The sequence below is a fragment of the Onychostoma macrolepis genome, chromosome 01 (genome assembly GCF_012432095.1).
Source record: "Onychostoma macrolepis isolate SWU-2019 chromosome 01, ASM1243209v1, whole genome shotgun sequence".
Lineage (NCBI taxonomy): Eukaryota > Metazoa > Chordata > Actinopteri > Cypriniformes > Cyprinidae > Onychostoma > Onychostoma macrolepis.
Window position 1 is genome coordinate 26,288,652 of NC_081155.1, and position 71,187 is coordinate 26,359,838.

Consider the following 71,187-nt stretch of genomic DNA (forward strand, 5'->3'; position numbering starts at 1 on the left):
TCTCTTCCTTTTTCATCCTCCCTATCTCTCTTTCATTTTCTGCTTCTGTTACTCTCAAGTACAAACCCACTTTGACCCTAAATAACCCCCCTCCCGACAACTCTTCAAACAGACCATTTACTAGAAAACCCCCAGGGGTCTCCTTTACCTGCCCTCAATGAGGAAACACCAGCTACTGTATGATGCCAATAGAACGGTAACAGACGCACTATATGAACCCTAAACATGCAAATAACATCAACCACAAAGGGTGCACAGAGAGAATGGAAACTTCCTGTTTGGCTCGTGATGTGTTCTGTTACGCCGAAGGTTGAATTTGCCATTCTGGCTACACACGCCATACTTGCAAAAAAGCAGCGGCCTTGCCGTTTTCAACAGCATTTCTATTGTGTGAAGACTTAGAATACAACAGATGGAGATTTTTATGACATCTGTGACTCTCTTAAGTCTCTGTCTCTTTCATAGCAGCCTATCTGAAACCCAGTGCATATGCAAAGGTAAGATCTTTTTTGTGATTCACTTTAAACATTCAATACAGTCGGTTATTACTTTTGTTTGTGTAACCTAATGTGTTAAGGCTGATTTATTCATATTAAATCATTTTTAACTGATTAGCTGAAAGCATATGAAGTACATCTTGACTTATTTGACGAAAGCCGTATTTAGCATGGGATGGAATATGGCCTGGGACTGATTTTTAAATGCAGGGGCTTTGAGTCGAGAGGCCTGAAGAGGCCTGACAGCCCAAAACAAGGCACTGCAAATGTTAAAGTGAAATATAGTGTTTATATTTGTATGAGAATCAAGATCATTTTAGTTTGTCTGTTTTATCAGCCATTCGGGAAGTTAACATTTTATGAGGTTGGAATTACAACAAGCTAATTTATTAACTCTTAATTCTGATATGAAATCTCAATTGGAGAAATAACGTCAAAATGTGTATATTATGTTGAAATTATGAAATGTAAAGTCACAATTAAAAGATACTGTAAGACCTTTTGTTTGTTTACATCTTGGCAAAAAGTGTGTGGGATGACAGGAATGTGTGAAATGCCCTTATGGTAGTCAAATATAAATACACGATCATAAATAAGAAAATATATATACAAGAAAAACTCATAATAGGCCATATACGGATAATATTTATAATGTGTAAATACATACAAGTAGAAAAAGTATGTGTGTGAATAAAAATACAGTCTAACCGATTAAATGAGGTTTGCTAACTGAAATATTGTGCAGTCAGACTTTAAAACTTAAAACCAACTTTACCACAAACATCTAATTTCCGAGGCTGCAAAATACAGTAGTAGAGTACACAAACAGTGTCATTTTGCAACAAATATTAAATTTGACAACAAGCTGACATGTTTTGCACTGATATTCTGACAGTTGAAATGCTGAGGGAGTAAATCATACTGCAGAAGGATGATTCAGTCTTTCCTTTTTCTTTTTATTTCCAAAGCGGCAGTTCAAAGCAATTTGTTCAAAGAAACTTTGTCTCTATGACAACATTTCTCCACTCTTACAGGCATAAGTTAATACTTGTGAAATTAAGAAACCAGTCAAAAACGGTTCTTCAGTTTTGTTATTCTGGCATTTAAGCTTTTTCAGCTTGTTTTTTATTTTTATTTTTATGAGTAAAAGTATATAGGAAGTGCCCGTGCACATTAATTTTACATAAAGTTACTCAGACCACCAGGGACTAAAAAGACAACAAGCATAATTCACTGTTCTGATTCAGAACAGTAAAAAAGAAGAAGTGCATTTACTAGCCTATAAGTGATCTTTAGAACAGATGCCGTCTTTTTTGATAACATGAGTGGATATGGTGATTTGTGGGTTGCATAACCACTTCTGCGAAAACTACAGACTAGGTAAATAATGTAATATAAGTATTGTAATAAAAAAGATTTCAGAATTTAAAAGTTAAAACATAAAAACCGTGTATTAAACAGTTTTAAGATGTTATTGATGTTTTGTCTCCTCTACACTGCAGGTAATCTACCACCAATTCAACATGTGGCATTGAACAGCAATGTTACCATACCCTGCCCCGTACTCAGTGCGCCAGAAATGGTCTTCAAATTATATAAAGGCTCAGTAGAGATTGATTATATCAGCAGTAATAATAACAACAACAGCCTGAGGAGAGCTTCCCCTGCCATTTTCAATGTTAATTATACGAATAACAGTACCAGTTTTATCCTGAACCGTGTAACGATGAATACTACAGCCCTGTACACTTGTGAGGCCGAGAGAATCTTTCCTCCTCCATTTCAGAAAGTGGAGCACAAACCACAAACTATTGTGTTTGTTGAAGGTATGTTCACTATGTTTTTTATGGAACATTGTCATTGTCAACAGCATTAAACTACTGGCAATATAATTAGCAATTTGCAATACAAAGATTTCATTATTTGTGCTCTGGTTAATGTACAGTTAAAAGTCACATTTTGCGTCACTCCTTTTCTGTGTGTGTGTGTGTGTGTGGTTCAGGTATTCCCTGCTTTGTGGGGACAAATTGTCAAAATGTAAAAATGTGTAGTAATACCCAAATTAGAATATATTATGTATAGAATATATAGAATGTCAAGGGATGGAATATTACAATATAAAGGTGCAATAAAAAAAATGATTATGTCTGTGGAAAGTCCCCATAAAACACAGAAACCCAGTGTGTGTGTGTGTGCGTGTTATGGAGACAAATTGTCCCCACAAAGATGTCAGTATCCAAAATCCTTGTCCTTGTGGAGACATTCTTTGGTCCCCCTGAGGAAACAAGCTTATAAATCATAGAGAATAAAGTTTTCTGAAAATCTAAAAATGCAGAAAGTTGTGTGTGATGTTTAGGGTAAGGGAATAGAAAATACAGTTTGTACAGTATAAAAACCATTATGTCTATGGAATGCCCCCATAAAACATGGAAACCCAATATGTGTGTGTTTCAACAGGGAGACCAGTTAAACCACGTGTCGTCTGTCAACATGTTTATCAACCGGCTTTTTGGGTGCTAGGAGTCTTGACCATATATGGGCTGGTAATGACTTGCATCGTTTTCTTTCTGCGGGTAAATACTTATATTTACATCTAGAAAAAGGACCATTACAGAGTATTAGAAAAGTTATTCATTCGATTGACATCTCATGAAAAATCATGCAGATATAAGACTGTGGCTAATATCACTTTTAAATGTGCCAATTAGTAATCCTGGCCTCCCATTATAATATTGGTTAGCAATGCTGTGTCATTATTATATTATATTATATATTTAATAATAACATACAGTGATTATAGTGATTGCACTTTTTGATAGTATCATTTACCAACAAATATTTATTTATTTATGGATTGATTTAAACTTTCAGATCTTTGAATGTTGACTAATCAATATGTTGCTCTTGGATGATAATTGTATTTTTGATGTCTTTCCTATGCACATCAGATCAAGTTGAGTCAAACTGATACTCCCTTCAAGGACAAGGAATGCAGACGGAAGTGGCAGGGGGTTCAACATCCAGCCTGGCAGGGCTTTTACACAGACACTGTAGCATGAGACTATCTGGCAACATTTAACAAACCCTGCCAAGAACAACCACTAAAACATCACATCAGACAATGATGTTTTAAAACAGGCACACTGCATTCTGAGAAAAATCTAACTGCATTTTTATGTATTATATTTTCATTTAACCCACTATTAAATGTAGCCAAAATGTTGTTAGCTTTGTTAGCATATGTGTGTGTGTGTTCTCTCTGTCCTTTTTTATTGTTACATTTATTTGGAAATAAACAAAACAACAATCTTTTCCATTTTTGATGCTGTATGCACATTTGCCTGTCTAAAATCCCTGCTGAAAAAAATAATAGAACCCTGCCCAAAACACAATAGAAAATGTAATGGTTTCAATTAGAGATGTTCCGATACCCTTTTTCCCTTCCCGATACCGATTCCGATACCTAGGCTCAGGGTATCGGCCGATACCGATACCGATTACTGATCCGATACCCGGGTGTGTATCTGGTTATACAGTTGTATGTACTACTAGCCCTGTATGAATTGATACAATAATTTTAGGGTGTGCTTCACCATATATAGATAGATAGATAGATAGATAGATAGATAGATAGATAGATAGATAGATAGATAGATAGATAGTCTGGCGAGTAATTTTAACTGAATTTAAGACCGGTGGTGGTGCTTTTTTGGTCATTCAGTGTTTCTGTAAAAATGGGGGAAAACTGTCAATAATACTGATAAAATAATAATCATACTATGAATTCTACTAAGAACAATATAAAACGCACTAAGGATTAACGAGCTGCTGGATTCATGAATATTAATCACGTTGTCTGCATTGGCTCGAACGGATTTGCTGAAATCAAAACAGGGACGATAATAGGTGAACGCCAGCCAATGAGATTGTCGTTTGCGCATTAGCTCCGCCTACTACCGGAGAACCCGGCAGTTAAGCTGAAGAATTCCAAAGGAATTTGTTGTGTTTTTGACAGAAAAACACAACAAAGAATAACGTTTACATACCATGCAGAATTGACAGGCTACATGTAAGACTCCCTTGCTCCCTCTCTCTCTCTGCGTGTGAGGAAAAAAGCAAAGCGACGGCGAGTCGTGCGCTTCACACTAGAGCTTACGGTACGTCAAATACAGCTGCGCTGCGCATCCATTCAGATGAACTGAAAAATAGATCGCTTGACGGAGAGAGAAACTCTGAAGCACTCAGAGTGTTCAGCGAGTGACAATATATCTGTGCTAAACTTATACATAGCCTACCAGTAAAATCTGATCATTTATTAGCCAGTGGCTAATATTAGACATCATATAGTCGCCCAGGGTGAAGATTTAGTCGCGTATGCGAGTGATTTAACTTACTGGCAATGTGCTAGCACGTTTGTATTTCTTCTTCTCTGCTCTAAATAGTGGTTGCTTGTGTGGCAACACAGCACAACTTCCTGTCTTTGCATTCTGAGCAGCGAAGAAGAATTGATTTCCGATTTGCAGCGTTAAGCAAAGCTAGCGGGCATAACTATAGGTCTTGTTTAAAAATGGTATCGGATCGGTACATGGGTTCAAGTACTCGCCGATACCGATGCTAGAATTTTTTGTGGTATCGGTGGAATTTCCGATACTAGTATCGGAATCGGAACAACCCTAGTTTTAATGGTTGTAATGGGAATTGTATTGTTTTAATGGAAACTGTAATGGTGTCTACTGGTATGTGATGGATTCTATTGGTGGGATGTTAAAGTCAGTGTAAAGAGAATTCTGAGAATTGTTTCTAAACACATTACAAATGTTAGAAATGTATTGCTGAAACACATTACAAAGTCTCTGAACTATGTAGTACTGAATTGTGGAGTTAAACCGTTAAACAGTTTTTCACCAATTCTGTTTTCAGGATTTTTTGGGCGGGGCTAAAATGGTGGCTCGATGACGCAATGGAGCCACAGAGCATGGTCCCGCCCCTAACACTATAATAACTATGTTGAGAGGTCAAGTTCTTAGTTTGTCTTTTTGAATGTCTGTGATGTTAGATATACAGATTCTAGGCAGGGACGGATGGATACCCGGGTCTTAGCCCAGAGACATCAATATGTGGCAGAATACATACAATTTAAAAACATGGAGCGTTCACAATTCGCATCTAAAAACGCTTTCCTGCGAGTGGGCGTGGTTTCAGCGCCGACAGCGGACACGCCCCCAGCGTTTGAGAGCAGAGAGTCCTGCTTATTTTTCAAAGATTTTGATAACTTATTTTAGTTATTTGTCTTTTTTTTATCATTCAAATTTGCCTGGGTGGTTAATAACACATTTTTCTGTTGTGTGGCAAACTCAGAACAAATATTTTAATATCACTTTACACGGACTTTAAATCCTATTGGAAAAATGCCCAAAACACACTACAAAAAGGAATTTTGTAATGGATTTACTGTAAAAAGCTAATGGTTTATAATGGCATTTTAATGGAAACCATTGGAATTTCTGTGATGGTTTCTATTGGGCTTCTATTGCTTGTTTGTTTGTTTGTTTTTTAGCAGGGAGGAGGCCTACTATAGACTTAGTTTGTTAAATAAAGCAAATTATGTGTTAACCCAAACCTGCACACTGATTTACTACATCCACTTCAACTTTCTCAGGTTTGTGAACCACTTTTCTTTTAAAGAACATCCCCAAAAGGAAGTTTTGCTGTTTTCAGCTATTTTTTTTCCTAAGGTCTCAACCTGTCTGTCTCTCTCTTTCACACACACACACACACACACACTGGAAAATGACAGTGTGAGTAAGAAACGTTCATCTCATGAAAACTCTGCGGTTAAGAGTTCTGAACCTCTTACTGGTATGTAGCTTTTGGTTTCTTTTTCTGTCTTTCCTCTACCCTCTCACTCTTTTGATGATCAACAAGCAATAACACAGAACATCCACTGGAGGGAGACGCAGGACTTACATTCCATTAAGAGCCGCTAGAGTCTGAAGGGCGACGTTAGTGAGTGTGTTACTGTTGTAATTCTCATTCTCCCTCCCTTTCTATAATCACCCCACCCTGTGTGCTAACACGCTTAAAGAACTGTCTACCCACGCTGCTCGCTCATCAGAGCTACAGCGCGTTTTCCAGTGACCACAGTTTCACGCGCACAGGCATTCTCTCACAGACGCGCGCGCAGATGCGGGCAATGGGTGCGCAGAATATTTTAGCGCGTATTAATATATAACCTTTAAATGCGTATAAGCCTTTCTTAAAATATACTCTAAGTGCAATATCGTTAATAAACAGTTTTAAATTGGTTTAGAAACCTATATTCCTACCGATTCTCGCGGGGCAATGGATTTACAGAAAATGAATGAAACTCAGATCCCGTTTTGGGGATGTTCAAGAACTCCAGACAATTCGAGCTTGAACAGCTCAGCGTTGGAAGTTAACGCCACCTGTAGCAATGCGTCAATAATTCAGAAATTCAAACCCACACGACCAAAAGGTAAGAAAAACAATCCACGTTAACGTTATGTTGTCTTGTTTTCCTTATTTCCTTAAATTAATAAATATATCAGCATGATAAACAGCATGAAACACATGATACGTTTAACCTCTGCTGATGGTACAAATTATTTATTATTTATATACTTTAGCTATAACAGCGTGCCTGAACATTAATTATGAAATCATACATTCCTAAAGCAATAACTGCTCCGCAACAACCACTGCCGCACATAGACGCATTAAAGATAAACTTCAGCAGTTTGTCTTTCAGTTTATTGATTTAAAATACTCATTAAGATGAGTGGTTATTTTTCTTTTAATAGTAGAGCAGTGTATTTAATAAATTGTATATATAAGTCAGTATTTAAGAAATAAGTCAATAGGCTATTTTCTTTTTTTTGAATTATTTCAAGAACTATGTCAGAGGTAATGGTTAGTGTAATTAAACCCCAAGGATGCTCTTTGCATTTTTCAGCTCTCATCAGCATCATTATACTCTCTGAACATGCAAATAGTGTTTACTTCATTAGGACATGAACAAAAAATCATGGATAAATGTGGTCACTAGTTAATTGGTTATTCAAAACCACAACCTCTTGAATGATTTGTGGGCAAGGGAATGATTATTCTATTTTTTAAATAATAATTTTGTTGTAAATCTATGCATTCGTGCAAGGTTGTGAATCAGACTGGCAGTCAGGGGGAGTGTTTGGTAGCAGATTAAACTGCCTGTAAGGTCCTTCAGGCTGCAAAACTCTGGCCAACAATTTCAACAGTTCATTTCAAACATCTGCAATTTGAGATATCCAACTTGACATTGATGAACTGAATAAAACCTCCCAGCTGGAAAAAAAAAAAAAAAAATCCATTTGATTTCATTTTTGTGCACAAACACCCTAGCAGTGTCTTACCTAATTACAAAACTGCTAAAGCATTTCAGTCATCTTTTGCTGTTTTAGGAATCCACAAATTTTATAGATCCACACATTGGTGACTCACTCAATCAGGTGGTTCCCCTCTTTGAAAAAGGTGGTGAGATGATCTAGTTTTGGCTTTCTCATTTGAGAGTGTTCTGATGTCTTAACTTACAGTGTAAATGATGAAAGAAGCTGGCATACACTGTGTCTTGGCAAGACTGTGATTCGTGCATGAGAATAAATGTGGAGCAAGAGTAGGTGAAATGATACAGTAGATTTTCAACAAATTCATAGATTGCCAGTTCTTAAAGCATTCATCGACATAAATGTAAATTATTTTGAATTGGCAACACATATAAAAACATATTACTCCATCAATATTCTTGTCCCAACTAACCCGATAGGGTTGAATGTACATTAGTTTGTTCCAGTTCTATAATTGTCATGTTTGATTATTATATATACTGTATGTATGTATAGTAATGAAAAATTACAAAGTACTAATCAAACTAATTATACACACAGATTCTTTGACTGGAGAAATCCCACTGTGGGACAAGGGTTCAGGTTGTTGCCGCTTAGCATTGTCCCATTTGGTAGATGACGCAACTAACCATCTGGCTACAAAGAGCATCTTACTCCATTGACATTCATTCAGAAATATCAGTGTATTCTGATGAAATAATATTTTTTTTGTAACCAATATAAGTGCCTGAGTTTGTCCAAAGAGACTTAAAAGTGTAAAAAAAACCAGCTCGGTATAGTTACTAATATCTATAAAAACAAGCAACCTGGTCCTACCAATAACCCTACAATAAGCTTATTGTCTTATCAAAATAAACCTAAACAAATGACCCCATTTTTACAAAATAATAATACTATAAAAGCTTCACACATGATACAACTGGCCATCTAAATGAATAAGTACATCTCTCTATGTGCACACACACATGCACACACCTATGGAAAGGAAAACAGCATGCATTTAGGAGAAGGGATGAGCTGAGGAAGGCAGAACCAGGAAATAAGATAAATGATGGCGATTGCTAATGACATCATGTAGAGTGTGGGTTGAACAGTAGGTGGGGATATTTGACAACTGCTATTAGTGCACTAGCGAGCCCAAATGCAAGCCCAAAAATCTGCAACCCACGACTACCAAATTTATAAGCAACTTTATGAAAAATCAAGCTGCTTATAATAAAAGGACACAGCAGTTGCATGTTGTGCAATTTGCATTGTTATAACACCATGCCATTTTCCTGCAGCTATAGAGTTATTAGTCACATGGCATTTTCGGCTCATGAGATTGGCTCAAAATGATTGGCAGCAGAACTGAACCTGCATGTGCCGCCATGAGCGAAGCTGACAGATTTGAAATTGCGTACTCCTAGAGGTTTTCTGCACTAACCGATGAAGAGGCATTGGGGGAGTGCTGCTAATGCATAGCTTGTTTAGTTTAATGTGGATCACTTAATATAATTATTTTAAAACCACAAATGTCTGTATAAGAATGTTTTACCTATTTCTGTACAGTTGCGATGACATTAGTATAGAGGTATGATTCTTTGAAGTTTTTTGAATAGACTGCTCTAGAAATTAGGAGAGAAAGACATATTACCCCACTTTATATGTTTTCCATGTGAAAGGAATGCTTTTCTCGGTACATATCTTTTCAAATGACAAATTGAAAGGTTCTGATTAAACATTTATATTGTGCTTATTATATTTGATCTCTTTTTAGTTGTGACTGCTAATAGTCTTTCAACACCTCTCATCGTCTCCTGTTTCTTTTTCCATTTCTGGTATCCTGATATTAGCTGCGGCATCTCTTGCCAACTACCCGATGGAGTGTGAAGTGTGGTATTTTGGGATAAACCACTCAGTGTCTTAAGAAGGAGCCCACATATTGTGTATAGTTACATCTAAGAGCAGTCATTTTAGGGTTCTTGCGCTAACTAGCAATTTAAAACCAAATCATACGAGAGTTGGGGTTTCTGCTGAATCCTCTGTCCAAACCTTCCTCACTCCCTTACAACACCCCTGTCTAATTGCCATTGCAGCATGAATAAATTATGTGGTAATATAATTTGACTGCTGCTGGCTTTAAATGTATGTATTTGTTGATGATGTGGGGTGATGCTAACAGTTGTTATCTGTTAACTGCTGAGGTCCATATACAGTATGAAGCAACAATAATAGAGCTAATTACAGGAACTCTGTAAAAACACTTTCATATGCAAGACTGAAGTGTTGACAAATTAAAATGTCTCATGTTGTAATTTGTAGTTGCCTTGATAAGAATTTATTGGCTGAACAGGATATTATACATTTGGCGAACAAACAAATAAGGACAGTTATTAGGTTTTATAGTGTTGACTGTGGTGTAGTGAAAAAATTAGATCATTCTTCACCAAGTAAAACAAAATAAAAAATAAAATTTCAATTTCTGCATCAGCGTAATGGTTGGATGCTTAAACTGTGTTGCTGTGTTTTCTTAGGCACTAAAATTGAACAGAAGCTCTTAACATTAGACTTTGGCACTGTGCCTGAATAAAATGGCTTTAATTTTTAATTGGCTTCAAATTACAGCAAATCCTTTTACCCAGTCTAATTACGTGACATTCTAAAAATCACTGACTTACTGACTCCCGTTGACTAATTTTAATGTATTCATCAAATTAATAAGGACCCATTCATAACGCTGGCACAAGCAATGCCTGTAGATAATTTCCATACAAGTAGACTTCACGAAGAAAGCAGCTGACCTGACCAATGAATAAAACATCATAAAGATGAATTATTGAAATACATACATCAGTGCTTGCCGGGTCACGCATGCTGAAGAACAGTTCATAATTCAAACTTTGTTCACTCGAAATAGAATGGCTCATGTGTTAGCTGTTGGGCTCGGGAAGGGCAAGCACTCAATTGTAGAGTGCAGATGGGTTTAAAATTAAAACAAAAGGCAACAAACTACCCTGTGTTGGAAAAATTCTGTGTGAGTATGTGACACACAGAAGGTGTGCACAACTTAATGTGAAGCATCTGACTTAAAGCAGTGCATGGCGGTTAGAAATTTGTCTGACTTGAGACAGTGCCGACACCACGTCACTGTGACATATGCCATCAGAGAACCGCAAAAGCAATTTGAGAGCAGTCGGCTTGTTCAGTGAGCGCAGTTTCATTTCACAATTATCTAAACCCACCAATGATAATGATCATGTGTATTTCGTGTTTATACTGACACCTTCAATCCCACCAATGCTCACAAATCCATGTTTTTATAACAGTAAAAATTATTTTCATTTAACCTTATATTACGTCATGTTTATCAAAATAAAACTAAAAATATAGACTCCAGTTTATTTGTATTTAAATAGTATAAATTTATGTTTAACTTTATTCTCTTACATACAGGCTCTGTGTTAAGTGGTACATGAAGCACTGAACAAAAAGTATTTTTGGGTTCTGGCTTTGTTTTGCTTTTGTTTTCATACTTGCTGAAAATAATAACTGAAAAACATTTTAACCAATAGCTTGCAGGCATTATAGATAATTGACCAATAATGGTGTGCTAGAAGGTGGATATATAGAGTTAGGTCCATATATATTTGGACACAGGCACAATTTTTTATTATTTTAGCTGCTGACCAAAACATATTCAAGTTACAGTTATATAATGAATAAAGTGCACACTCTGAGCTTTAATTTGAGGGTATTCACATCAAAATTGGAGGAAAGGTTAAGGTATAACAGGTAATAATTGGACAATTGACTCAAAAGCTGTTTCATAGACAGTCGTGGTCTATTTCTACATCAGTTAAGCAGGTAAAAGGTCTGGAGTTGATTCTAAGTGTGCCATTTGCATTTGGAAGCTGTTGCTGTGAACCCACATCATGGATCTCAAAGGATCTCTCCATACAAGTGAAACAGACAATTGTTAGGCTTCAAATTAAAAACAAATCATCAGAGCGATAGCATTCTGATAAAAAGAGAACGCACTGGTGAGCTCAGCAACATAAAAAGGCTTGGACGTCCATGAAAGACAACATTGGTAGATGATCGGAGGATCCTCTCCATGGTAAAGAAAACCCTTTCACAACATCCAACCAAGAGAAGAACACTCTCCAGGAGGTAGACGTGTCACTGTCAAAGTCTACAATCAAGAGCAGACTTCACGAGAGGAAATACACAGGGTTCACCACAAGATACAAACAAGGCCAAAAAAACATCTAAAAAAGCCAGACCACTTCTGGAAAAGCATTCTTTGGACGGCAGAAATTAAGATCAACCTGTACCAGAATGACAGGATAAAAATATGAGAGAAAAAATATGGATAAGGCTTGGAACAACTCATGATCCAAAGCATACAACATCATCTGTGAACATGGTGGAGTGTGAAGGCATTAGCATGCATGGCTTCCAGTGGCACGGGGTTACTGGTGTTTACTGATGTCATGACAGAGGACAGAAACAGCCAGATGAATTCTGAAGTGTATAGGGATATACTGTTTGCCCAGATTCAGACAAATGCACAGAGCTGATTGGACGGTGCTTCATAGTACAAATGGACGATGACCCAAAACATACAGCAAAAACAACCCAGGAGTTTTTGAAGGTAAGAAAGTGGAAAATTCTGCAATGGCCATGTCAATCTCCTGATCTCAACCCGATTGAGCATGCATTTCACTTGCTGAAGACAAAACTAAAGGCAGAGAGACCCACAAACAAACAATAACTGAGCATCACAAAGGAGGAAACCCAGTATTTGGTGATGTCCATGAGTTCCAGACTTAAGGCAGTCATTGCCTGCAAAGGATTCTCAACCAAAAATTAAATATAAACATTTTATTTATGATTATATTTGTTTGTTCTATTACATTTGAGCCCCTGAAAATGGGGGGACTGTGTATAAAAATGGTTGTAATTCCTAAACTTTTTATGTTACATTTTTGTTCAACCCCTTGAATTTAAGCTTGAAGTCTGCACTTCCATTTCATCTTGACTGATTCATTTTAATTCTACTCTGGTGGCATACTGAGCTGAAATTATGAAAAAACTGTCAGTGTCCAAATATATATGGACCTAACTGTAAGCCGGTATTCGGACTGTAGAGAGAACATCAACAGAAAAACAAAGAACCCCCAACCAGACCCCATCACTGAATCGAAACTCAACCAGATAGGAGTGTCAAGATACAGACATGCCCTGAACACACAGCACACCACATGGACAGGAGAGCAACTCAAAGCTGCATGCTCACACAAAGATAAGACAATACACCTCGTAAGTGTCAGGATCCTGACTAAGAAACTAAACTAAGAACAAGATCAACCAAAGTGACATGGATTAATTAATTTACCCCAAATAACTGCATTTATATTAATTTTTATTCTTCGTGATTTAATAACCTGGTAGTGCCTATTTAATTTGATCTAAAGTAAATCTGACATGCAGGAGGAGCCAGCTGGTAGGTACTGTTAACTGTGAGAACAAGTTCTGCTCCCAGCAGAACTGCAAGACAAATGAACAGAGGAACTGTCAGGGCAGGTCAGGGGAACATGAAAAGCGAGGAGCTGTCACAACAGTAACAGCTATGACACTACATGCAGACTGACACTTAACACTGGAATGAGCAATGCACTATACCATTGGGATGACACTGAATTAACTGTGGTGGTGCCGACACCACTGACTGTACTGTGACTGGAGGCGGCCACAACTTCACAAATGTCAATTTTATGCTTTCCTGAGGTTTCCATTGTACCTCCATCTGTTTATGCCCATGGACAAAGAGCAATGTTTATGAATTCTGTTATGAAACAGCAGCAAAAGAGGGAGTAAACAGCAGAATGGCATACTGTAAATCAATCTCTACTAAACTGTTCTTGATTCTGTGCTACAGAATGCATATTTATGTTAGCCGCTGTTAAATATTTTTTCGGCTGTATTAGATTAAGGACAAAACAAATTCAGTGGAGCAATGACATTTAGATTCCATAATGACAGCTTTGGAAGCTTGTTTCTCCTCAAGTGTAAATAATAAAACATGTAATTGTAAGACAAAAGAATACGATAAAGAAGAAAAGATACATTACAAAGTAATGTCACAATTGCAAGATATAAATTCTCAATTAAATAAAGTTGCAGTTATGAGAAATAAAGTGCCAGTTGTCAGACATAAAGTCACATTGCAATATGTAAAGTCACGATTATGATTAATAAATTATTATTAAGTCTTAATTGTAAGATATGAAGATATGAACTTTAGTATTTACCTATTTTTTTTATTTATTATTATTTTTTCCCCCAGCTGAGGCAGAAATGGATTTACATACAACACTCTAAGCTATAAAGTTAACTTAATTTGTTTCTTGGGAATCAAATTTAAATGTTTCATATAATATTTTTCCAACTTCTTCCCTATGCGTAAAGCAAACTATCATATGACAGACTAAACACCACAGCAATGGCTGAGCATTTTAGTGAATCATGTTAACTCATAACAACTCACTGTTATGAATGCAGAAACAATAAATCAAATGTACATTTTAGAAGATTTTAAAAGTGTTCATAACATATGGTTGCTTCGACTTAACAAGGTCTGAGAAAAGTGTTATATATTATGCGGCCTATGTCAGGAGTGTGAGAGATGAGCCAGAATCAACCACCGAAACAGGGAGAATGATTATCAATAACGTCTACACGCTAGGTGGTGAAAAAATGCATAGAGAATACTTTGAACTGTGTGACTGATGGTGAATTGATTGTTCAAACCTGAGGCGAGGAATTCACAGTCAGCCACCTGGCTGGGAGTGTGATTACTTTACAGATTCCTCATATGAAATCAAAAAATGTCATTTCTTTCAGGACTGCCTGCATCATTACTGTCCTGATGAGGCGATGATGCCATGTAAACAGACCCCCCTCCTTATAACCCACCATACAACACATACACCTCAGCTCATCAGTTTGTGCAGTAAAAGACATGCAAATGTACATAGCAAAGGATGTTTACACATTTCCCTTCGGAAAAAAAAAAAAAAATCTAATATATATATAAAAATGGTGTTGTGAGAGAATGTTTTGATTCCTTTGACCAAAATGGCCTTTTCTCTCTCCTCAGAAATGGACTCAGTGAGGATTATTCTTTACTCACTTGTCTTTCTCCTGAGTGTTTTTGGGAACCTGCTGATCATTGTGGTCCTAATAGTAAACAAGAGAATGCGGACCGTCACCAACTCCTTCCTGCTCTCGCTGGCTGTTAGTGATCTCATGATGGCCATCTTCTGCATGCCCTTTAATCTCATCCCCAGCCTGCTGGAGGACTTCATCTTTGGAGCAGCAATGTGCAAGACAGTCGCCTATTTCATGGGTGAGGAGTGTTCAATTAAGCTTTCTCAAGTGGAAGATTCATGTTTGATTTATTTATTTTTTTCTGCCCAAGCATTGTTCAATAATGCCAACCCTAATAAACTAAAAAAGCCTGTAATTTTCAATTACTATAATTTTAACTTTAATTATTGTTTTTATTCATTACAGAATTGTCTAACAACAACAGGCATATTCCACAAATGAAGCATTGTTGTGATTTGAGCTTTGATATATAAGCCATATTTGTACACAATGGCAAAACAAATTCAGCCCACTTATGCAAAACATTTTGTTCAAAAACTAGGTATTTGGGAAAGTGCTGTAGTGTTTTTGTTGGCATGTGATTTGGGAGAAAATAAATAAGGGCTCTTAAGCCCCATTGTACCTTATCACTAGAGAACATTGTGTGAGGGGCAGTGTTGGGAAGGTTACTTTGGAAATGTAATAGGTTACAGATTACAAGTTACCCTATTTAAAATGTAATAGTGTAACTATTTCAATTACTTTGTTAATGTAACTGATTACATTTGATTACTTTTCAAAATTTCTGACAACTGTTAATCATTTTCAAACATTTAAACCAGGCAGGGTTAACTTTACAGTAGTACTCAACCAGTGTTGGGGAATAACTAGTTGAATGTAATGGAATTATGTAATTTAATTACAAAATAAATGTAACTGCAATCTGTTACAGTTACTGAGAAAAAAAATGCAGAATTAAATTACAGTTACTTATGAAAATGTTAACCATTACAAAGGGGGTTAAATCTGCATATTTTCGCAGGCATACAGATTTGACATATTTCTTTCCAAAATTGTATTGACTGCTTTAAAATATGAGACACCATTGTTTAAGGAGTTTAGGACAGCATAGTACACATGCTTATTCGATAACTGTTTTATTTCCTATTTGGGTTTATGTATATGCTTTATTTTTTAAATTAACTGTTTTTTTTCCCCAAGGCAGTGTTAGATGCCAGTGTTTCCTGTCATAGCTATGCAAAGATTTGACTTCAAAAACAGTATTAGCTATTAAAAGGTTTCTTGTTATGATTTTAAATCTGTATTTACGCTAAGAATGATCTCAAAGTAAGAGTTGCTAAAGTCTGATTTTGTGGTGGCACAAAATCTTAATTCAAGTACTGAAGGATTTTGAAAGTCTGACAGTAAACAGTGTTGAGGACTACTGTAAGGTTAACCCTGCCTGCTTTAAATGTTTGAAACTGATTAACAGTTTAGAAAAATTTAGAGTAAAATCAAAACCACTTTCAATGTAATATGATTCCATCATGTCTACATCTTGGTCACCCATGCTGTTATTTAGGTTGTGAAAGTGTCTGAACAATTGAATAGGTTCTGTTATTAGTATGTCATTTATTGTGACAGCAAGCATAAATTTGACAAGCTGAAAATGTACCCGGTTACTATCGTAACCTCGGTTCCCTGAGATATGGGAACGAGTACTGTGTCGTAAGACGCTGTATGGGAAAAACTCCTTTTTTCCTCTTCAACTGAAGCCTTTTCAATCACGCAGTGAAACTGCACGTCCATTGGTTCGTGCAGTGCTATAAAATCGAACCAATGGCTCGGCGGCGGCGCTGAGCGAGCCTATAGCTATGCAGCCCTCCATAGCCTGCCAAAATGAACGGGCCTCTGGCTATATAAGCGGCCACTTCGCCGCATCTCAGATTCCTTCGAATGAAGCGACTGAGGCGTGCAGCTCATAGCACGGCCAGGAACGCAGTACTTGTTCCCATATCCCAGCGCTGAGCGGGGTGACAAGAGGCACATTAGAGGCTGCTTGCGGGGTGGTCCGGCGGTAGCAAGACTCGGGCCCCTCCTCTTTCTGCCTGGCTGATCAGGAGGACTTCTCTCGGGACGGGGTAGCGTCTTGCCAAGCAGGAACGCCCTCTATCCTGCCAGTCCTTAGGAGGTCGGGCCAGTGGCTGGCATTGGCTTGGCGGGCTGCTGAGTCGGCACAGGTTTGGGGCGACTCGAAGCAGCAGAAGAGCTGGAGTGTTTCGGAAGGAAGTGTCGCATCGCTTGAGACGACTTCTGAGCCTCCGTAAACCGCTCCACAAAGCCTTCCACAGCTGGCTCGAACAGGCTGTTTGATGAGACTGGAGCGTCGAGGAAGGGAACTTTATATGCCTCTTTCATCTCTGTCAACGTGAGCCAGAAGTGGCGTTCCAACACTACCAGGCTGGACATCGACCGCCCAATGGCCTGGGCGGTGGCTTTGCTGGCGCGCAGGGCCAGGTCCGTCGTTCTCCTCAGGTCCCTGAGTGAAGCTGCATCGAGACCAGCTTCTTCACTGGTGAGCATCTTGGCTTAGAAGACCTGGAGCACAGCCATAGAGTGCAGCACCGAAGCCGCTTATCCAGCTGCCTAGTAGGCCCGTCCAGCGAGTGCAGACGTGGCTCTGCACAGCTTGGACGGATGGCTCGCCCTCGCCTTCCATCCAATAGCCGTGGGCGGGCAGAGATGCGCAGGCACGGACTCATCCAGAGGGGGCAGGTGCTTGTATCCCTTCTCTTTAGCTCCGTTAACGGAGGTGAGGGCAGAGGAAGCAGAAGGACGGATGCGAGACGAGTAGGGGGTGCGCCATGATTTAGTGAGCTCGTCGTGGACTTCGGGGAAGAAGGGGGACGAACGTTGGCGGGGGGCTTGCTGGTGCCCCGGGAGAAACCACTCGTCCAGCCTGCGGCGAGACAGCTCCTCAGGCGGAGACCACTCGAGCTCGAATCCTCTGCCCCGCTGTCTTTTCCTCGCAGGTCCCTGGGAGGAAGAAGACGGGAGGGTGCAAGGGGCAGAGTCACTTTCTGAAAAGAAAGCTATCTGCGAGCGCAGAGAGGCGAGACTGAAATTCTCGCAATGAGAGCAGTCAGTCCCGCTGAGTGCAGCGTCAGCATGGGATTTCCCCAAGCATGACACACACTCAGCGTGACCGTCATCAGTGTGCAGGGGAGCCCTGCACGTCTTACAATGACAGCGCGGGATTTGAAACAACGCCACGAGAAGTTGCTCTATTTGTGAGGCTCCTTTAGATGGTCGCCAGATGGCGGCAGGGGATAGACCGGGAATCTGCGAGTTGAGCGCTGCAAGAGGTCCAATCCGGCTGCTGAGGCGTTTCAACGGCGAATCTCGGCGTCAGCGAAGAGTCAGCAAGGAAGAATCTTCGTCGCTGAAGAGAAGAAATCTGAGATGAGGCGGCGAAGCGGCTGCTTATATAGCCAGAGGCCCCGCCCATTTTGGCGGGCTATGGCAGGCTGCATAGCCATAGGCTCGCTCAGCGCCACCGCTGAGCCATTTGTTCGATTTTATAGCACTGCACGAACCAATGGACGTGCAGTTTCACTGCGTGATTGAAAAGGCTTCAGTTGAAGAGGAAAAAAGGAGTTTTTCCCATACAGCGTATTACGACACAGTACGAGTGGAATATTGAAAGGGAACTGCTTTATACATTAGGCTTAAAGCACTTAAATCACTTTCCGGAGCACAGGCACATCCTGCTTACCTCAATACATCATCACACAACAACTCTAGTTAAGCTCTCAGGGATCCCATAGCCCATCTATTTTTCCATGTCATTGCTTTCCATTTGACCTTACAACAGCGGATAGAGATTCTGTCCATGTCTGTCAAACAAAATGATGTTGTGAGTCAGTTCGGAAAGGAAGCGGAAGTTTAATATGAATGAAGGTCACTGTCATAAAGAACAAGTCAATGCTGGCATTTTTCGAGATTACTGACTGATTTCAGGAACGGAACAAACAAAACTCCATTAACTGACCAACTAAACTGCATACCTAGTATCTGAATAATGTGTCATAACAATACCTTTTTACAATACTTTCAGAAAGAAGGTTTGTATAGTATGTGTCTAACAGTTCAGTAAGCTTTAAATGAACAAAATGGTGGATAGTAGAGGCAGTCATTTTGAGCATATTTGAGCTGCCATCTATCTGTTGTATGGTCAGCTTTAAATCGGACTTGACTATGTTTAGATGTTGCACTTTACAACTAATTAGTCATTAACTGTGCTATTTCTCACGTGATGTCTCTTTCTCTCCTTTTCATGTCCAACATCATATGAGATCCATATACATTCTTCTGAAATCTGTGGGCGTCAGATTGAAAAGAAATGATTCAAAAGGGCCATAAGGCATAAGATCATTAAGCATTCTTGTCAAAGAATGCTGTGCCTGTAGCAAATGTAATTTTTCAATGCATTTCATCTCATTCTCATTCTGCTTTTCTTTGCTAGAAATTGGCTGATTCATAAAATCTCTTGACGATGGCAGAGTTTTTTTTAAATTGTGATTACCAGTTACATTACATTCTATATATTTATTACACGTGTGGCTGGAATACTTGAATCTGATTGGTCAAATGCAGCACTCTGCAGTCAATCCAGTGTCCCTGGCAACCAATCTCTGCTAGTTTCTTTCACATCACTCTGCAGTCTTTTTCTTCTCACATAATATTATAATTTTAACTCCATATACATATATATACATATTTATGAGTGTTCCATAATATAGCAATAGAAGCTATAAGTCTTGAGAATCTGTGCAGCACAGCCTGGTCCTAAATCAACATTTCGTCTCTGAATTTACTTGGCACTGAGCTGGACAGCAATAAGTCATTCTCACTCTGCAAAGCGTTGGCCTTGAGTCAGAGGAAGAATGCGCCGCCTCTGTGAGAACATTCCATCACATTCTACAGCTCCACTGGCATTCTGTGGCATTCTCTTGTGTTACCTTGCTCACTTTATTGCATTAATCTGAGAGTGCTCTGGGCTCCTGGTTTTAGTCAGCCAGTGGCAATCAATGCACAAAACCATTATGAGCCATTGATTTCCTACCCTCAGTGGTCATATCTGCTAATGTCTACCCACAAGGAAGAAATTACCTCAGAACACAAATCACTGTCTGTGCGATTGGTAAATGTGGTTACAATGGCTGCAACATTTGTGTACACCTCAGTTTTAAGTGAGTTTTAAATATTCTCGTTATAAACATTCTCAGCCAGTGTGAATTCTTTTGAGATGAAAATTAGATCTGGAATACACCTGGGAGCATAGAACGCAGACAATATCTTGGTAATGTGAAAAAATATCACTTAAAAGTTTCCTCTAACCAAAGAGTTCTATGTGGAACGTAATAGTTTCAGACTGAATAGAGTCAAACTGTTGACCGTTTAACCGCAGAAGAGCTTCAGAGATTTGTGACCCTGAACCTGTCAATTTTTCGAAATTGAGATTTATACATCATCTGAAAGCTGAATAAATAAGCTTTCCATGGATGTATGGGTTGTTAGGATCGGACAATATTTGAAAATCTGGAATCTGAGGGTGCAAAAAAATCTAAATATTGAGAAAATTGCCTTTAAAGTTGTCCAATTGAATTCTTAGCAATGCATATTACTTATCAAAAACGAAAATATTTTGATATATTTACAGTAGTAAATTTACAAAATATCTTCATGTTATATGATCTTTACTTAATATACTAATGATTTTTGGCATAAAAGAAAAATCGATAATTTTGACCCATACATTATATTTTTGGCTATTGCTACAAATATGGGGTAGCGACTTAAGACTGGTTTTGTGGTCCAGGGTCACATTTGTCTTTTCAGAAAAGTTCTTAAACATGTCACGCTGCACTGAAGGTCTGCTTTGAAAAGCTCACTGTGTGTGCGGCCTTGGCAAATACAGGCAGATAGGATTTATCAACCACTGTATATATGAAACAAAGTGGAGCGGATCTAAAACCCGGCGTAGAGCACAGACAATGAACAAGAGGCCAATACTCTGCAATAATAAGAACGTGTTGTAGACACCACATACACCATAAAAAACCTTGTTGGCAATTGCACCCAACTCTCTAGTACTCTCACATTTTATCTTGCTTCTTTTTGGACTAGAAGAAAAAAACATCTAAGGAGAGTTTAGGAAATTCACTTGGGTAATCTCAGTCAGTTTGAAATCCATCTGCCCAAGTGTTTCCATAAAGTTGCTGGATAAATGAGGTTCTGCAGTAGCAGCCCTGGTTTCTCATTAGCACAACGTGATGAAATACAGTTAGTGCAGAAAAACATTGGCATAAAAAACATTCTTGTTCAGTGAAAAATACTTCAATACTTCAAGGAAGTTTGCAATAATTTTTGCCTGTGAATCTGAGATCAGAGTGTTTTGTGTGTGTGTTTAAATAGGGGAATACATTAAAACGATTTGTAAAGAGTGCCAGAGTGGAATGTAGCAAACACTGCATAATATACATATTCATGTATGCAAACCCCATTAGCTGCAGTTCTCAATCCAGGAGGTTCCATAAGCCTTGGTATTTGAACCTGATGAAATTAGCAGAGGTATGCCGCCCTAGCGGGAATGCTTGGAAGAAGAACTCGTATCATAAAATACACAATCCCAAGACATGCATGGTAAATACATGATACAATACGGACTGGTAGGTGTAGGAACTGAAGGTTAATACAGTACCATTCTATTTTATTCAGCAATGACTTCTGTAACAGTATGCAAAGTATATTTTTTACTTCTATATTTCTATATTATATAGACTGTTATATGACTGGTATATAACCCCGCTTTCTGACTTTACATAATTACCTTATTTTTTAAATTATTTTGCAAATGCAGACTGCATGGCTAGGTGATTGATTTTACACCTGTGGCAATGTGTCTCACTGAAATACCTAAATTCAATAATTAATAGGCGTGTTCCAATATTGTAAGTATTGTACCTTAAAGACACATATTAGTACTCAAAGTGTGCATATTAGTGCCTTTTGAAAGGTTTTGCACCTTTTTTTCTGAGAGTATATACAAATATTTTACATTGTAAGCATTATATTATATATATATTTGAATATTATACATTTTTAAATATTAATTTGCTTCCCTTGTCTACATTCACTTTACAGGTATATCTGTCAGCATCTCCACCTTCAGTCTGGTGGCCATTGCCATTGAAAGATACAGTGCCATTTGCAACCCGCTGAAGTCCAGGGCATGGCAGACCCGTTCTCATGCCTACAAGGTCATCGCTGCCACATGGGCACTATCTGTGGGTATCATGGTGCCCTATCCTGTGTTTAGTATACTGGTGCCATTCAACAAGCCAAACAACATCACGGCTCACATGTGCAGGCTTGACTGGCCCATCAGCCAGGTGGAACAGAGTTGGTGAGTCTTTTGGCTACATTCCTCGTATCTCAATGATGCATCAATTTTTAATGCTCCAGAAGGAAAACCATGCATTAATAGCCGGGGGTGAAAACTTTTTGAATTTGAAGATCAGGGTAAATTTAACTTATTTTGTCTTCTGGGAAACATATAAGTATCTTCTGTACCCTCTGAAGGGCAGTACTAAATGAAAAAATATGGTATTTAGGCAAAATAAGAAAAGATTTACACATTTTGTTCAAAAGTAGTTTAATACTTAATGCATGGTTTTTCCTTTTGGAGCATCAGTGAGGGTTTGAACCTTCTGTAATAGTTGCATATGAGCCCCTCAGTTGTCCTCAGTGTGAAAAGGTGGATCTCAAAATCATACAGTCATTGTTGGAAAGGGTTCAAATACACAAAAATGCTTTAAAAACCAAAGAATTTGTGGAACCTGAAGTATTTTTCTGAAGAACAGCAGGCAGTTTAACTGTTCAGGTCAAACAAGGGAGTCCTCATGAACAACTATCACTAAACAAAAAACACAGCTGTGGATCATTCAGGTAAGAACACAGTATTAAGAATCAAAGGGATGTAAACTTTTGAACGGGTAATTTTTATGAATTCAACTATTTATTTTCTCTTGTGGACTATATGTAAATGTCTTTTATCAAATCTTATTCAGGCCAGTACTAAATAAAAAATAACATGCATTTTGTATGATCCCATTATTTGGTAAAATAATTAACATTTTGCAGATTTTGAAAGGGGGATGTAACCTTTGACCTCAACTGTATATGTGTATATATATATATATATATATATGGATACACTTTATTTTGATAGTCCACTTTAGACATTCTACTAACTACAGTATAAGTAACTTTGTGACTACATGTCTACTAACTCTCAGAGTAGACTGTTAGGTTAGGTTTAAGGTTAGTAGAATAAGTTGACATTTAACGTTACTTGCAAAGTTTCTCATAGTCAGTATGTTGTATGTTATGGACCCATCAAAATAAAGTGTTAGAAAATATGAAGCAGACAGTCTACTAATACTCTAATGACTGCTAGTTGACATGTAGTTTCAAAGTTACTTACTGTTAGTAGAATGCCTAAAGTGGACTATCGAAATAAAGTGTTACCATATACAGATAGCCATTAACCCTTTAACGCGTACGATCACACCGGTGTGATTAGAACGTTCAGTGCGTCACGTCATCAACTGCTGAATTCAAATCTGCTTTCTGGCGCGGAGCCAGGTCAGACGCGCGAGCGCTTGTCATATTATCACTTATTCAGTGTTTTCAACCATATAATGCTTATTTTAGATTTCAGACATTTAAATACACATAAGTACTAGCAAAACCATACATTTATAGTTTGTAAAATATGCACTGATGTCTATGGAAGCAGCAATAATGATCCTTAGAAATATAATCTGACGACATGTTTTATTGATATCATATACAGATTGTGTAGATAACTTTAAAGTTTACTCTGCTCTTCTCCCAGTTTACTGGAGACTTACTTTAACGTGTTTCGGGAGGAGAGGATGCATTTACTTGTTGTAAATCCCACAGCTGGGATTCAGCGCGAACAAACATGGCGGCGCCCATCGCCAGTATAGATCAACTAACACGGTCATTATAAAAGTGTTTAAACAACCAAATACATTTACTTGCATATATTTCAGAATCGGAATATCAGATATTTGATAATATAGCGAGTATGTTTGTGAATATTAATATTAAAAAAAGGAAAAACTAAATAAAAGCAATCCATGTGTCATACAGCGCTATTAGGGCTGCGGTGTGTCACATGACAAGCATGACGCGTCGCCATGGAAACAATACGCACTACCGGCACATCCGGGAACTTAACTGTCAATTTCGTTACCGCCCCTTTTTGGGGGAAAACAAACTAGACTTCCCATAGGCTTCAATACAAAATAGCGGCAAAAAGCAACGTCCATACACAGCCGACAGACGTGAATAACTTAAGTAATCACTAGGATTAATCATGTCAAGTAATTATATGTCCACCCTGCCTGCCATAGAGCGTGAAAGATACATCCATAAACTTAATTTGGTCAATTTAAAAACTCATTATCCCAGCGTCAAATTGGTGTAACAACCCCACCCAGTGGCCAGAGGTGTTTTGCCGGACATTTACTCATACCTAATCTAATCACCAGGTAAACCAGTGAATGATTTTACTTCGTTTGAAAGTAAACATCTTTAAATGTATATATTATGTCCTTATATTTAGAGTACTGAGTGCACTTTTCTGTCCAGCCATACAACTAGCCTGGCTTCGCTTTCGATAGCATCATCCGTAATTCATAATATTTCCATAACAGCAAGATATGGATGATGGTGGCAGGTAGCCTGGGCTAAATTTGGGTTTTTACAAACATTATTGGTGCACCCAACCACACAACAACTCTTTGGCATGTTGTAAGGTTAGTCCACTTCCTCGATCCGATGCTGTATGGCGGTTTGTTTTCCCCCAAAAGTGGGCGTGAACCTGTTCAGAGACATTCTATGACGTTGCGCCGGTTGTGAGTATAAAGGGGCTTTCACACAGGATGCGGCATGAGCTGCGCCTGCCGCTGGGTTCAGCGCAGCCCTTCAGATACAGGGCGATTTGCGCTATGCTCGCCAGAGCGAAGTAGGCGGAGTTTTCAAAATTTTTAGCGGGAGTTCTATACGTCTAGTCATTGGATTGTTGTTCCACCTTTCGGTCAGCAGCAAAACATGTATCTGTCCGTGCTAACTTTAAACACACCTGACATGCCAACTTGAATAGAGATGTGTCTCCATGACACAGCTTTTCTCCCGATGTCCCTATACCAGGGGTGCAAACTCCTCAGGGGTGAAAAAGGTGACAACAGTACAAAAGTACTGAACTATTTTGAACTTTGACCGCGGCGCGCGCGCAAGCTCGCCGCTGGTGCGCTCCGCTGCGCGTGCGCTTTGGTCGGCGCAGCAACTGACCGCCTTCGCGCCGCGCAAGCCATTAGCTGTGTCCGAAATCGCTCACTCGTTCACTCGTTCACTCATTCACTAATCCCTATATAGTGTAAGGCAGTTGAGTGCACTATTAGATTAGAAAGGAGTGAACGAAATGAAGTGAACGGATTCGGACGGTGAGACTTGGCTGTTGCAAAAACATCTACTTTTATATTTCATGTACCTCATTTTAGAAAATAATATTAATAGCAATAACACTTGAGATGACTATAATCAGCATTAAATACTATTAAAATATTGTCAACAAAAATAAACTCACATTAGCACATATTAATAATTGTATGTATTTATTGTTTGTAGTATCTTGAAACTCTCCCGAGCAGCGTTTTTGCACTCAAATAAGATGACCGTAGAGCGCCCTCAGGCGACCGTTAATTTGACATCAGAATGAATACACTACCAACTAACATTTTTAAAAATCCACCAAATTCATCATTTTTGTAAATTAAACGGCATCTTTCGTTCAAACTCGCTCGCTCCCGCTCTCTCTAACAGCTCGTCGGTTCTCCGCATTGGATTGTGGGAGATAGTGCTTCAGCGAGTGTACATCGGTTGTACACTCGAAATCAGAATGCATTGTGGGTAAAAAGTAGTGAACGAATGTAGGGAATGAAGTCGTTCACTCAGAATTCGGACAGCACTAAAAAATGGCTGACACCCGATATAGTGCACTATATAGTGGATAGGGAGCGGTTTCGGACACAGCTATTGAAATTAATGGGTTTCATAGCGCAGCGCAGCGCATTCCGCGTCCTGTGTGAAAGGGCCTTAAGGCTATAAGTTCTAAAATAACGGTCGCCTAAAAAAAACTCATGCCGGGGGCTCAGCTAGAATATTTTAAACTCACGTGCGAAAGGGTTAATGTCTAAACCGCTGGCCACAAAAGTGAATACACCCCTAAGTGAAAATGTCCAAATTGAGTCCAAAGTGTCAATATTTTGTGTGGCCACCATTATTTTCCAGCACTGCCTTAACCCTCTTGGGCATGGAGTTCAGTGGCAACCTGTGAAGCTCTGGTGGAGTCCTCTTCCACTCCTCCATGACGACATCAAGGAGCTGGTGGATGTTAGAGACCTTGCGCTCCTCCACCTTCCGTTTGAGGATGCCCCAAAGATGCTCAATAGGGTTTAGGTCTGGAGACATGCTTGGCCAGTCCATCACCTTTACCCTCAGCTTCTTAACAAGGCAGTGGTTGTCTTGGAGGTGTGTTTGGGGTCGTTATCATGTTGGAATACTGCCCTGCGGCCCAGTCTTCGAAGGGAGGGGATCATGCTCTGCTTCAGTATGTCACAGTACATGCTGGCATTCATGGTTCCCTCAATGAACTGTAGCTCCCCAGTGCCGGCAGCACTCATGCAGCCCCAGACCATGACACTCCCACCACCATGCTTGACTGTAGGCAAGACACACTTGACTTTGTACTCCTCACCTGGTTGCTGCCACACACGCTTGACACCATCTGAACCAAATAAGTTTATCTTGGTCTCATCAGACCACAGGACATAGTTCCAGTAATCCATGTCCTTAGTCTGCTTGTCTTCAGCAAACTGTTTGCTGGCTTTCTTGTGCATCATCTTTAGAAGAGGCTTCCTTCTGGGATGACAGCCATGCAGACCAATTTGATGCAGTGTGCGGCGTATGGTCTGAGCACTGACAGGCTGACCCCCCACCCCTTCAACCTCTGCAGCAATGCTGGCATGCTTTTTTTTCAGATCCTTAGAGAGTTCTTTGCCGTGAGGTGCCATGTTGAACTTCCAGTGACCTGTATGAGAGAGTGAGAGCGATAACACCAAATTTAACACACCTGCTCCCCATTCACACCTGAGACCTTGTAACACTAACGAGTCACATGACACCTGGGAGAGAAAATGCCTAATTGGGCCCAATTTGGACATTTTCACTTAGGGGTGTACTCACTTTTGTGGCCAGCGGTTTAGACATTAATGGCTGTGTGTTGAGTTGTTTTGAGGGGACAGCAAATTTACACTGTTATACAAGCTGTACACTCACTACTTTACATTGTAGCAAAGTGTCATTTCTTCAGTGTTGTCACAATGAAAAGATATAATACAATATTTACAAAAATGTGAGGGGTGTACTCACTTCTGTAAGATACTGTATATGTGTGTGTATATAGACACACACACATATACTATTTTTTATATACTATTTTTCTATTATACTATATTAAGGCCATGACACACTAAACCAACGACAAAGAGCATGAGCTTGAACACACTGAGAAGACTACAGCCAAAGGCCAGCTAGAATGTACAATCTATGTCTGTATGAGAGGAAATAATTTACTATACCAGCAGGCAGTAGTAGCCTGTATTTGTCATTCAAAAAGAGAAAGCTAAACAAGGACTGTGGATATACAAACTGTGAACAAAGTACTTGTGTACCATTTTGAATATGAATCGTGTTCATCACTTTCTTCATTCTATACAGCCATGTCGTTATGAAAATATTTAATATAGTATTGGTTATGTAAAATGACATAAAATTAGAAGAGCTTCTGTGTGTGCTCTCTTGACTTTGTCATTTGCTGTAGCTTTTCTTCTCATGCAGTGGTTTGCTAAGATGAACAGCCAATCAGAGTGACCTTTCTGACTGTCAATGGTGTGGAACACATTACAAAAACTGAGCTGACAGACACTCAGTGATGGCCAGCCGCTGGCTTGGTGTGTCACAGCCTTTAGTTGATTATTAAATGCTGTTTATTCTACAGCAGGGGTGCCCAGTCCTGCTCCTGGAGGGCTCCTTTCCTGCGGAATTTAGCTCCAACCTGCTCCAATACACCTGTTCAGAAGCTTCTAGTACTCCTGAAGATCTTTCAGTTGCACTCGCACTTTCGAAGGTCAACAGGTAACTTTGCAACTACATGTCAACTCACTATTACTGGTAGTCGACTGTTAGGTTAGGGTTATGTTTAAAGTTAGTTGAATAAGTTGACATGTACTTGCAAAGTTACTTCAAATCAAATCAAATATCTTCATTGTCACACATCGTGTACACAGGTCTCTCTGTAACATGGCAGTATAAACAACGTATGTACAATTGACAATATACATAAATAACAATATACCCATTTGGTCCCACTTTATATTAGGTGTCTTTAAATATTATGTACTTAATAATAAAACAATGAATTGCTGGTACAATGTACCTGTAGTGTTCATGTTGAATTACAAAACACTTTTGCTGCTATTGAGGTAGGATATGGGTAAGGTTAGGGGAAGGTTTGGTGGTCTGGTTGGGTTTAAGGGGTAGAGGTAGTATTAACATTGTAATTATATATATAACTACAAAAATTAATTACAGATGTAATTACAGGACAACAGGGTAATTTTAAATATAAGTACAATGTAAAAACATTTATGTACACAATAAGTGCATTATACCAAATTATTAATTTAAAAGCAAGTACATAGTAGTTACGGACACTTAATATAAAGTGGGTCCGCACATTTTAGAAGTATACACTATATATACACAGTATACACAAGAAATAGACAGTATACCAGGTATACAGGAAGTTTACATATGTTACAACTTAATGCAGTCGGATTAATCACAGTAGTCACAGTAATTATTAGTAATATTCACAGTAATAACACAGTGGTTATGATCAGTAGAATGTAGGGGAACAAATAAAGTGTTAGCAGACAGTTTTAAATTTTAAGCAGTCTACTAATACTCTAACGACTGGCAGTTGACATACTGTATAGTAGCAAAATTACTTATAGTCAGTAGAAAGTGGACTTTCAAAATAAAGTGTTACTGATCTTTCAGACATGACTTGAACACACCAGTAGCTCTGCAGGTGGTGGATTGGGCACCTTTGTTCTAAAGGAAGGGAGTCACCCCCACATTGGGGCTAAAAATTATACATCGCATGATGAGTCATTTCTCAAAATTTAACATAACAGTTCAACACATTCTTACTCCCAACATACTGACTCTTGGTCAGGGTCCCTTGACGTTACTTTTTAATGCTCAGGGTACCCCTTTAGAGTCATGTTTTGATGTGCAGGGTGCTCTGTTGCTTTCAGTGAGAAACCTTTGGCATCATACACAGACACAATGGGCATGGGAATATCGCCATAATGAAATTACACATTGGAGTATTAATAAATACCTATGAATAAATATTTTTACAATACATAGCCTGCCTATGATTTCGTCTGTCTATGTGTTTTATGTTGTTGAGAAGTGGGTAGATTTAGGGTAGGAGTAAAAAAAAAGCTATGAAAGTAAGAATATTTTTACACTTTAAAAAATTTTTCTTACTTTTTTTAATAAAATATATTTATATAATAAATATAATATGTGATGAGTTAGGAGTGTGAACACCCTGTTCATTTACTTCAACTACTACAACAATAACTAATATAATTCTGCTATTAAAGGGTTAGTTCACCCAAAAATGAAAATTAGCCCATGCTTTACTCACCCTATCCTAGGTGTAAATGACTTTCTTGTTTCAGACGAATCCAATCGGAGTTATATTAAAAATTGTCCTGACTCTTCCAAGCTTTATAATGGCAGTGGGTGAGTGTTTTTGTTCAACAGTCCAAAAGAAGTGCAATAAAGCACATGGCTCCGAGGGGTAAATAAAGGCTTCCTGTAGCGAATCGATGCGTTTTTGTAAGAAATTTTTTAAACGTTATAAACACTTTTCTCTCACTTCAGCTCATTTCGTACGCGGAAGCCATTCCGGGCAGAAGACATAGGACGTAGGCATAACGCGTCCGCTTGGAACGGATTGCACGTATAACAGTTAGCGGAAGTGAGAGAAGAGTGTTTATAACGTTTTAAATATGGATTTTTTCTTACAAAAACACATCGATTCGCTACAGGAGGCCTTTATTCACCCCTCGGAGACATGAGTTAATAAAAGTTTTAACAAAACTAACCCTTTAATTAAAAACAAGACTGATCCAGCCGGTACGCACTCTCAGTATATATATATATATATATATATATATATATATATATATATATACTCTTAAAAATAAAGGTGCTTCACGATGCCATAGAACAGGGGCGGGGAACTTTGATCCTGGAGGGCCAATGTCCTGCAGAGTTTGGCTCTAACCTCTAAAAAAAAACCTACCTGTATCCTGAAGACCTTGATTAGCTTGTTCAGGTGTGTTTGATTAAGGTTGGAGCTAAATTTCAGATTATAAAAAGGTAAGAAAGAGATGGTTCTTTAAAGAACCTTTGACTGAATGTTTCTTGTGGAACCGAAAATGGTTCTTCTATGGCATTGCTGTGAAGAACCTTTGGAAGCACCTTTATTTTTAAGAGTGTATGTGTATATATAAATATATATATATATATATATATATGCAATTCTATACAGAAAGGGTATGAGTGGAAAGATAAAATGTTCAACAAGCAGTCCCTGCCGAGGCAGTGAATAAAAGCGAGACAACCACAACCACGCTTTATAGCAAGGACAAACGGCAGGACCAAAATAGAACTAACTAGCATAAACCAGAGCCTGGAAATTCATGCTGGTTTAATCTGGGCTGTAAGCAGGGGACCTGCTGTCAGGACTCAACTCTAAATAAGTTAAAAATGCATAACAAGAGCAATTAAATCTTATTCATTAATTGTGAAGCTGAGGTCCAAACCTCCATAGTATTCATGATCTCTGTTCAGACATTCATGTCAGATGCATCATATCAGTCAACAAGAGCTTCACACAAATCACAGCCTGCTGGTTCGAGTCGTGGTCAGAGACTGGCTCAGAGGGCTGTTGAGCTCCAGGGGGCTCGGATTTGTGACTTTCATAATGTAACTGTAGAAACAGGCAATGTGCCCTTGATGCTCTAGGAAATCTCAAAATGACAACTTTTTTTTTTTTTTTTTGCTTTTACGTTTCAGCAGGATTGAATACTCCTAAATTACACACACTCTCTTTTTAGTGAGTGTATCACCTAATGCAGCATGGGGCATGCATCACAATTTGGGGTAGGGGGGAGACCGGGTATGGTTGTAACACTTGTTTCAGCATCTATAACTCACTGAATATTTAAGATAGAATGCTCAAACTTTTATACAAAGCACCCACATTTGTTCACTACAAAAGGCACCAATTCAAACCTCTGAAAGAATATCACAGCCCTTAAAAGTTGATGTCAAATACATGGAGTTCCCTTGCTACAATCTACCCCACTGCCAGGGTAGGTTGTAACACATGCTGGGGTAAGTTGTAACAGTTAGACAAAAGAAGCAAAAGCAGCAGCCACGTCATAAAATTTGCTTCAGAAACAGGTTTATTGAAACAATCTAAAAGAACAATACAAAACAATGTCACACTTTCTACGAATGACCACATCTCCAATCCACTTTCTGTTTGATGCAGGAGTGTGTGTGTGTGTCTAAATTAGAATTCTAGAACAAACCTCCTTAATGGTATTTAGGCTTACTGAACACTCATCTCCATTCTTCCCGACGTAAGGAACATGTAGATCTAACAAAAAACTGTGTCAATTTGTGTGTGAGATTGCCTATGTATGAATTTTCTCAATCAGATTCACAATGGTGTCAAAACAATGTTTTGTAACCCTAGAATGCAGACTTGGAGAATCCAGAAACTGCATAGGGCACATTTTACCCACACTTCCTTTGGCTTTGAGCTGCCAAAAAAGCTCCATATAGACAACATGAAAGTTCTCAGTTCTATGTAAGGGAATGCTAAACTGTGTTACAACTTCCCCCACCCCTGCCATCCAATGTTTAGTTAGCTGTTTTAGCATAACGGTTTGAAATTAGCAGTTTAAAAATGCATCACATTTTGCATGAGAGTCTACAATTTATTCTAATGTTATATGATTTAATCTGCAACGGTTTAAGTACTAAGCAAAATCAGATTCTTACACCAAAATCAGTTTTTTCTTTATAAAATCTGCATATATCTATTTACAGCCTTGACAACCATTCATATAGGATGGGGGAGGAAGTAGGTAAATAATGAAATTATCATAGGACTCTAGCTTATCCCTAATAGGTGGAAATGGTGCTGTTACAACTCTCCCCATGTTACAACCATACCCGGTAATAATATATAGTTAGGAACTATAACTATATGCAATGAATATTTGATAGTTATCCTTATTATAGATAAGGTAATTATATATTTATATAACGGTTAGTTCCATTTCTTGATTCTGATTGGACAGCAGCTGTGTTGTATTCTCTGCTTCGTGCCGTGCCTAACAACGCCCGTGATTTATTCACAATACAGCACGGCTTCTCGTACCTTATTGCTTACACACATATATATATATATATATATATACCGTATTGACCCGAATATAGGACGATGTTTTTTCCTTGGAAATACATCTGAAAAAACGCGGTCGTCTTATATTCAGGGTCTAGAGTAGACTTTGACATGTCAATAATACACCCGCAACAATAGGTGGCGCCAAAAACGCATAAAACGAGTGTGCCATGAAATATGTAATGTGTGTTGTAAAGATCGCGAATGAAAACAAATGAAAAAGAAAAGCTTACAGCAGCATGATCGTGACTGTCATGTTAGCCTGATGGGACCAAACTTCCTCTGTAAGTGATTTTAAAACATAAGAAGGCACTTCTACTGATAATAACATTTTGGTAGGCTGCTATGAGTTGGATAGCCTAATTGTTATTCAGATGGGCTACCTGTTATTTCAATGGTATATCAAAATTTTCCAATGTCATTGTTGGTACATTTTACCAGTATTTACCGTACTTTCAAAACAAAAATTAGAATTGGAAAAATATGCAATATGAAAATAATTTAAGAATAAATGTGTTTTACAGAGAGAAAAAAAAAAAAAAAAAAAAACAAGATTTGGTTTTCAAAAAGCCTTTTTCCAACAGGTACATCTGGAAAAAGGGGGGTCGTCTTATAATCAGGGTCGTCTTATATTCGGGACAATACGGTGTATATACACACACACGCACACACACACACACACACACACACACACACACACACACACAGTAGTCAACATTTGAAGTGGATCAAAACCTTTCATCAAGTTGTCCAAGATGTGTTCTTGTCTTAGGACAACTTTAATGAACTTTTTTTTATCCACTTCAAATGTTGACTACTGTATATATATGTGCTTGTGTCCGTCTCACTACTCATGATGTTGGTTTTGCTTTGTTTAAATGAAAAAAAAAAAAAACCCAAACACACAGGTATTAAAGATCACACATTATAAATTTGCTTTGCATAAAAAGGTGCTTCCCAATATCACACCCTCATCTCTTACACCCACTTCCTGGTTGGATTAGTTGAATTGCTTTTATTGCCTTTGTGCTGGAGCTCGTAATGAATTTGAAAGCTACACAGGAAACAAGAGGAGCGAAAAGTGTCTTTGATATCAGATAAGTGCAGCATGGAAAGGAGCTCCAAGCACAAAGCTGTCTGATAGATGAAAAAGATCAGAGGAACGGACTACCGGAGATGCTTTCAGGGAACACTCCCACGCTGTCATTTGAATATTATAAAATGACATCATATTATGGGGTAGAGGTTTTTAATTTAAAGTTTGACATTCAAGTATTGCATTGTCCTATTGTACGCCAGAGCTGACCATCTGACCACATTATTTTAAATACTGTGAGACTGAATCTAAAGCTTCTGTTGTTTATTTCAGATCCTTTAAATAGCAGAAAGTAGTTAAACAATACTATAATTCTGTTGTATTGTAATATCACCACAGCTGCAGGTTATCAAAACAATCAGATTTTTAGTAACATTCTGTAACTGTAATAATTGTATATCATACTGCTCATCCAGGTAACTGAAACCATCTTCTAGCTCATTTAACAATTGTAGTGACAATAACCTCAAAGGAAGTATAAATACGACTGTATCACTTGTTGCTTCAGAACTACCAGATTAGAGGACTTGATATAAAAGTTTTTCAAATGAATTTCAAACACCTCATAATTTCAATTGAACCTTAGATCTGCTTCGATCAATACCAAAACAGACCAGGGCTGTTTCCCAAAAGTGTCGGAAGCCTATTAGAGAGCATTGTTGTTAATGGTTTCTACAATCTACTTTTGAAAAACGCAGCTCAGTACAGTATCACCAGTCATTTGTTCTAATTTTTCCACTACTGACATGTAGCTCTTTGGTTTCATTATCTGTATACCCTACCTTTTCATTGACAGATATTTTGCTCTCTTTCTCTCTGTTAGGTACGTCTTGTTGCTCTTAATTCTATTCTTCATCCCAGGTCTGGTGATGATAATCGCCTACGGTCTCATATCCAGAGAACTTTACAGAGGGATTCAGTTTGAAATGGAGCAGAAGAAAGAATCTAGTGGTATGAACCATTTTTTCAAGCCCTCACATCATAATTTAAGTTAGCCCTCGAGGCCCTGAGTTGCCTGAAGCGTGCCTGTTCACTTTCATAAACTGGACAAAAATGGATTAACATCTGAAAAACTTCTAGTTTTTGATTCAGTGCTTCCTGCAATCAGCCAAAATAAGTAGGGGTGTAATGGTACACAAAAATGACGGTTCGCTCGCTACGTACCTCAGTTTTGATATCATGGCTCGGTGTGGTTTCGGAAGGGGTGGGGGAACTAAACATAAAGTTTTTTGTTTTTTTATATTAAACAGTGGTTTACTGAACAAATTGCTCTTTCTGTAAATAAATTTAATTACAATTAAAATTAACTTAGGGATAAAAATCTACCTCAGATTCTGCTTTAAACTATAGGGAGCCCATTTACATTATTGTAAGGTTACAATTAACAACAAAGCCCAAACTTAAATTCAATTACTATTTATTTTTTTTATAATAATCAACACTCAAATTAAAAAAATTGTATCCAAACATCTAAATTGCACATGATGCAGTTTTTAAATTAACTTCGAAATGATAAAATTACACAGTAATTTACACATTTACACAGTGGCGGTCATAACTTGTTTCATAATAGATTTATTTAGAAATACATTAAATAATTAAGACATCACTAACAGGTAAAGTAAAATATAATGAATATATAGTTTAATAATTTACGAAATGCTCTTCTGTAGACTTGAGCTGTGGACACTGATGACTTGCCTGAGGTAAATGAAATGCTACGTGACATTTTGTTTACAAGCTGTTTTATTGACGTCTTTCTGCAGTTTAAACACCGATTGAGCGATAACATGAGGGGTGAGATGTTCATTCATGTTTATTTCACGTTAAAACTAGTAGTAAAGAAGAAGGAATGATCTCGCTCACTCGCACTCTGTGCTGCCATTTGAACTGAGGCATTTATACATCAAAGAGTGTCAAAACAAATTGTTTAAATTTCCTGATCAAATAGACAGAATTTGAAAAATGAGACTTTGTTTCTTATCAAACGTAACAATATATAAAACTGGAGGTTTCCAATGAAGTTCCACTCATACAGTGGTTAAAACAATGCTGTATTTGTACCAAACTGATAGACGTATATCGAAAATATTCAGTACAAATACGTGTACCATTACACCCCTAGTCAAAAGTTGTCACGCCATCATTTGTGACATTTATTTTTAGAAACCTTTTTTTTTTTACATGAAGTAAGTGCTGCGAGTGAGGTTGCTGGGTTTATTGTTTTGGCCATTCTCAAAGGCTCAACAGTCTTTTCCCTTCTCTCTCCATTTGTGAGAGAGGCTGCTTGACCCATGTCTCCCATGGTGAGGACTGAATGCACTAAGGTCATGCTGAGTACCTCCCTGGGCATTAAAGCTCTTTGTGCACCGATGTGCTAGATGTAAGTTCTCTCAGGGCAAAGCTTTAGACAACTTCAGTGAGGTGGAAAGAGGTACTTCTGAGGGCATTTTTAGTTAAAGACCTCTACAGGTACCTTTTATTAGAAGTATTCTTCAAAAAGTACTATTTGAACTTGTCTTGTACCATTGCTGTGATCAAATAAATTAGGCTGGAAAAAGCCAAAGAGAGTAAATAGAGAAGTTACTGCTTTGGAGAACTGAAAGTAGGGACATGCATAAGATCTTATATGTTTAATCAGGATACTGGTTATACAGGTTGTTATTTGCACTACTGTGTAACTCCCTTGTATCATGTGCATGCATAGTGTTACAATATAAATGAGCTGACACATCCTCCTTATGTTGTTGTGCCCTGCCGAACCCACTTTATGCAATCTGCATTAAACCATGGTGTCACTGGAGTTTTCTGAAGTGTCTTTGGACAACGCATGAACAGGTTATGATCTCATGCTCTAGGACTTTCATATTTAGTAAATAAGTAATAATGAAGTCAACATTTGAAAATGTATTGTATACTCTACCTTCCTGCAGCACTACAAATGGCAAGTTTGTTTATTTTATTTATAACAACTTTATTAAAACAACATGTATACAAAAAAATCTGTATGTTTATATATGTTTTTGTAATAAATGTACATGACACATATGTCCAAAAATGTATTGTGCATACATAAACATACATATTTGTATAAGTTAGATACACTCACTGGCCACATGGTACACCTTGCCAGTACCAGACTGGACCTCCTTTTGCCTTCAGAACTGCCTTAATTCTTCATGGTATAGATTCAACAACATGCTGGAAACATTCCTCAGAGATTTTGGTCCATATTGACATGATGGCATTATGCAGTTACTGCAGATTTGTCGGCTGCACATCCATGATGCAACTCTCCCATTTCATCATGTCGCAATGGTGCTTAATTGGATTGAGATCTGGTGACTTTGGAGGCAAATTGAGTATAGTGAAATCATTGTCATGTTCAAGAAACCAGTTTGAGATGATTTGAGATTTGTGACATGGCACGTTATTCTGCTTGAAGTAGTGATAACAAGTCGGGCACACTGTGGACATAAAGCGGAGGACATGGTCAGCAACAATACTCAGGTAGGCTGTGGTGTTTAAACAATGCTCACTTGGTACTGAAGGGGTTTAAAGTGTTCCAAGAAAATGTTCCCCACCACCAGCACTAGCCTAAACTGTTGATACAAAGCAAGGATGGATCCATGCTTTCATGTTGTTAACGCCAAATTCTGACCAGAAGAAATCGAGACTCATCAGACCAGCCAGCCTTTTTTCCAGTCTTCTATTGTCCAATTTTGGTGAGTCCATGGGTATTGTAACTTCAGGTTCTTAGCTGACAGGAGTGGCAACCGGTGAAGCCTTTTGCCTCTGTGGCCCATCTGCTTCGATGTGTTGTGATGTAGCCCAAGGTTCATTGTGTCGTGTGTTCAGAGAAGCTCTTCTGCATACCTTGATGGTAACGATTGGTTCAGTTACTGTTGCCTTTCTATCAGCTTGACCAAGTCTGGCCATTCTCATCTGACCTCTTGGCCACAGAACTGCCACTCACTGGATTTTCTCTCTTATGGACCATGCTCTGTAAACCCTAAAGATTGTGTGTGAAAATCTTAGTAGATCAGCAGTTTCTGAAATACTCAGACCAGCCCATCTGGCACCAACAACCATTCAATGTCACTTTTTTATCTAGACCATGTCTACGGTACATGTCTAAATGCATTGCTGCCATATGATTGGCTGATTAGATGTTTACAATAATGAGCAGATGATCAGGTGTACCTAATAAAGCCACCATTAATACATGTGGTCTCGAATCTGGTTCGTCCGACTGCCACAAGAGGTCGACTCTCCATCATATTGACTCTCACACCACACATCACACTGGACTGCATTTCCCATCACCCATTGCACTGATCACACAGCTGTCACCAATCACATGCTCACCTGAAAACTATTACACCCACACTATAAAACACACTCAGATCCTGATCTAGTTGCTGAGTATTGTCTAGAGTTTATCGCTCTCCCAGTGATCGCTACTCTACGGAGCCCTTCCGTGTTTCTGAGTCTAAGTTTAGTCTAACTCTAGTTTATTGCCTGAGTCATTTGTATCTTTATCCAAGCCCGTGTATCTTGTTTATTGTCTGATCTCTGCCAGCCCTGAAGTTTAGCCTGCCTTGGATCTCTCTTTAGTCTTGTCGTTATGTATTCTGTTTGCTCCTGCTTGGACTACTGCTCACTTTATCGGATTACCCCTCTTGTCAAGCCCTCTGGATATTGTTTGCCGATCGAAGACCCACACTTGCCCTAGAATTACTCTTTTGTCTTGCCTGTGCCATACCCGTTTGCTGTTGTTTGACCCTGCCTGTGATTTGACTATGTTTTCTAATAAAAGCTTGCACTTGGATCCGTTCACCTCACGTCTCGTCAGCTCCATTACAGAATACTCTGCCCCACAAGGATCCAGCAGCTGTTCAAGTGGACATTGGTCAGGTATGGACACAGCAAGAATATTATTAGCACTTAAACAAGGCCCACGATCGTTAGAGAATCATATTCGAGAATTTATAGCCATTGCAAACTATTCTGATTTACCGGACTATCTTCTGATAGAGATTTTTTGTGATGGTATTAATCAACCTCTAAGATCTGAGCTTAGACTCGAGGGTCCGCGTTCTTCACTTCCTCAGTTTATGGATTATGCTTTGTTGACTGATGACTCTTTGTTTACTGTGGGTGTCACGGAGGAAGAACGAGTCACCGCACCTATGACTGAAATGGTGCGACAGCTGAGCCTGGTCGCAAAATGGCGGACACAACAGTCAAGCCACGGCACTGCTGATCTTTCTGAGCTAAGTCAAGTCACAGTTGATCGTCATGAATGAAGTCCAGTCACAGTCGATCGTCATGAGTCCAGTCACGTCTCAGCTGATCTGCCAGAGTCTCATCATGTCACAGCTGATTGTCTACAGTCTCATCACATCTCAGCTGATCGTCCAGAGTCTCGTCACATCTCAGCTGATCATCCAGAGTCTCGTAACGTCTCAGCTGATCGTCCAGAGTCTCAACACGTCTCAGCAGATCGTCCAGAGTCTCGTCACGTCACAGATGATTGTCTACAGTCTCATCACGTCTCAGCTGATCGTCCAGAGTCTCGTAACGTCTCAGCTGATCGTCCAGAGTCTCAACACGCCACAGCTGATTGTCTACAGTCTCGCCACGTCACAGCTGATCGTCCAGAGTCTCGTCACATCTCAGCTGATCATCCAGAGTCTCGTCACATCTCAGCTGATCATCCAGAGTCTCGTAACGTCTCAGCTGATCGTCAGAGTCTCAACACGCCTCAGCAGATCGTCCAGAGTCTCGTCACATCTCAGCTGATCATCCAGAGTCTCGTCACATCTCAGCTGATCATCCAGAGTCTCGTAACGTCTCAGCTGATCGTCCAGAGTCTCAACACGTCTCAGCAGATCGTCCAGAGTCTCGTCACGTCACAGCTGATTGTCTACAGTCTCATCACGTCACAGCTGATTGTCCAGAGTCTCGTCACGTCACAGCTGATTGTCTACAGTCTCGTCACGTCACAGCTGATTGTCTACAGTCTCGTCACGTCTCAGCTGATCGTCCAGAGTCTCGTCACGTCTCAGCTGATCGTCCAGAGTCTCGTAACGTCTCAGCTGATCGTCCAGAGTCTCGTAACGTCTCAGCTGATCGTCCAGAGTCTCGTAACGTCTCAGCTGATCGTCCAGAGTCTCGTAACGTCTCAGCTGATCGTCCAGAGTCTCAACACGTCTCAGCAGATCGTCCAGAGTCTCGTCACGTCTGACCTTCCAGAACCGCTTCAGGCCATGTATGCCACCCCAGAGCCACGTCCTGTTGCGGTTGTTGTACTGCAACCCTCCACTGTCTTATCAAGGGAAATTGTCATCAAGCGTCAGAGGTTGGCATCCAGTGTGGAGGATCCACCGCTGGTGTCAGCACGCATTGCTGGTATCCGCAAACCAGCTCACTTTAACCCTCCTGTTCCTGCACTAATTCCCCTGTCTCAAGCGCTTCCCATGATGGGGATCGCTTTATGTTGCATTTGGGCTGCGTACACCACCACGGAACTGCCTCAGGCGATGGCACCCGCTGCAGCTTCTCTAGAGGTGGCGGCACATGCTACAGAACCTCCCGAAGCGGCGGTGCTCGCTTCAGCTCCTTGTATGGTGGTGGCGCCCAGCAATGTACTCTCAGCCTGTCGTGTCGCGATCAAAGAGACTGTTACCACTGTAGAACCTCCAGAGGTGGAGGCAACCACTGCAGAACCTTCAGAGGTGTCAGTGGTATCCACTTATGAACTCTCGTCCTGTCCTGTAACGGCTATGGAGGCCATCTGCGAATCCTCGTCCTGTCCTGTCACGGCTATGGAGGCCGTCTGCGAATCCTCGTCTTGCCCTGTCATGGCTATGGAGGCCGTCTGTGAATCCTTGACCTGTTCTGTCACGTCCACGGAGACTGCTTTTGAACATTTGCCCTGCTCTGAATCGGCCGAGGAGGCTATCTCTGAACTCTCACCCCGTTCTGAACCAGCCATGGTGGCTGATTGTGAACTGTCTGTCCGTCTCGTCTCAACTAATGTGTCTGATTTCAAACTGTCTGTCTTGCCTGTCTCTGTCAAGGAATCTAAACCTGAACTGTCTGTCTTGAGCTCAGAAACTATAAATGCACAATATCTGTCCTGTTAACCCTGTCATTGCCAAAGAGACCATTAGTGAACAGTCTGTCCGTCCCCTTCCAGTCAATGAGTTTACTCCTAAGCTATCTGTCTATCCAGTCTCAACTAGTGAGCCTGAGGGTGAATTGTTTTCCTGTCCAGTTCCAGTCAATGAGTCAAATTTTGAACTGCCTGTCTGTCCAGTCACTGTCAATGAGTCAGATTTCGAATTGTCTCCTTGTCCAGTTTTGATCAGGGAGTTTGCTTATGGACTGTCTGACTGCTCAGTTGCCACCAGGGAAAATATTGATGGACTTCCTATGTTCCCTGCCTTGGTTCTTGAGTCCATACATGCTCTCTCTGTTTCTTGTGTCTCAGTTTTCCCTAGGTCCCGGTCTCTACCAGGGGCTTCTGCTCCACCCTGGTGGGCTCCGCCGTGGAGGTTTTCTGCCCTGTCTGCTCCGCACTGGTGGGCTCCTGCTCTGCCGTGGACGTCTTCTGCCCCATCTGCTCCGCCGTGGTGGTCAGCTGTATGGCTCTGGTGGTCTTCTGCTCCGCTGTGGTGGTTTGCTGCTCCGTCTGCTCTGTCGTGGTGGTCCTCAGTTCCACCTATACTGCCGGATCTGTCCTGGGTTCCTACTCTGCCGGCTACACCCTGGCTCTCGGTTCCTTGGCATCCTGCTTAGCCTCAGTCACCTGTCTCTCCACTTACACATGGACCTGGCCCTCCATCCCTCCCCCTGTTTCGCCTCTGCTCCACCACCCTCCTGTATTTTACTATCTGGGGAGCTATCTGTCACGAATCTGGTTCGTGGCCTTCCGTCCGACTGCCACAAGAGGTCGCCTCTCCATCACATTGACTCTCACACCACACATCACACTGGACTGCATTTCCCATCACCCATTGCACTGATCACACAGCTGTCATCAATCACACGCTCACCTGAAAACTATTACACCCACACTATAAAACACACTCGGATCCTGATCTAGTTGCCGAGTATTATCTAGCATTTATCGTTCTCCCAGTGATCGCTACTCTACGGAGCCCTTCCGTGTTTCTGAGTCTAAGTTTAGTCTAAGTCTAGTTTATTGCCTGAGTCATTTGTATCATTATCCTAGCCTGTGTATCTCATTTATTGTCTGATCTCTGCCAGCCCTGAAGTTTAGCCTGCCTTTGATCTCTCTTTAGTCTTGTCGTTTTGTACTCTGTTTGCTCCTGCTTGGACTACTGCTCACGTTATCGGGTTACCCCTCTTGTCAAGCCCTCTGGATATTGTTTGCCGATCGAAGACCCACGCTTGCCCTAGGATTACTCTTGTATCTTGCCTGTGCTATACGCGTTTGCTGTTGTTTGACCCTGCCTGTGATTTGACTATGTTTACTAATAAAAGCTTGCACTTGGATCCGCTCACCTCACATCTCGTCGGCTCCGTTACACATGTACATACTGTATATTACATTTGCATATAAGCTTTGAATTCAACCAAGTCTGTGACGTTTAGATCCTCTATTGGTCATAGGTATTTTTGTTATACAGCTTCGAAAATCAGCGTTCAGCTAAATTTTGTATCAGAATCAGAATGAGCTTTATTGCCAGGTATGTTTACACATACGAGGAATTTGTTTTAGTGTCAGATGCTCCACAGTGCAACAGAATGAGAGCGACAAGACAAGACACAGATAATAAAAAGAATAAAAAGAATAATATACAAAATAGACAATGTACAAAATAGCAAAAAACACAATATATATAATATAGACAATTATGTATGTACAGTTATGATATGTGCAAATTTGAAATGTAAATAAGTATGTGTGTTAAATAAATAATGTATTATAGTGTTGTGTGCTCTGCGTTTATTGTCAAGGGTTCATGAGATGGATTGCTTGGGGGAAGAAACTGTTTCTGTGCCTGGCCGTTCTGGTGCTCAGAGCTCTGTAGCGTCGACCAGACGGCAACAGTTCAAAGAGGGAGTGTGCTGGATGTGAGGGGTCCAGAGTGATTTTCTTAGCCCTTTTGCTCACTCTGGATAAGTACAGTTCTTGGAGGGTTGTACCAATGATTCGCTCAGCAGTCCGGACTACCCTCTATAGTCTTCCGAGGTCAGATTTGGTAGCTGAGCTGAACCAGACAGTATGCAGCAGAATGTGAAATTCTCTCGTGTTCGCATGGGTGTGAATAGAGAGCAAAGTCTAGTGTGACTGCAACTAATAATAACACCAATACCAATTTGTAAAAAATGGAATCAATTGCCAATGCACCTTCATTTTTAATTTCTTTTATGTACAGGTGTAAAGAATGGGTTGAATGGAGCACTGTCTTCTGGCCATGATGAGAGCGATGGATGTTATATCCAAGTCCCAAAGAAGCCCCCTGCTATGGAACTTTCTGCTCTGACCACCTCTGGCACGGTCAAGGCAGACCGTCCACGGAGCAACACCTCAGAGGCAAAGCTCATTGCCAAAAAACGAGTGATCCGAATGCTGATCATTATAGTTGCCATGTTCTTCATATGCTGGATGCCTCTATACTCTGCCAACACCTGGAAGGCTTTCGACCAAAAGTCAGCCCAGCGTGCACTTTCCGGAGCTCCCATCTCCTTCATTCAGCTGCTGTCCTATACCTCAGCTTGCGTCAACCCCATCATCTACTGCTTCATGAACACCCGCTTCCGGAAGGCTCTCTTGGCCACCTTTGGGTGTTGCAGGCGCCCGTGCCTCAACCGGAGGAAGAGGAGGGAAGGTGATGATGAGATCACTGGAGTCACAGGGGCGTCCATAACAAAGTTCAGTTATACCACCGTTAGCACGGTAGGACCGTGTTAGCATTAGCATTGCAGGCATCTCCAGTTTGATCCATGAGCTGTGTGCTTGTGACATGTACTGAGTTCAGATCACCAGATGTGTTCTTCTTTTTCATGGTGTCAACATTCTTTGTTCAATGTGTCAGTGTTCATTTTTATTTGGAAAAGAATACCTCATTTGTCTGTTCTCTCTGCCCAAAGTTGGTGTGTTAGTGGTAAACTGTCTGGCTGTGTCTTCAATTTAAAGCATTGTGATACAATCAAAAGGTGTGGTGCACAGGACGCGCAAAGATGTAGCTATATTTTTTATTGTGTAAGACTTTTCAGAGGATGATCTTATCATGCATGGGAAGTGGTCATAGAGAAATACCATAGAAATATTCTTGTATCTTTGATGTTATAGAACCAAATATTGCATGTTGCATGATCAAACACAAGACTAATCTTGTAGATAGCAGCTTTCCGGCTACAAAATGGTACATTTTCTTGTCTATTTTGAGTGTTGTGATGTATCATCTGTATTTTGTTCTCTGTTTGTTCTATGATGGTATCTTTGTCTTAATGAGCTTTGCTTAAATGACACAACTGAGAGTCCTTCTTTTGTATATTCTGATAATAACATCAGATGGTTTTGTAGGAGACAATGTTTAATTTGTGCTCCTTCTTTTCTGATGCACATCTCCTACAAGTTATCCTACATGAAGATGTATCAGGTGGGCAAGGCAATTCAGTCATCAACGGAATCAACGGTCTCTTGGAAATCTTCACCCCAGTTGAAGTGATGCCATGGTCAATACTGCCAAGCTGCATGACAGGTTGGAATTTTAATGCCCTGGCACTGGAGATAATGATTTACATGGAAAATAATAAACTGCGGAGGGAAGTTTGATGTGATTGCCTTGGAGGCACTAATGTTCTAATAGACATAGTCTATCTCAAATTGCAATTGCTCTAATCGATTTCTTCCTTATTGCTGAAGCTGATGAGACACCTGGGATATTCGGCTTCTCGCCTTGCCCCAGCAAACCCTCTCTGAATATATGAAAGGATAGCTAAGCTCTTGTTTGTGCTGAAATTAATCTATTCAGCGGTTCATGCTAAACATGAAAGCTGGATCATCCACAAAAGGATGGAGCGCATATGAGATGTTTGTGTGCTTATACTTGCTTCATCTTGTTATCCACTGGATTATTGAAATGCCTGAATGCCCATATTTTTCACTGTAAAATTGTTGTATTGGCAGCAGGGTTATTACAGTTAACTACAACCTAAAACAGAAATGAAAAATAAAACCCTTAAACACAGTTTTGTCACTTAAAAAAATTATGCTAACTGAAATAAACATTTTAATTTCAAGGCAACATTTCTCATTTTAATTTTGTTTAACCTGATGTACTAAAATGACTAAAACTGGAATAAAAACCATACAGACATAATAAAAAACCTCTTCCAAAAACTACAAAAACACACCAAAAATTACCAAAACTTTACAACAAAAATGAAAACAGAATAATATAAAATATATTCAAAATATCACTGTAATAATAATGCAGTTGATGGCAGTTGTCAAAAATGTATTTATTTAATCAATGTTGAAAAATATTCTTATAATTCAAACTATACATTTATGATTGATGATAAAATGTATCAATTAGAAACCACACATTAGAAAAAAGTCATTTGTTATGCTAAGAATAATTTATTTCTGAGTAAAAAAAAAAAAAGTAGCCTGTATAGGTATATGCCCAGCTGGCAAACAAGAGGTCCAAAACAGTGTATTTTTGCAGGCCTATTGAAATGGTTGTTGTTTTTCAAATGGTTTTGCGAATGAAATGATACACTTTACTCTTTACACTTTACTAGAATTATGTAGAAGAAGAGAGCTGTATGGTGGCCAAACGCCCCTTTTATTTGAATTATCTGGATTCATCAGCATTAGATTGCAGGTCAGAACCAATTTACTTATATGTGTACCTTTATCTGCCTACATAAAAATGAAAAAAGCATAAAATTATTAATGAAAGATGCAATCTCTCTCTCTATGTTTCGCCTTTCTTCCCACCTCCTCCATGCCTTTGGGGGTCAGCACCAGAATTCATAGCTTCATAATTTGTTTATGTGCCCCCCGGGATATACAGTGAACAAATACTCCAGTACTCCCGCCCTTCTTACCTCTTTTCTTTCTGTCTGCTTCTCTCTCTTGATTATTACTCCCTTCTTGCAATTTTTTCATTTCATCGGTCAGTTTTCCCTCTCTCCATTTACTCTAAAGGACCACCTGGGTATGTGGCAGACCTATTTCAAACTAGAGTCTTGGGGATAAACAGGAAGTGTTATTTCTCACTCAGACACACAACCTGTTTGCTAAGTAGCTGCTGTTATTGCTCTTGGTGTCAGTGATATCTGCCAAAAGTGACACAGAAAGTTGAGCTGGTTCTTCTTGCAGGTTTGTTTTGCTTGGGTACATGATATATAACATAAGTCTGACCATTAATCTCAAATCGCTACAACAGAGAATATGGAACCTGTTTCCAAGACAACCATTCATACATTCAAAGAGGGTTTGATTCGGACTGAACGCAACAAAGTAACAAATAGAAATTGATTGAAATGAAAGCTACCTGAATAAATAAATAACAGAAAAGCAAAGAATGACATAGAAATAGCCTTAGATAATCATGCAAATAACAAAGAACTACATTCAGAGATTCATCTGTTATCAAGCTGGATGTATATAGTGCAGTGTAACGAAAGTGCCACTTTTAATGTTTGGCTGGTAGGTTAAGACGTGTCACACCTTCTGACCTTGTTCAGATAAAGATTGCTTATATTTTCTAACATGCTTCTGCTGTCTTCTGTGGCAGGTGTAAACGAGCACTAACAGACTGATAATTATGCAGTGTGTCAAAGTTTGTCTGCTCTAGATTGTTCTCTATGAGGAATTATCCTCGGCTAGTTCCCTTCTGAAATATAGATACAGAAATGTGTTGTGTATTCTTTGGGAGTGCTTTGTGATTTGTATAATTTAAGCAAAACATTGTGAGATATTGAATTAAATATATGTACTGTCCTTGAATTTTATGTTTGAACATCTGGTCCCACTTTATATTAGGTGGCCTTAACTACTATGCACTTACATTTAAATTAATCATTTGATACAATGCAATTATTGTGTACATACATGTTTTTACATTGTACTTATATTTTTAAAAATACCTATGTGTAATTACATCTGTAATTAATTTCTGTAATTAAATTGATAATTACACTGTTACCTTACACCTTAACCCACCGTTAAACCTACCCATACCACCAAATCTGTCCCTAGCCTTACCCGTATTCCACCTCAATAGCAGCAAACGTGTTTTGCAATACAGTATGAACACAATAAGTACATTGTACTTATTTTTTGATGTAAGTACATAGTAGTTAAGGCCACCTAATATAAAGTGTGACCCAACATCTTTGTAAATACAATGGTTCTTCTATCTGTACTGATATTATATGATACATCTCTAAATATAAATATCAAATAATTTAAAAAGCACACTATGAGATAAAAAAAAAATGAATGAGTACTTTTTTGTAATAGATACGTTTCCAAATAAATCACAAACAAATCCAAATAAAACATACCAAAACAACAACAACAAAACAATATATATCCAATATAAAAGAGCAAATGGTACTGGTTTTCTGCAGTAGAGAGGATTGTGGGAATTTAAGTTCTTTCCATTTAAAACACAATTAAATGATAAGGAAACAGGTTGTTAAAATGCAGTGTATTGGCTAAAACATCACAATACACCTTGGCCACCATAGCCTTAAATGAGGGAGAGAAAATATAATACTGCGTGTGTGTGTGTGTGTGTGTGTGTGCGTGTGTGTTTGCATGAGTAAGCACTTGTGCATAACCATTGATTGTATTGTTAGGCCATTTTTGTAGCAAATTGTCCTTTCCAGTGGCCATTATCTAAATATAAATGTGGTTTATACATTTATCAGTACTCAGTTATGTTCAGTGCTACTTTGTACTTTGTAAAAGTTATGTGATACTGTCTTTCAGGTATTTTTCCCCCCCATGTCTGAAATGTTCCATGTTTTTTGTTGATTTATGTTGCTGTTTTTCCCATTACTTACATCTTTGAGAATGACAAATAGCATCAGCAGATGTAAGATTGCATTTATTTTTTAATTATTATTATTTGTGATTAGCTCTGAAGCAAACTATAATATATAGGGTTGTTTCTCAAAGGTTAATACTTTGAAGTAATATTTTCTCACAGTGTTTCACTCATTCATCTCCAGCTAGTTGCTGTTGTGATGAATGGATTTCAAAGGGCAAATTTCTTGGCAGAGTTTTAAGTGGACGTACATGCTTTGTGCATTGAATGAAAATTCAGTGTTCTGAATTGTTTGGACTACATGAGGTTTGAACAGAAAACAATTAAGTCAGTGTGCAGTGTATATTTAATGACAAAGCCCATTTTAGATTAGCTGTTGCTCAGTGATGTGAAGCTAATTTTTTGTTGTATAAAGACTAATTAAAAGAAGAATCTTTTAAGATAATATGAAAACCATATTAAGTAGTTTGGCATTATCTTTCTTTTATTATTTATTTATTTTTAGAAAAAACAAAACAAAACACTGCTTATTAACATTTGAAAACAATGGAAAAACTTTAGCTCAGTAAGTCTTTCAAAATATCATAGTTTGACCTTTTATAAAAAAAAAAAAAAAAAACAAGGCAAGGTTAGTGTAAGTTATAAAATGACATCAAGGTTGCATTTAGGTTAAATAAATATATTATTACATTTACTTGATGGTTACACCACGTAACATTTGTCAAACTTTTCTTTTCTTACACTGAAAAAAAACAATATATATTAATTGAATTTACTGAATTTTTCAAGGTAAGTGGTTGCAATCAATTTATTTGAGCTAAATTTAAATAAACAAATTTAGTTGACTGACTTTCAACATGTTTTTTTTTTATTTTTAATTTTAATGTAGCTAAAATAAATTGTTTGCATCCATTTACCTTAAAAAGTTTAGTATAATTTTTTTCAGTGTAACTTCTTTAACTTCTCTTAAAAATGATATAAAAGTTTTGTGATAAAACCAATATGAATAGAGAGAGTACAAAAAAAAAAGAAAATGGCGGCATATGCATTTTATTTATTTATTTTTTCTTTTCTTTCCCAAGTATTGATTTTACTCACTTTGCCTTGCATACATTTTCTTTTTTGAGACTGTATGAGTTATGACTTCTCTGGACCTTTTTAGAAGATTCTGGAAATCTTGAAAAAAAAAAAAACCTGTGTCCTGTATGTTCTGTTCAATATCATTATGCCTTCTTGTCGCTAAAGCTATGAGAAATTCTATCAATGTCTGTTTCAAAGCCAGCTGATCTCATTATGTGTTTGATATATTTATAATACCTGAGGCAGCTTGTTTCGCAATGTATAAACGTCTTTGCTGTGTTCTGGGTTTGTAGTTTGAGGCCAAGGCTAAAATAAAGCTTTCTCTCTGTGCTGCCATGGTAATCTGTCTTCTGTTATCATGTCTTTGAAACTCCCACTTCTTCTTCCTTCATCACAGAATGTTTATTCAGCTACTTAGTTCACAGGTGATGTCTCACAGAATCTGTTTCTCAGGGAAAGCCAGTGTTGTGACAGCACAACTACTCAAAAGTGCTTGCGTCTTTTTTTGTCTGCACAGTTTTGAGCAACAGGACAAGAGTGTGTGTATGTGCTGTGTGTGTGTTATGGGTAGACAGGAGAGTAGACTTTGATGGTGAGATGGTGTCAGTTTAAAACAGCTAAAGATTTTTGTAAATGACACAAAGGAATTGCAACGTTATAGTAATAATAATAATAATGCATTTTATTTATAGGTACATTTGCAGCCTGCAACAATAAATACCAACAATTAAATCCAAAGTAAAGTGACATTTGGAAAAACAATTAACCTCTTTGGTGACTCTGAATTGAGTGATTCTCATAACCTAAATCAATTTCAACTCACTTTCTCTATTCTCAGTAGGGCATAAAGGGCATTATTGTATTGTTTAACATTTAATATTGACTATATGGATGACATAATATCCATGCATTATGTTCACATCATCCCTCATACTGAGCTGTTCGATTTCATGACACTTGTCACATATGTAGCCTAATACATACCATTAAAGACACTTTTTATAATGAACTGTCACTCAAAAAAGCTGTCTGTACTTTCTATACTTTGATCTCATGAAGTATGGTTCCTCTATAAGGATAGGCTACAATCCAATTCCCATACACAAATGTAATATATGTACACATATTAAATTTACATATAAGAAATATATTTTCATATGAAGTAAAAACATGTATGAAACCTATTAGAAACTGTAACAATTTCAGATATTAAAATGGCCTTATAGGTAACAAATATGACAATATTACTCTTGATATGTGACCATGGACCACAAAACTAGTCATAAGGGTCAATTTTTTTAAACTGAGATTTATAAATCTCGTTATTCTGAAAGCTGAATATAAAACTGATGTATGCATGGTTTGTTAGGATAGGACAATATTTGGCCGAGATACAACTATTTGAAAATCTGGAATCTGAGGGTGCAAAAAAATCAAAATATTGTGAAAATTTCCTTTAAAGTTGTTCTTAGCAATGCATATTACTAATCAAAAATGAAGTTTTGATACATTTATGGTAGGAAATTCACCATATAAGTTGTCCTTAGCAATGCATATTACTAATCAAAAATTAAGTTTCACCATATATCTTCATGGAACATGATCTTTACTTAATATCCTAATGATTTTTGGCATAAAAGAAAAATCGATTATTTCGACCCATACAATGTTCTGTTGGCTATTTCTACAAATATACCCGTGCGACTTAAGATTGATTTTGTGGTCCAGAGTCACATATAGGGTAATGTGTCATATATTACATTTCCATATGGGAAGCAACATAAAATCTTAGATGACACTGACTGCCAGGACTTCACTGAAATCTGTGCTGATTGATTTTTAATTAAGGTTCACAACCCAACACGTGGCATATTCCATACATCCTGTCATTGTATGTAAAATTATACTTTTAACAAAATTAATATAATTATACTTTCAAAGTATAGTTAAAAACATCACTAGCACTGACACTGAAGTTCAAGAAAAGGCACAACTTGTCTCCTTAGACGTTGAAGAGCACTCAGTACGTTTGGCTGTGAGTCAGGCCTGTGTTAAGATTCACTTTAACCGCCAGTTCTTTTTGTCTTGTTTCCCTGTGGCAGCCATAATTGGGGTCAGTGTCTTCTTTTTGCTCCTTTCACAACCTTTTCTGTTCAATTGCCTTATTATCTCTCAGGTTTATGGTGCACACCTGCCTGTCAAGAAGAAATTTCCTTGTGATTATTAATTAGCTGCATGTGTGCGCAGGCAGGTAATGAGCTAGAAGGAGCTCAAAAAAAAAAAAAGATGATTTTTTTCAATGTTACATTCATCCGAGTGAATGGTGAATCTCTGAGATATGACTAATCAAAAACACATGCAATTACCGCTGTGTGCACACGACGGACGCATAGAGCTGTCAGGGGAAGCAAAGCAATTCACTCTGCCTGAACCCTTAGTCCTCAAACATCCAACGCTTATTTCCGTTTCATCTCTTAAAAAACATCTCCCATTGAGGAAACTCCAGTGGGGGAGAGAGAGAGAGAAAATTGTGTTAAGGATGGAAAAGATTGCTAGATCGCAAGGGGAGATGGTCTGTTTTTATGAGGGTCAGTCTAAGTCAACAAGTCTCTCCAGTTCACACACTGTCATCGTAGCTGTTATGAGTTTCTGTCTCCATGCTGGCCATTTCTGTGGCTAGACTGTGTAAGGATTGATCCCGGAGAGACATTAGGTCAAAGTAATGTCTTGTGAGGGATAGAATCTCTGTGTATGTGTGGTATTTCATTTATAAGTCATATCTGGTGGCCATCTCTGAAACCTCGGTCATATCATAGGTTAGTGTATACGTGGTCAGCTTATGTGAGAGTCTTATGTGAGCCTTATTTTACCACAAGACAGATTACAGTGTCTGGAGACATTAAGCTAGAGATCCCTCTTTGGGTCTGTCCAATCTAACATTGTTTCAAAGAGCAATTCTAACAATATACAGGAAAACGGCACTCTCAACAACAGAATATTTGAATTCTTGATAGTCTCTCACTTTTACTTTCCATAACTTCCTGTCATTGTAGATGTTTTAAATAATTGTCCTCCTCTCATTTTTACTGTCTTCTGGCATAAAACTTGTTGTTTTTGGATGCAGTGAATCACTGAAACTGGCCTTGATGGAAATGAACAGATGTAAAGTTCCATTAGTTGCCTTATTATTCAATGTTAATACAGCAAATGACGAATACAGCCAAATTTATACACTTACAGAATCCTCTGATAACGTTCCTCCTCTTTCAAATAAACAAGTGAAAACCTTTTGACTTCCTTCCTCAGAAGTCATAAAAGAAAAATTCAAGGCTCATTCACAAAGCATGTTCACTGTATAAACAGCTCGGTTCAGTACAGCAGAATTTACAGCTCAATTTACACCTGGATATTTGTACCATGCCTACACCGGCAGAGAGGCTGTGTAACTTTGAGTTGAGATTCAAGTCGTCACGATCTCATTACACTTCTGACAGTGATTCAAAGCCTATTTTCACATAGTGTACATTTAAAAGGTGCAAGATGAAAAGAATGAAATAAATTGATGCTGAATTTTCACCTTAGACATAAGTGGTAAAAGCAGAGAAGTATATTTCATGTGGATGGACACTCCTCTTCGCTTCAGTAATGAGATGGTGTTGGAGGATTCACTGTCAGCCAAATAGACCCTTTACACACACACACACTAACACCCATATCCACACACACACACACACACACAATTCATGGTGCCCACTGCATACTAACGGCTTGGAAAGCCCTAGAGAGCCAAGCTATTCATCTTCACTGGCCCTCACATTTCTCTCTGTCCTTCTCTCTTCCTGTTATTCCTTTAATCCAGTATCGCAACTCTTGTTGCTTCATTCAGTCTCTTTTATTCTCTCTGTGTAAAATTCACCCTTTGGTCCAGCAATTTGCTGTAATGTGGCCAAACATAATGACCCCATATGCCGCCCACAGGCCCATATTACATACTGGTCCGTGAGTGTAAAAACAACGTTTTTCAAATAGGAGGCAGTAATTGTCCATGGACTACACATTAGTGACCGACCCCTGACCTCTGGTGACCCCTGGGCGTGCTTCTTGCAGGTAGCCATTTTTGAAAGTTTGGCCAACTTTTTTTGGTATTTTGGTAAAAGGGATGCAAAAGTGTATATCTACATAAGCTGCAGTAGTTTTTGGATTGGCATTGAGAGCGAGACTGCATGAAATGATCAAGCACCATTCTTGTTTTAATAATAAGCTGACAAGAGCTGACAAATTGACAGCTCAGTTGTGATAGATTAATTGTTATCGCATTTTCAGAGCTTCTAGAACATTCAGAAATACAGCACAGGTAGAAGAACCCTATTCCACCACTAAATAATTAAAATAAATATTTCATGTCGGTTTTAAACAGATATTTCAGGTCCTAAATACTAGAATATTAATGGTTAGTTATATTAGTTAATTTATTTTAGATTCTTCTGAAATAATAATAGCTTCAATAATACAGTAACAAAAATATATTGTATATTGTATCTTTCATACAATAGTAGACTAGTGGAAAATAATAGCTGACTTCTTATTGAATCATTAATCAGAAAAAAACAATGCAAGTGTGGGGGTGCACTTTTAACTTATAGCCTATACTAAAACTAGTTACTCACAGATCATTCCTTTTTTCAAGTCATTAGAAGTTCATTTCACTTTGTAGTTAATCTATATTCTCACTATTTTACATGCCTGTTATGAACATGATTATGTTGTATTATGCCACTGAACAATCAGAGCGACTTGCCTCATTCATGCCACTCTTCAGGAGCTCACTGAAGGTAAGAAGGATGCAGGTTTTTTGGTCACACTTTATATTAGGTGGCCTTAACTACTATGTATTTACATCAAAAAATAAGTACAATGCACTTATTGTGTTCATATTGTATTTCAAAACACTTTTGCTGCTGTTAAGGTGGGATACGGATAAGGTTAGGGACAGGTTAAGTGGTATGGGTAGGTTTAAGGATGGGGTTAGGTGTAAGGGATGGGTCAACAGTGTAATTATAAATGTAATTACAGAAATTAATTACAGATGTAATTACATAAAGGTTTTATTAACAATATAAGTACAATGTAAGAACATGTACACAATAAGTGCATTGTACCGAATTATTAATTTAAATTTAAGTACATCGTAGTTAGTATTTTATTTTTGTACTGTTCATTTTCCAAATTTTTCATCCAAACTGCCTTCCTTGTCTCCTCACAGAAAATACCCATGTGTGAAAGTAGACAGCTGTATTAACTTTAAGGTAAAAGTAATGTTGAATCGGATGATGTTGTGAAGTATCAAGTATGTGATGAAGATTCTATCTTAAGGAAGTATAAAAGAAGTGTTTTATTATATATATATATATATATATATATATTTTTTTTTTAAACCTCTTTCAAAGCTCTGTGTGGTGATTACAATTGTCAACATATTTGAACCTTGAAAGCAGCTGTTTTATATATGAAAAATACATTTTGAAATGTGTTATTTAGAACAGAGTATCTAAACCTTTGTCTAAAGGGAGATTGTTTTTTTGTCGAACAAAGATCTCCACTATTGGAGGTCCCAGACATGGTATACGGAGAGACAAAATGCGACATTTTAAACAGCAACTCACCATTTCATTACAGTGCATCATTACAAAGACTAAAAAAGGAAAAAGAAGGGACCAGAGGTGGGTGGTAACTTGCTACATTTACTCTGTTACATATACTTGAGTAATTGTTTTTTTTTTTTTTTTTTTGAAAATTTGTACTTTTAAGAGTAGATTTAAATGTGTTTAGCTACTTTAACTGGAGTACTTGACAAAACGTGTAGTTTATTCTACGTGCACCTCATTTGCAAATAAATCACTCTTTTGATTTGATTCTGTTCAAAGACTTAATCAAACAATTGGCAAACCAGTCTAATCGATTTGGTTTACAAATCAGTTTGAATTATTTGTTCAGTTCTGTCAAGAACACTATTGTCAAAGATGATTGACAATTATCACACAGTTTGGATTGGCAGTATGGCTCTGTTCTGGGCAAAAACTTCTTAGGGTAAACAGAACAGATCCAACATAAATGTAGCAGATATCATTAAGTTTCTTAATGACAATTTAATGTAACAACATAATTCAAGATAAAGGAGTCTGATTCATTGAGGGATATTAGAAGGCCAAGTCCTGACTGTGGACGAAAGGAGAAGCTGGGGATGGAGGAGGGTAATTGGTTCCTGGGCAATGTGATAAGCTGCTGAATAATACTGAATGGACCTTATATATATGGATGCTGTGAGAGGCATCATATTCCTATAGGTAGACGTGGATCTGCTAATGCAAGCTTGACTGAAGTGACCTGTCAGAAGTAAAGTTATGTTTCCCTACAGGCACTGAATCATAGGAAGTGGTTTCTCATTAGAAGCTGTAACAGGAAATGTAAGAGCACAAATAGCACAAATAGTGTTGTATAAAGTGACCATGAACATACAGTGAGTTGAAACCAAATCTGCAAATGCATCCTATTGTTTGCCACCAATTAGGACTTTTATTAGTTGAACACTGTGTGTGCTGTCTGTGAACAAATCCACAAGTATGCAATCGATTTCATACAGGTATACATTTTACAACCAAACAGATGATTATGCTAAAAAGTAAACAATAACACTACTGCAAAGTATGACATTACCAGGTTTGGTAACACTTTACTTTAAGGTGTCATAATACAGAGTAATTACCTAATTAAGTACTTAGTAGTAGCCATTGTACTTACACGAAACAAAATGTACTTACCATGTAACTAAGTTACGGAACAGCCTGTACGTACAGTTTGTAATTATGTAGATATAATAGGCAGCTACTGTTACACATATGTAACAAGTCAAGTCAAGTCAAGTCACCTTTATTTATATAGCGCTTTTACAATGCAGATTGTGTCAAAGCACTTAACAGTATCAAATTGGAGGATAGAGTGTCAGTAATGTATAATGATAAGATTAAACACTCAATTTTCAGTTAAAGGCATTTCATTATTGAATTCAGAGATGTCATTGTCTAGCTCAGTTTAGTTTAAATAGTAGCTGTGCAATCAAATCGGCGATAATCGCTAGAAATTAAGTGTCCCCAACTGAGCAAGCCAGAGGCGACAGCGGCAAGGAACCAAAACTCCCTCTGTGACAGAATGGAGAAAAACCTTGGGAGAAACCAGGCTCAGTCGGGGCCAGTTCTCCTCTGACCAGACGAAACCCGCAGTTCAAAAGTTTATATTTCTATTTTAATTTTGTTGCAATTTCTAACAATAGTAGTATTATGTAGTTAGGTATTTTATTATATTTTAGTTATTTTGTTATTTTTGGTTGATATATCTAGGGATATATCTCTGGGGGTCATCTGGGTGTCCTGGTCTCCGCTGACGATCAGGGCTGTAGACATCATCTCTTGGTGCTGATCCACCATCTGATCGGATACGGACTGAGAAACAGACTAGGAAAGAAACAAACAAATATTAGCGTAGATGCCATTCAACTGACGATGTAACGAGTACATCGTGTGTTATGGGGAGTGTTCCCGGTTCCGGTTGATCTAATTAATGCAGCCTAACAATCCTTTAACGGATTTGAATAATAGAAGCGTATTAATGCGTTATGTGTAAGCCAGGCTAAAAGATGGGTCTTTAATCTAGATTTAAACTGACAGAGTGTGTCTGCCTCCCGAACAGTGTTAGGTAGACTGTTCCAGAGTTTGGGTGCTAAATAGGAATAGGATCTGCCGCCCGCAGTCGATTTTGATATTCTAGGTATTATCAAACGGCCAGAGTTTTGAGAACGCAGCGGACGTGGAGGACTATAATGCGATAAGAGCTCGCTCAAGTACTGAGGAGCTAAACCATTCAGGGCTTTATAAGTAATTAACAAGATTTTAAAATCTATCCGATGCTTGATAGGGAGCCAGTGCAGTGTTGACAGAACCGGGCTAATATGGTCATATTTCCTGGTTCTAGTAAGGACTCTAGCTGCTGCATTTTGGACTAACTGTAGTTTGTTGATCAAGCGTGCAGAACAACCACCTAATAAAGCATTACAATAGTCTAGCCTTGAGGTCATAAACGCATGAATTAACATTTCTGCATTTGACGTTGAGAGCATTGGTCGCAATTTAGATATGCTTTTGAGATGAAAAAATGCAGTTTTACAGATGCTAGAAACATGGCTTTCAAATGACAGATTGCTATCGAACAGCACACCTAGGTTCCTGACTGATGAAGAAGAATTGACAGAGCAGCCGTCAAGTGTTAGATAATATTCTAGGTTATTACATGTGGGGTTTTTAGGTCCGATAATTAACACCTCTGTTTTTTCAGAATTTAGCAGTAAAAAATTATTCGTCATCCAGTTTTTTATATCGACTATGCATTCCGTTAGTTTCTCAATTTGGTGTGTTTCACCGGGCCGCGAAGAAATATAGAGCTGAGTATCATCAGCATAACAGTGAAAGCTAACACCATGTCTCCTAATAATATCTCCCAAGGGTAACATATAAAGCGTGAAAAGTAACGGCCCTAGTACTGAGCCTTGAGGTACTCCATACTGCACTTGTGATCGATATGATACCTCTTCATTCACTGCTACGAACTGATGGCGGTCAGATAAGTACGATTTGAACCATGCTAAGGCACTTCCACTAATGCCAACAAAGTTTTCTAGTCTATTCAAAAGAATGTTGTGGTCGATAGTGTCGAACGCAGCGCTAAGATCCAGTAGAACTAATAAAGAGATACAACCACGATCAGATGATAGAAGCAGGTCATTTGTAACTCTAATGAGAGCAGTCTCAGTACTATGATACGATCTAAATCCTGACTGGAATTCCTCACAGATATCATTTTCTCTAGGAAGGAATATAATTGTGAGGATACTACCTTTCTAGTATCTTTGACAGAAAAGGAGATTTGAGATCGGTCTGTAATTAACTAGATCTTTGGGGTCAAGTTGTGGTTTTTTAATGAGAGGCTTAATAACAGCCAATTTGAAGGTTTTGGGGACATATCCTAATGACAACGATGAATTAATAATAGCCAAAAGCCAAAAGACAGTGTCTGTCAGAGTCTGTTACACAGCTACTTGTGCACTTAAGTACAATCTTGATACACTTTATTTTAAATAGCTTATGCCTGTGTAATATGCTGTAATTGTAATGTAATTAGAAAGGTATCTATACTGTACACCTTATCCAGCTGCACCTTAGTTTGATTTAACCCACCAGTGCAAAATCAAACTAAGGTGCAGCTGGATAAGGTGTACAGTATAGATACACATGAAGTACACTTAAGTACAATCTTGATACACTTTATTTTAAGTAGCTTATGTCTGTGTACTTACATTTATAATTACAATGTTTAAGTCTTCAACATATATGTAACAATCTTTTGGTTACATAAGTAGCTGTGTAATAGACTCGGTTTGTTACATATGTGTAACAGTAGCTGCCTATTACATGTACATAATTACAAACTGTCTGTTCCATAATTTAGTTACATTGTAAGTACATTTTATTTCATGTAAGTACAACGGCTACTACTAAGTACTTAATTAGGTAATTACTCTGTATTATGGAAACCTTAAAATAAAGTGTTACCCCAGGTTTTTAAACAGATACCTTAATTTATACATTAATTAACCTATCATTGTTCAACCCGATCTCATGAAAGTGTGTATAAATAGTATGCCAAATAAAAACTCAAGGTATTGATTCGCGAAAGTGGACTTTGGCGTGTATATGCTACGCGATGGGTAGGATTAGGGTTGTGGGGTAGATGCGTATCATATGCACGCGAAAACTGCGTATTATATGCACGCCAAACACATGCGTATCATATGAACACCAAAGTCCATTTTTGCGTATCAATACCACGGGTTTTTGTTTTTATTTAGCGTACTATTTATACGCATTTTCATGAGACTGGGCTCCATTGTTCAGAAATATACATTTAATTATGTTTTGTAGAACAGACAGAAGGTCAGTTGGTATGCATTTGATTCATTGGTCATGGGTGTGAGGCTGTGAGCACATTTGAAAAGATTATTACTTTTACTTGAGTTCAGTTTTTGGATACTCTACCCATCTCTGGAAAGGACTCAACTGAACACTAGCTCACATCCTCTCACAGCACCACTGCATATGATTATAAGAGCAAAAATGAATCTCCCAAAAAATATTAGATCAAGCCTGATGACTCAAAATTTCACAAAATATGTTATGGCACTAAGGTCATTTCCTGTACAAGCTGACGCAAGTTTTCACTAATTATTGAGGTGAGAAAGTCGAATGGAACATGCTAAAAATGGCTAGAGCAAGTCTTCACAGTACTGGAAACAGAAAACATTTACTGAACAAGAGTCAATATCAATAGCCTGTATCAGGTGCTTTTCCGTTACATGGAAGCACAGAAGGTATTAACCCCCTGAGGTTTGGCGAGTGAGCAATGCTGGGGCCATAGAATAGAAATACTGTATGTATAAGCCAGAAGCATTTTTGTGTATTTTCAAAATATCTGGACTCTTAGTGTGTCCATGACATGCCACTGTGCCACACGGTCTTCAAATCAAACATTAAGTCAGTCATGTGCCTCATTTGGTTGTCACTTCCCACACTGAAGGCTGTTACCTTGACTCATATGTGAAAGCTCTTTAAACAGTCAGTACAGAATCATTTAACAATTAAGTAGTCTATCAAGGTAAACTTTCATAAACCCCAGAGGACCATTAACCTCTTAATTTTGTTAAAATGAATGATATTTTGTTAACTTGCCAACATCTTTCTCTTTCATTTCCTCTTTCAAACCCAGCAGCAGCTTTTGTTCTTCCGCCCACCGCTATGGCATCCAACTGTTCTGTTTTATCTGAACTTCCAGATCTTTAATTTCCTTTTATGAAATTACAAAATTTTGGTTACGTAATTCACTGTCAACAAAAGGTGAAGCTTCCGCTTTGGATGAAGTGAGAACATCTGACACGTGTTTCAGTTAACCATCATTATTGCCTGGGAGAAACATAAAGTTTGATTTCAGTGAAACTAAAGCAACAATTTGTCCTTTTTAAAATTTCATGTAAATGCTTTAGTGTCAGTTTTCAGACTTTGGCTTTTGTGGGTTTTTTCCCCCAAATTAGGTGATGCCAGACATTTTTTTTTTCTTAAAATTTTCTTTTACGCATCATTTCATGTAAACTTGGTGCAGAAGGTTGAAGACTGCGCAGGTAAATGCACTTACTGCTAGACTGTACCTCATAAAGGCAAAGTATGCCACAGGGGACAATTTCAAATGCATTTCCTCTAAAGCTCATTTTGCCTGGCATGTGTCTTACAGCTAAAAGTTTGCTCCATTTCTTTAATGTAAGCAGGATTTTTGGCTAAATCAACACCTGTGGGAGATCTAACTTCCAGCTGTCATTACTAGTCCAACTAGGACTACACCGAATCCAATAAATAACACAGTTTTGTAGACTATTACTGGACATTGTCCAAATTGCATTGCAGATCTTATGCCAAGAGGAACAAGATTCTTTCTGACCATATTAACATACACTTACAAAATTATGTACAATTCCAAGCTTCCTTACAGCACATTTAACCTTGAGATTAAAGCACAGTAAGAGATGTGATGATCCACAGATGGACTATGGTGCCCCAAGAGGAAATACCATGACTGGTGGCTAATTGGAGACCAGAAGAGGAGGGGGAGGAGGGTGTGAAAATGTGCTGGGCAGTCTGACATAATGGCACATTTGGCCTCTATTCTGCTCAATCACTTCTGTTAAGTGGTGAGGTGTTAGCTAAATTAGCTAAAATACCAATTCTGAGAGGATTTCCTTCTACTGCCTCAAACCCTGACCTCGAAAATACCAGCAAGGTGACAAAACTGACCTGTGATTACTACCAAAGGCCAGTGTCAGGAAGTTTAAAACTTCTTTAAAACTTTAAAAGTGACACACAATGAACCGTTGTCCAGTAATCATGCTGAAATGTCATGCTAAGTGTGATCAGGGTTAAGTGGGATCAGAACACAGCAGAAGTGCAGTTGATTCTGTTGGTTGGCAGTATGCTTTTTCATAGCTGAGCAAATTATTATGGTAATGATGCAGCACCACAGCACATTCAGTTAATCACAGCTTGAAGTGTGATCATACTTCAAAATCAGCTTAAAGGGTCACTATTTCGTAAGTTGCACAAATCAAAGCTATGGCTGAAGAGGAATCTACATTTGCAATTTTATATATGTACACACACACACACACACACACTAATATATACACACACACACACACACACACTAATATATATATATATATATATATATATATATACGTATATATATATACTGTATACACACACACACACACACACACACAACCCGAATTCCAGAAATGTTGGGAAATTTTTTAAATTTGAATAAAATGAAAACTAAAAGGATTTAAAATCACATGAGCCAATATTTTATTCACAATAGAACATAGATAACATAATAAATGTTTAAACTGAGAAATTGTACAATTTTATGCACAAAATGAGCTCATTTCAAATTTGATCCCTGCTACAGCTCTCACTCAAATGGGGGGCCTGTTTACCATGGTGTAGCATCTCCTCTTCTTTTCAAAACAGTTTGAAGACATCTGGGTATCGAGGTTATGAGTTTCTGGAGTTTGGTCTTGGAATTTGATCCCATTCTTGCCTGATATAGGTTTCCAGCTGCTGAAGAGTTTGTGGTCGTCTTTGATGTATTTTTTGTTTAATGATGCGCTAAATGTTCTCTATAGGTGAAAGATCTGGACTGCAGGCAGGCCAGTTCAGCACCCGGACTCTTCTACTACGAAGCCATTCTGTTGTAATAGCTGCAGTATGTGGTTTTGCATTGTCCTGCTGAAATACACATCATCTGGAGGAGAGCATATGTTGCTCCAAAACCTTTGTATACCTTTCAGCATTCATAGTGACTTCCAAAACATGCAAGCTGCCCATACCGTTTGCACTTATGCACCCCCATACCATCAGAGATGCTGGCTTTTGAACTGAACGCTGTTAACATGCTGGAAGGTCTCCCTGCTCTTTAACTCGGAGGACACAGCGTCCGTGATTTCCAAAAAGAATGTCAAATTTGGACTCGTCTGACCATAGAACACTTTTCCACTTTGAAACAGTCCATTTTAAATGAGCCTTGACCCACAGGACACGACGGCGCTTCTGGACCATGTTCACATATGGCTTCCTTTTTGCATGATAGAGCTTTAGTTGGCATCTGCAGATGGCACGGCAGATTGTGTTTACCGACAGTGGTTTCCTGAAGTATTCCTGGGCCCATTTAGTAATGTCAATGACAGAATCATGCCGATGAGTGATGCAGTGTCGTCTGAGGGCCCGAAGACCACGGGCATCCAACAAAGGTCTTCGGCCTTGTCCCTTACGCACAGAGATTTCTCCAGTTTCTCTGAGTCTTTTGATGATGTTATGCGTTGTAGATGATGAGATTTGTAAAGCCTTTGTAATTTGACGTTCAGGAACGTTGTTTTTAAAGTTAAAAATCTTTTTACGCGCTCTTTCACAGATTGGAGAGCCTCTGCCCATCTTTACTTCTGACTGACTCTGCCTCTCTAAGACATCCCTTTTCTGTTACAGACCTGATGTCAATCAACTTAATTAGTTGCTAGATGTTCTCCCAGCTGAATCTTTTCAAAATGTCTTGCTTTTTTAGCCCTTTGTTGCCCCCGTGCCAACTTTTTTGAGACCTGTAGCAGGCATCAAATTTAAAATGAGCTCATTTAGTGGATAAAAGTGTAAAATTTCTCAGTTTAAACATTTGTTATGTTCTCTATGTTCTATTGTGAATAAAATATTGGCTCATGTTATTTGAAAGTCTTTTAGTTTTCATTTTGTTCAAATTTAAAAAACGTCCCAACATTTCTGGAATTCGGGTTGTATATACATATATATATACACCACCATAAAACCACTGTTTTATGCTAATTGTCAGCGAAGGCTTTACAAATGGCATTGCTGGAAGCCTGTTTTGCTAATTATGGCTCAGTACTAATGGCCAGAATACCTCCTGAATAAAGTATTTTCAAGGAAAACCGTTCTTTGTTTTTTTTATTTTTCTGACAGCACACGTGAAGTATAGCAAAATTGTGGTAAAAAAGAATACTGAATAATAAAATGAATATTAAAAATTAATAGTAAAAAATTAATATATGAATTGCAGTTTTTACTTTCATTCGCTGCTCCCACACAGTGTTTCTGAACTTGTGGTGATACAGACGAGGGTTTGTCCTAATGACTCTTTGGCTTGTATGACTTATCCATATGCTGGAGTAAAGACTGCCAATGATTGCTAGATCTTTGTGTGCCTGGTGTGTGTGAAAAGAGAAAAACACTTTTTTGAGTTCATCGGTGTATAGAAAGCATCTTGGCTCAAGTTTTTCTTCCCTCTGATTTCGCACATGTGGGTGGATTTCATGACGTCACTGTGCTATTCTGGAGGCAGCCTCTCCTTGAATTATGTTTAGCATTTAATTATGTCTTCGATCATAAAGTATGCTGTAAATATGTTGTATATGAAATAGCTCTGAGAACAAGCTAAGCTAATTAATTCTCAGACTGGATCTTACAAGAAAAAAAAATATATATAAATATATATATAAACAGTGGTGTGAAAAAGTGTTGGCCCGCTTCCTGATTTTTAATTTTTTTGCATGTTTGTCACACTTTAATGTTTCAGATCATCAAACTAATTTAAATATTAATCAAAGATAACACAAGTAAGCACAACATGCAGTTTTTAAATGAATTTTTTTATTATGAAGGGAAAACAAAATCCAAACCCACATGGCCCTGTGTGAAAAAGTGCTTGCCCCCTAAACCTAATAACTGGTTGTGCCACCCTTTGCAGCAACAACTGCAATCAAGCGTTTATTTTAATTCAGCCACATTGGAGGGTTTTCGAGCATGAAAGGACTGTTTAAGGTCATGCCACAGCATTTCAATTGGATTTAAGTCCAGACTTTGATTCGGCCACTCCAAAACCTTCATTTTGTTTTTCTTGAGACATTCAGAGGTGGACTTGCTGCTGTGTTTGGAATCATTGTCCTGCTGCATAACCCAAGTGCACTTGAGCTTGAGGTCACGAACAGATGGTCGGACATTCTCCTTCAGGATTTTTTGATAGAGTGCAGAATTCATGGTTCCATCAATTATGGCAAGTCATCCAGGTTCTGAAGCTGCAAAGCAGCCTCAGACCATCACACTACCACCACCATGTTTGACTGTTGGTATGATGTTCTTTTTATGAAATGCTGTGTTGGTTTTACGCCAGATGTAACGAGACACACACCTTCCAAAAAGTTCAACTTTTGTTGAATCAGTCCACAGAATATTTGCCCAAAAGTCTTGGGGATAATCAAGATATTTTTTGGCAAATGTGAGACGAGCCTTTGTGTTCTTTTTGGTCAGCAATGGCTTTTGCTTTGGAACTCTCCCATGGATGTTGTTTTTGCCCAGTCTCTTTCTTATTATTGAATCATGAACACTGACCTTAATTGAGACAAATGAGGCCTGCAGTTCTTTACATGTTGTTCTGGGTTCTTTTATGACCTCCTGGATGAGTCGTCTTTGTGCTCTTGGAGTAATTTTGGTAGGCCGGGCACTCCTGTGAAGGTTCACCACTGTTCCAAGTTTTCTCCATTTGTGGATAATGGCTCTGACCATGGTTTTCTGGAGTCCCAAAGCCTTAGAAATGGCTTTATAACCCTTTCCAGACTGATACATGTCAACTATTTTGTTTCTCATCTATTTATGAATTTCTTAAGATTGCGGAATGATGTGTTGCTCTTTAAGCATGCTTCACTTTGTCAGACAGGTTCTATTTAAGTGATTTCTTGATTCAACAGGCCTGGCAGTAATCAGGCCTGGGTTTGGCTAGTAAAATTTAACTCAGCTTTCTAAAATAATGTGGTTAATCACAGTTCTTTCATGATTTAACAGGAGGGGGCAAGCACTTTTTCACACAGGGCCATGTGGGTTTGGATTTTGTTTTCCCTTCATAATAAAAAACTTCATTTAAAAACTGCATGTTGTGTTTACTTGTGTTATCTTTGATTAATATTTAAATTTGTTTGACGATCTGAAACATTAAAGTGTGACAAACATGCAAAAAATAAAAAAATCAGGAAGGGGGCCAACACTTTTTCACACCACTGTATACAGTATATATAATTTGTGTGCAACAGGGATGGGAAATGGTCGTTTTGAATGAACAAAACTCAACAATGTACTGTCTGCACTAGAAGTCCTCTCACTTTGGCAACCACAATGGAGACATTTGACATGTATTTAGATGAGTGAAATCATTTCATGCAATGATTTAACAACCTCTGATTAGGCCTGACTCTTGATTAAATTAAGTAGCTGATATTTGTTTTTCATTCAGTCCTGCAGTTCTAAGTTTACAATAAGTGTGCCCAGGAAACATGTTTAATAAATGCTGTAAAAGTATTGTTGATTGTTAGTTATTGATATATAATTAATGGGATAGTTCATTATTTACCCTCATATCATTCCAAACTTCTATGAATTTTTTTCTTCTATGGAAAATAAAAGAACATTTTGAAGAATGTGGGTTGGGTAACCAAACAGTTGCTGGTTTCCGTTGACTTCCATAGTTTGAAAATAATAATAATAATAATAATTCTATTAAAGTCAATGAGGACCAACATTCTTCGAAATATACTATTTTGTGTTCAGTAGAAGAACATATTTAAAACAACTTGAGGTGAATGATAACAGAATTTTCATTTTTGAGTGAACTATCCCTTTAAGTATAATTTTAATAAACTGAACTCTATTGTGAGGTGTTACCAAACTGTGTTGTAATTTTGACAATACTGTATACTTTCATATGATGTTTTGTAACCGAGACTATAACTATCCACTTATATCTATCTAAACTGGCTTGCAATTAGTAACAAAAATATACTAATGAGCTGACACAAAGAATGATATGAACATAAGGACAAGTGTGTGTTCTAGTTGGACTCTTAAAATGTTTTTCCATTATCCAAAAGTGCAGTGGAGTGCATGAATCAGTTCCTTATGGAGGTGAAAGTACATCCTAATGGGGGGCAGATGGTAGACTGATTGTCAAGGAGTGACCTGTGGGGAAAAAAAATGAGTTCTCAGCCTGAGTCAAACAAGCTATCTCGCAAATTATGTCTCTGACGTTTTAATATTAAAGGTTTATTCGCCTGCTATACTCTGTTACCAGCTCATGGAGATTTATTTCACGGACATCACAGAAGATATTTGTTAGAAATAGTAAAAGAGTGTAATTGTAATATAAAAACAGTTGACATGATTATAGACCTAGAAGTCATGCCGAAAAAAAAAAAAACCCTTCTGTAATGATCTCAGATGATTTAAGAGTTTTAATAAGGAGTTCACTTTTCTTTGCTCTGAGTAGTGATCCTGGGGTCAGATGGGAATCTGCTGCAGTCTCATCTGCGTCATTCTTTCATAGTACATTTCAGTTGGAAAAATGAGCTGATATCCTTCTATCTTGCTCTGGGGACATACTGTGTTTTTGAGACTGAGCAGTGCCAGATCATGAAACTTCAAATACACTGCTTTGCATTTATACATATTTCACATTTTACAACAAGGCACAAAGACATTCAATATTGATTATACACATCTAATGATTTACAATGGTTGTGTTCCAGTCACTGACTCATTTATATGGCTACTAATGGTCACCACCACAGCTCTTAGCATACCTGTCAAGTTTTGGATTTGAAAATAAGGGAAATTTTTCGGCGCCCACCAACAAGCAGTCCCACCACCCCAACCAAGCTCCAGTTTCCCTTACATTTTAAGACAGGTGTTATAGCCCAAATGAAAACACAAAAGGGTATATATGAAGAGCATTTATTTAAAGGCTTATTTGCATATTTTCTGTTCATTTAACATTGCTTGTCTTTACATTTTATTTTCATTCCACATTCTTTTTATTTCATATTGCTTTTCTTTACTCTTTTAGTGAGTTATTGTACAAATTTGTTGCAGACTTTGCATTCTTTAAGACTGTTTTGGAATGAGTGTATTTGTGGGCTGGGCCAGAGTGGTTCATTTTACATGAGAGTAAAGCGCAAACAGTTCTGTTGTCTAATGTCATCCTATTCTCTGTAACAATCTTTCGTACCATGCTAAAATTAAATTCGCTGTCCCATTGATCGCATTTACACGAGGGTTTCGGTTTTTTGGCAGGAGTGCCTTCCGTCACTGTTGTTACCTCCATTATCCGTCTCGGTTTTGTTTTTTTCCCGCGTTGTCACTCATCATCTGACCTCACACACTAACCTCGCGACAACTGCCACCTACAGTACTGTAGGCTACTGCAGATGGCAGTTATCGCGAGGCTAGTGACAGCTCAGATTGGAAATGTTTTTTTGTTTTTTTTTACTCCGGTGTTATTATTTTTTAATAACGCAGGTTAAAATACGGGAGATTTACGGGAAAATACTAATACGGGAGGACGGCGGGAAAGAAGGGTAAAATACGGGACTTTCCCGGCCAAAACGGGATACTTGACAGGTATGGCTAGTAGGCCTATACTTTTTCCTTGCAGTTGACTAACATATACAGCCCATTTAAATTGTTCCCCAAGAGACTTTCATGTAGAGATTTTGGAGGCCCTGATCTTCAGTGGAGTGTCAGAAATCGACTGTTCCCTCCCCGAATCTGAAGCAGTACTTTAACACTCCAACAGGAATACCAAATAAAGCTCTTCACATGATTCTGAGATTAGTATTCTGCTAGATGTATGTAACTCTGTGGGTCTTTTTTGCCAAGGGGCCTATCACTTACTAATATCCCCACATTTGGATATTTCCCTGCAGTATCTGTATCCGCCTTATCAGACACCTTAGCTGAAAATGCAGATTGAACGAGCAGCTTCATTTTCAGTGGCAGATAGTTAAGTCTGCTACAGCAGCCCCCTAGAAACCATCCTTCCCTCCAGCAGTCAATGAGATGCAATGTAGCAGAGCAGAACTGTCTAAATTCGTAACGAATGCCATTTTTCAAATTGTATTATTCACAACATGGAGAGTGACTGGGAGTGACTAAGATTTTGATTAGCTTTTACTTGCATGTGTTACAGAAATTTGAGTGGGTCTGAGTGGGTGTATAAGACATAGTTGTGCATGTCTATATTTTATATTCTCTAGTGCCTCTAGACACAAGTCCCTTGTTAAAGTTTAATCACAATGACAGATATATGTGTGCATGTTCACACAACCACAAAGGTAAAATCACTCACACCTCTTATTTAAGTGATTGCACACTGCCCAGTTGATTAAAAATGTATCCTCTTGAAAAGGAAATTTTTGCTCTGATGAAAATTGTGACTGCTTGAAACATCTGCAAGAAAAGTCTGAAACACCTCGGGTATAGTTGTTTCCATGCAGAGTGCAGAAACAACAACGCTTATTGCATGACAATTGTAGGGAACAAAATATGAAGTATTTTTATTTGATTTATACAGGTGGTTAACTAAAATAAGTGTATAGAAAACATTACACTGTCTGATGTTCACCTGGCTATGTTACATGAAACTGGGTTGGCCAACATAAGTATCTTGCTTCTTCTTAATTGTTAATTAATGCAGACTTTGACAAAATTTGACAAATCTGTGACTATTTTTCACATCATTATCTAGGCAAAGCTGCATTAAATGTAATCAAGTCATACTGAATTGGTCTAAAGTGCTGCTGCTGATTTGTTGGTGGTATTTTAAGGTCAAGGAACTTTACTACAATAAAAGTAAAAAAATACAATGCAGGCTTCTCACTCTTTTGTTGCCACAGTAGATTACACAGGTACTTACCTAAAGAGCTTAGCCTGTGTGTTTACATCCTGATCAAAGAGCCTGTTTTAAACCACTACAAAGCTGACATTTGGTAGGTTGCCAGTATCCCTCTTAGACATTCCACAGGGACACAGAAAATATCATATCACACTGAAATTCCTGGGAGTGAGAGTTAATGGGCAATGATAATTCACAAAACATCTCTTTATATTACCTAGCTAGAGCTGTAAAATTGCTCCTTCCTTACCATCATTCAGAGTCCTTTTTCAAATGCATATGTGTTTTCACTGAATAGAAAGTTGTAAACATCTTTGATAAATTTGTTGATTAAATTGCACTAATTGTTAGATTTTTAATAAACCTTAATCAATCTAAGAAAATTAGATAACTTTTATATTTTGTCATGCTGAAGTTTATATGATTGTACATCCCTCCGATTCAGTTATTTTCAGATTAAAGCCTTCATTAAGCACCAAATTGCACTGACACATTTAATTTGCAATAATCAAATAAGCAGCCAATACCTGTCATTCTAAGTCCATCATACATGAATTTATAAAAAAAAACTAAAAAAAAACTTGGTGTATTATACTCTGGCATACATTGTGTTTCAGCCGTTCAAATGGATTTAGTAATTTGTGGCAATTTAAATAAATATTTGAGCCATGTCAACAGTTGCATCAAAATAAATAAAACAGTAGCCTACCTTCAGTTCTTATGTCAATTTGCTTTTGCACAATACCACCTGTTGCAATGTTTAATTTCGTGTTACTCTTGAATTCTATCACCTGATACAATCATTTCTGTCAAAATACATGTTTATGTTCTGGGAGAGAATTTTTGGGGATTATGCCAACATTTTAATAATTCATAAATAGATGAAAATATCTAATAAAAAAAAGTTCCTTTTCAGCTCTGTAAAAAAATCGCCAGGAATTTATAGGATTAAAGAGTATTATTTTACAATAAATTACTATACTCAGAAATTTACTGAAGTCAATGCATGCTGGGTCATTTTCTTACAAATTACTGTGAATGAACAGGAGAATGATGCTAACATCACAGTACTGTGAATTCACATTATAAAGTTGTCTTTAACTTGTTTTGAAGTCACCATTATAGTGATTAGCATTTGTTAGGGATCTTGGACCTTGTATATTTATATTCAAATTTCTAATCTAGTCACGTCACAAGTGTGACAAATGAAAACATTTGACAAAATGATGACAAGTTAGAATATGAAATAAGCTAACTTCCTGACTTTAAGTCAAACTATTCTTAGCATGAAAATGAAGATTTTATTTTAGCATTATTTAAGCATGAAAATTAATCAGTAACATTTCATTTTCATAACTGTTTGTGGATGGAACAATAGTGAAACAACTGCTAAGATACGTCTTTGAAAGATGTGACATCAATACTTGAAATACAAAACACAACAATGGTCACACTCAACAAGTAAAAACACACTTGCAACATAAACCAACATTACAGAATAAACAAACAAAACAAACTGCTAAAAGTGAACCAAAAATACATTCATTAGCACAAATAAAACCAACATGAATTGAAAAAGTCTACAGCATTATCTATTCATGCTGGATTGCATGAATTTTCTGAGAGTGAAGTTAGATACAAAATAAATTCTACTGTGAAATTACTGTGAAAGTATTGCAATTCATTCAATTCAGTTAACCTGAAATATACTGCAATTTCACACTAAAATAACAGTGGGGATCCTGTATTTTTTTGTAAAATCCTGTAGCATATTTAGCTCAAAAGGGAAATGTATATAAATAATTACAATTAATTATGATTAATTACAATTATTTATATCGGCTAACAGTAATAACTGTAGCAGAATTAAATTGCCATCAACCGATCTGTTCGTCGGGCGAACATTCAGTGTAAGTTCATATCAGCTCTAAGAAAGGATATTTCCGTGGCCACAGAATGCATTAGGCTACTATTAATGCATTAGAGCATGTAGCGAGGGTCAAAATCCTAAAAAGACATTACTTTGCAAGGCAGAACCAGAAACTCATGTAATCTGTGCACACAACTTGTATTAACTAAACGCTAACACACATAACTAATCTAAACAAAAAAACGAATAAACATACACTCTCGGCGTACATACAAAGGGGAGCTAAAGTGGATGAATGAAGCCATTAGAGAAACCAGAGAATGCAGTTATGGAAAGAGTCAGTTAACCACC

General features: G+C 38.1%; 2 protein-coding genes across 4 annotated transcripts; both read left to right on the top strand.

Moving 5' to 3' along the window:
* The first annotated feature begins 234 nt into the window (after positions 1-234).
* On the top strand, positions 235-3,733 carry si:dkey-1h24.6 (uncharacterized). Its single transcript, XM_058787037.1, has 4 exons — positions 235-497; positions 2,000-2,323; positions 2,955-3,070; positions 3,446-3,733. Exons 1-4 carry the CDS (start codon positions 413-415, stop codon positions 3,554-3,556), a joined length of 636 nt encoding a protein of 211 aa, XP_058643020.1. The 5' UTR covers positions 235-412; the 3' UTR covers positions 3,557-3,733.
* A 2,904-nt stretch (positions 3,734-6,637) lies between these two features.
* cckbra (cholecystokinin B receptor a) lies at positions 6,638-48,579 on the top strand. Of its 3 annotated transcripts, none has more exons than XM_058787009.1 (5): positions 6,638-6,993; positions 15,042-15,290; positions 22,238-22,499; positions 34,730-34,857; positions 43,320-48,579. In XM_058787009.1, the coding sequence occupies exons 1-5, from the start codon at positions 6,840-6,842 to the stop codon at positions 43,853-43,855; spliced, it is 1,329 nt and encodes a 442-aa protein (XP_058642992.1). In that variant the 5' UTR covers positions 6,638-6,839; the 3' UTR covers positions 43,856-48,579. The 3 variants fall into 3 exon arrangements, with proteins under 3 accessions (XP_058642992.1, XP_058643010.1, XP_058643002.1); XM_058787027.1 differs by lacking the exon at positions 43,320-48,579 and adding an exon at positions 41,405-42,680; XM_058787019.1 differs by lacking the exon at positions 6,638-6,993 and adding an exon at positions 14,816-14,828.
* Positions 48,580-71,187: the final 22,608 nt, after the last annotated feature.

Bases quoted from the DNA above. Each gene is read 5' to 3' on its own strand.
- si:dkey-1h24.6 (XM_058787037.1), top strand. From the start codon at position 413: ATGGAGATTTTTATGACATCTGTGACTCTCTTAAGTCTCTGTCTCTTT. The intron at 2,324-2,954 runs GTATGTTCACTA...GTGTTTCAACAG, and splicing joins AACTATTGTGTTTGTTGAAG to GGAGACCAGTTAAACCACGT. The intron at 3,071-3,445 runs GTAAATACTTAT...TATGCACATCAG, and splicing joins GCATCGTTTTCTTTCTGCGG to ATCAAGTTGAGTCAAACTGA.
- cckbra (XM_058787009.1), top strand. From the start codon at position 6,840: ATGGATTTACAGAAAATGAATGAAACTCAGATCCCGTTTTGGGGATGT. The intron at 6,994-15,041 runs GTAAGAAAAACA...CTCTCTCCTCAG, and splicing joins CAAACCCACACGACCAAAAG to AAATGGACTCAGTGAGGATT. The intron at 34,858-43,319 runs GTATGAACCATT...TTTTATGTACAG, and splicing joins GCAGAAGAAAGAATCTAGTG to GTGTAAAGAATGGGTTGAAT.